Source organism: Diadema setosum, chromosome 17 (genome assembly GCF_964275005.1).
Source record: "Diadema setosum chromosome 17, eeDiaSeto1, whole genome shotgun sequence".
Lineage (NCBI taxonomy): Eukaryota > Metazoa > Echinodermata > Echinoidea > Diadematoida > Diadematidae > Diadema > Diadema setosum.
The window spans coordinates 2307679-2367785 of NC_092701.1; the positions used below are offsets into that span (position 1 = coordinate 2307679).

General features: G+C 37.9%; 3 protein-coding genes across 3 annotated transcripts in view; 2 read left to right on the forward strand and 1 right to left on the reverse strand.

The window, feature by feature from the left end:
* Positions 1-8303, forward strand: part of LOC140240830 (uncharacterized) — an 8910-nt gene extending 607 nt beyond the window's left edge. Inside the window, exons 2-3 of the mRNA XM_072320600.1 lie at positions 5897-5999; positions 7337-8303. Coding sequence (XP_072176701.1) covers positions 5897-5999; positions 7337-7506 — 273 coding nt within the window. The 3' untranslated portion in view covers positions 7507-8303. The remainder of the gene's footprint in view (positions 1-5896; positions 6000-7336) is intronic.
* Positions 8304-17923: 9620 nt separating this feature from the next.
* LOC140240822 (lysosomal thioesterase PPT2-like) lies at positions 17924-45289 on the forward strand. Its single transcript, XM_072320592.1, has 9 exons — positions 17924-18307; positions 26752-26905; positions 28338-28433; positions 29531-29579; positions 30872-30927; positions 38312-38395; positions 42864-42948; positions 43947-44001; positions 45146-45289. Exons 1-9 carry the CDS (start codon positions 18158-18160, stop codon positions 45287-45289), a joined length of 873 nt encoding a protein of 290 aa, XP_072176693.1. The 5' UTR covers positions 17924-18157.
* An 11255-nt stretch (positions 45290-56544) lies between these two features.
* The window catches only part of LOC140241268 (uncharacterized), an 11396-nt gene continuing 7833 nt past the window's right edge, over positions 56545-60107 (reverse strand). Inside the window, exon 4 of the mRNA XM_072321017.1 lies at positions 56545-57092. Coding sequence (XP_072177118.1) covers positions 56545-57092 — 548 coding nt within the window. The remainder of the gene's footprint in view (positions 57093-60107) is intronic.

Consider the following 60107-nt stretch of genomic DNA (forward strand, 5'->3'; position numbering starts at 1 on the left):
TTGCTTGCCATACGTTCCTGTGCGTGATGTCTTGATTCCGCGGAATTAAAAACACGCGAAACTCTTCTGACCCGCCCTAGCGCGAAAAATTAGTCGCGCGAAAATATCCACTTTTACAGTATACCAGTTCGGGAAACCCACTCACAAGGGGGGCCCCTCCTTATAAGTAACCCGTCCCCCTTATAAGTAACCCCGTCCCCCTTATAAGTAACCCCCGGGGCACCCCTTATAAGGAGTCTCCACGCTTTTTTGCAATGCAACGCGAAAATGAAAGGACTGCGGCAATTCGCTTGATTATGTCCATAAAGCTTCACAAGTTTCCTAGTTACGAAATTTGAGCAAAATCGGTTCGAGGCATCATATCTAAAATCATGGATTTAAATGTGATGTCAAACGACCCATGCGAATGCTGAAATGCGAGCAATTACTGGCGTGAGTGTCGCCAGGCGCGGCGGCACGGCAATGCTTGAGTGCAGACGTGGCGACTGAGTACGGAGACTTTCGTTCATTCAGGTGTCTTTAAATGAAGGAAAAATAACAAAAGTATTCACGAAATAGTCAACCACCTACCTTTGCAATTGGTATGCCATATACAAAAGGATATGTTCCCATAGGGTTGTCCAGTTGAAGTCGTCCCTAAACAAAAATTTTAAGTTGAAACTTGCAAGTTTCGCCGATGAAGCTTGAAATTTCCAACAGCTCCCACATTCAGCAAGTTGTTCAGCTCAGCTGCGCTGAACAACTTGCTGAATGCGGGAGCTGTGACACTCACGCCAGTAATCGCTCGCATTTCAGCATTCGCATGGGTCGTTTGACATCGCATTTAAATCCATGATTTTAGATATGATGCCTCGAACCGATTTTGCTCAAATTTCGTGAGTAACTAGGAAACTTGTGAAGCTTTATGGACATAATCAAGTGAATTGCCGCAGTCCTTTCATTTTCGTGTTGCATTGCAAAAAGCGTGGAGACTCCTTATAAGGGGTGCCCCGCGGGTTACTTATAAGGGGGACGGGGTTACTTATAAGGGGGACGGGTTACTTATAAGGAGGGGCCCCCCTTGTGAGTGGGTTTCCCGAACTTATACTGTTCACAACACCCCTGACTTGACAGGCTTAGTACGGAGGAGAGCGATAACGTCAAAAAAAAAAAAAAGACTCCTCCAGATAGACGGATCTTTTTGTCAAGGGCCAACGGCACAGGGGGTGCGCTGGTGTTAAATTGCGCGGAGAGAGAAGTATGGGGTCTAGATCTAGTTGCTTTGCTCCTGTGGACCTGGATGTATAATTGTAGCCCAGGTTGCTGCTTTAAAGGAGTCCTTGTTTGTGATGTCGGAGACTGTTGTTGATGGGAGTGAGTCCCAGTCTGTGATTGTTCTTGACTAATCTTGGGATAAACTAACAAAGCCCAGTCGCTGTACGTAGCTGTATTCGCACAGCGTACTAACAGCGTCTGCGAGTCTGGTCGGGCTAGGGATAAACGAGTATTTACAGTGTATAGCAGTTTTTGTTCGTGGCGATTGGATGAGCTTGTACAGTTGATGATTTCTGGAGAACCCTTCGGACGGGATGCAGGGCTTTTCGAATTGGGATGGATAGGCGACCCGCAAGCGCTTCGCGGAATGTGGTAATGCGGCCTACTCTGCAGCTCTGCGTCGATGTTTCAGCAGCTCCCAGCCCAGCTCATGCTTCATGTTTGTTACATGTACAAAATGTACACTGCTGTGTCTAGAGTAGTCACCTCTAACAAAACGCGCTACTCTGTTCTGCACTGCTTCCAACCTGTCCAAGACCCTGTTTACAGTGCGAGGCATGGCCGAGCCTGCCTTCATTTCGGTGTAAACGCGCAAAAGGCCAAATGCGGGGCCAAAATTGGCCGAGCATTTGGCCTCGCTCTGGAGGTGGTCTCGGCCGCGGCTCGGCCGCGGCCGAGCCCTGCTTTTTCTCAGTGTAAACGCAAACTGGGCCAAATGCGCTGCCAATTTTAGTCTGGCTTCCAAACCCGCTGCCCGTACTATTTCGCTGTTCAGGATATTGACCCCCTTAACGTCAAAAACTAGTATAGTTTAAGGTGGTTTTGTCCTGCAAAGGATTTTCCTTCAGCAAAGGCCTTTGCCCGAACTTCGACTTCGTCGCCACAGAATTCAGTTGGCAAAGGGTCTGAAAACCAGACTATACCAAATTGCGTTTGTTTACAAGCATAGCGCCACTACGACAAAATATTGAAAGGTTTGAATTAAAAGCGCAGCCGAGCCCGGCAGTGTAAACGGACAAACTTGCGGGGCTCGGCCTCGCAATTGAGGCTGGGCTTGGCCGCGGCTCGGCCGCGGCTCGGCCCAGCCCCGCACTGTAACGGGGTCTATCAGAGTCTGAGTGTGGGGGGTCCCAGACTGTTGAACAGTAATCTAATAATGGTCTTACAAGAGTCTTATATGTCTATCTTTGATTCTATCAGTATTGTTGCAATCATGAAGGTTTCGCCTCTAATAGAAATCCTACAACTCTGTTGGATTTAGCACATGTTCTGTCGACGTGTGCATTCCAAGACAAATCTGATGATACAGCAAGTGTATATCAACCCCCGGGTATCTGTGACACTTTGTCTCTGTCACTGTGCTGTTGTTATGTGAATACTTCCATACCCCCCCCCCCCCCCCCCCCCCGCTATATGCTTTATGTAAACTTACACTAAGTTTTAAATTAAGTAAGTTTTACATGAATAAGTTTACTAGCCTAGGTGGCTTTGGGATTTAATAGGATTAGAGTTCACTCAGTTTAGCCTTTAGGATTAGGGTTAGGGAATAGAGTTTTAGGGTAGGCCCTAACATTGATCTCGGTGTCCTAGGGAAATGCAGACTTCAGAGGAAGCTCACACCATGGACCTACAGGTCCATGCTCACACAATGTACAATGTCGTCTGTGTAAATAATAGTGGGGGGTAGGGCCTACAAATTGTGTATATGTGACTCTGCACCTCAAAACAAACACAAAGTCGCCAGACATGAATTTTTAGTTAAGACCATATTCTGAAAGAGCAGACTTTAAGCTTTAAAATGATATATAACTCAAATCAAATGGACTCTCCTAACCTATCTAAATATTGGGAAGAAAGCACAAACTCAGGAAAAGTGTGAAATGAGAAGAGGCTCTGAAGTACAGTGTCTATTCAAGCGCTTAATCTTTACCAAACCGTGCTGGCTGTGCGATGAATGGGACAAAAAACAGGAAGTAAACCACCGGAGTAACAACAATGAAGAGATTATCAGATTGAACTGAAATTAAGCATGCCTCATTAACACATTCTGTCCATAATTAATGCCAACTTTCAAAGCAGTAGCACTATCCTTTCATAAGTTATTAGAGTTGAAAGTGAAGAGTATGGACAAGGTTTTTCAGAAATGAAAAAGGGATTCTAAAGACACACCTAATCACACTGTTCTACCAAAAATGTTCGAGATAAACTGCTAAAGAAATACATTTTCCTGCCCGTTTTATGATACCAAACTTTAGCATAATGTAAAAGAAGACCCGCTCTTTCAGAAAATATGAAAAAGTCAAGTTCGGCTAGGTTGACCCATTTCACTTATTTTCAGTCCTCACGCAAAATCAGTGTGTGCGACTTTATGTTCGTTTTGAGGTGCACGGTCACATATGCATATAAATGGAAGTCTTTCCGAGTTGGCAAGTGCAGTTGAAGAGCCGTGTATTAATGTAAATGTCCAGAGTAAATTTAAGTTAGACTCTGCCATACAAGGTTGTAAGTACTAAAATTAAAGTTAGACAGTTTAGACGGTTATTAAGAATCATGTCTATTTAGCTCGAGCTATCAGTATCAGCTCAGTTCATCACTGTTGCCTTTCTAAGTCTGGGTCTAAACTTATTCATGTTACTTAATTTATACATGAAACGCATAGCAGGGGGTACATAGGGAAGTCTTGCCGCCAACTCCTTTCACCAACTGTTCACAAAAGAATGGGCTGGATTTCTAAACCACCGCTCAGAATTGCCGAAGGATTGGAATGCCCTGTCAAGCAATATCAAACTGACAAACAGATTCGCAAGTTTGATACATTTAACGAAGCGCTCGCTCCAGCGTCGTCGCTTCTGTGGTGATTATTTATAGGCAAGGAAGCCATTTGCGCGAAGGTGGTTGATCTAAAAATAGGTGGTTGATGAGTTTACTATACTGTATTTATCTCAGTCTGGGAAATCTGCTTGTGAGAGGGGCTCCTGCTCATATGGGTCCCTCCTGATCCTCACGAGTATCCCGGCTATGCTCATAAGGCCCTCAGGGTGAGATGCTTATGAGGCCCCCTGTTTACTTACAAGTGTATCATCAGCATCCATCTCACCTGACATTACAACTGTATATGGCAAGTTTGTACAGTGATTGTTTGTAATACACATGTTCACTCTCCATGATGAAAAGTGCACCAAAAAAATTCTACCCGCGCTTTTTGAAAAAAACTTGAGTTTCAATCAACTGATTTGCAGCAACCCACCAAAACATGGGCGCCAGCAGGTTTGCTTAATGCAGGGCTGCCACACCTACATTGGCCTAATTGTACTGGTGACTTGTCTCCATCAGGTCCCCAACCAGCTTCCTCTTCTATGTGCTTGGCATTCTCAACGTTGAGAAAAAGTAGAGGAGTGATTGGGTGGCACGTGTATATTCTATGCATCCAACCTCAACTGGATACTATGCCACTTTCCATCCACTTTCACTACTTTTTGTCTCAAGTCCAGCATACAATGTACAATGTACTTTGACATATTTGTGTTGTATTCATGGGCCATACAGTGTTCTCTTCAGGACTGTGGAATGGTCAGTTCATGTGAAACCAACCTTGCCTTCTTTGACCAAGCTACCAAATATGGGTGCATGCTGCTAATCAGAATCTCACTGAGGAAGGTTATTTGCTCTAGATAGTATACTTTGTGTTACAATGTAAATTCTGTGCACATTCATCTTCCATTCCCTTGCCTGACCAAGGAGTCTGCTTGTTTTGGCCTTGTTTTCTTGTCTGGCCCAGATTGAACTCCAACCTTCATGAAGGGGATCATGATTTGAGAATTTGTTGGTTTTGTTTCAACATTGCTTTGTCCTTACCATGGCAATCTACAGGCCATCACACAGCACTGTCACTCGAGCCCTCCTTGTGCCTCCAAGTATCCAAGCCTTCTTCCAAATAGACCTGGCAATTGAAACAAATTGTTGAAGTGAACCCTTCTTCCCACACCTATGGCATTTCTCACTCTCCGTTTTTCCCAGATTCTTCAAGTTGTATGGAAGAGGGAAGAACATCGTACATGACTCACAACAGGAGTTAGCCTGATTCCATTCTCCAGATGTCGTTCCACAACAAGAACTGTGGTTCCACACACTTCCATCAACACCATGCTCCCTGCTGCACAAGCCCCACTGCTTTCGCCATACTTTTTTCTCTTCCTTACACATGATCTAGTCAGACGTCTTCTCCTACCTTGTTTTGTTACTCGCTGGTAACTCTGCTTGTCTGCACAGGTCCCATCATTTCTAGCTCTGTCTCAATTGAGATACAATTGAGATACCATCTCCTTTACCTCTTGTTGGGCATTCCATTTCCTTCATTTGTGAATGCCTGGCATAGTACCCTTGACAAACTGGTCAGATACAATGTATATTCTAAATTCTAATATCTAATAAATTCCCCCAACGTGGAACTTATATTTTATGCCCAGGCTTTCCTAAAGATGTACATATACCACATGGTTATTTGCTCTTTCATTATTCTAGAAGTGAAAAGTGTGAACTCTTGATGCGATGAAAAATTTGTTTGGATGTGTGCATTTTATCCAATAATGTTTATTCCTGCTGCAATCTTTATCTGTCTTTACATTCGTCAACTATTATACAGCCGACAGTTACTCTGAAGCTTCGCAAGCCAAAGAATAAGAAAAAGGTCAACTGGAAAACTGGGGTGGTCGACAATGAACACATGGGCAAGAAGAAATCAAAGTGTAAGTATGCCTAGGAATGTTCAGCGACAAGGGAGGGGGAGCAATATTCCAGTATAAGATTTTAAAATTTCACTGAACTGGTACTTGCAGCCCAGACAAAATGTTAACTCTTTATGTGCCATGGTGTAAACACCCTGTGTGAAACGTTATTCTGAGACAGCAATGTACAATGTAGGCATGCTTTTGGAAAACATTCTTTATAGATGTCAAACACATGTAATTCTTGCAGATTTTTGTTACCCTGGGCATGTACTGAGGAAAGTTGTAGTTGTAGAGAAAATGCCAAGCTTTGCTTTAATGTACATGTAAAGTGTATGATAAAATCTATTATTTCTTTTCTTTCTCATGACCAGTAGCTACATTACTGTACAGCTGTAGAGGTATGACTTTTGCACACAAAATAGTGACAGAAACTGAAAATTGACTCGCAAATCCAGTAGGAGCTACTGCTTAGTTAATCACCACATAAAATTCAAGTTACAAGTGACAGGAATGGAACCGTGAGGAACGCGTTCTCTGTACTGTAGCATTTGGCGATTTATCGATCGGTTTGGGCAGGTGAATGTCTTTTTAATAGCAGAATATATAGAAAGTTGGCACGCCGTTGACTGATTCAGGCATGCAAAGATGGCACATAAAGAGTTTATCGAGAAGCAAAGATTATTTACTTGTGATTGCTGGCAATCTTTGTAGCACAGAACTATTCAGCCAAGGTTTTATTTTATACATGTATTCCATTTAAACATTTTAGAGGGAATATGTTTTATAGATTTAATTTTAATTTATAGATTTAAGGATAAAGACTGAAATTATTTCATCAAGGATCCTGGATTTAAGTTCATTTGATTTCTGATGATGTGATAGGGGCTTTGTGAATAAAGACAGGTTTGCAATGTTTTGATTTTCATTAGAATTACAATTGCTGTATGCAGTCGCTGTGATTTTAATAGTGCATTTTTCTGTAGTGGCCCACTCTTGAAAAAGTATTGCTTTCTTCTTCATTCAAAGTTTCTGTACAGCCAAAGCTGTGTTGTGTACAGTATGTACATGTACATGTATGTACATTGTTCAATGAAAATCAAGCATAGCTTTGTTTGTTTGTTTGTTTGTTTGTTTGTTTTTTAATGGCTTGTCATAGCCCCACTTGAAAGGGGGAATCATTAGGGAATTTAATTTGAAGTTAGGAAGAGAGATTGCAAAACTAATAGACTTTTGTCCTCAAATATGCATGATTGCTATGCAGACATGTCTTAGCAAATTTCATACCCATCTTTTTGCTGATATACAATACAGGTACAGCTGATTTGCTCTCATGATGTTCTCTTGATTTCAAACAGGTTGCTGTATATATGAAAAGAAACGGATGTTTGGAGAGAGCTCATCCAGCAGTGAAGGCGAGTCTGATGACGACTGTAAGCTGTGTCGGCGACAACAGAAAGGCAACTACCAGAAGCACAAAGGGCAATGCTGTGATGGCCAGCCACATACTGCCGATGGAAGTGACTGAAGTGATTAATGGACATTGACCTACACAGAAATACATCTAAACAACAACAACAACAACAACAAAAAGGAAAAGTGTCTGTTGTGAAAGTTTCATTACCAAGTGACAATGATTCTGTTCAATGTGTTTTGGTGCAGATGAAGTCAGATGTCACACTATTCACTAAAAATGTTCAGAAAACACTGAAGCAAAGAAAGGATACAGGTGATTGTAGCTTCTTCAGTTTGTATTTTGCTGTTTTTAGCTCCTTTTGTGACCGATTCCTCCATGATGCTTCAATAGAATAAAGAGCAGAACTAGCTCAGTATTGTATGTGTATTGTAACAGCTTTTTCGTCTCGGTATTTATTAGTACTGATGTGTTTCATACTGAGAGGTATTTAATTAAGTGTTGTTATTTACTGAATACTCTCTGTAACACATCCCTTTGATGGTGCAATTTCTTTCTATACCCACAAAGTTGATGAAGGGATTATGTTTTGGGGATAATCTGTATGTCTGTTAGTCCATTTGTCTGTATGTCCTGGTACTTGTTTAACCTATAAATTAAGAAATGAGCAGAGAAAAAAAAAACTTTTTCAAAATATTTTGTGAAGCACAGAAAGTGCTGATTAGATTTTGGACATACAATTGTAGTCCTTGAAGGTCAAAATGGAGAACTTTCATGAAACTTACGTGTATCATTTTCTATCCCCAAGTTAAAACAGGATGATGAAATCATACACAAGTGTGGATTGTTATGGGTGAAATGTAAAACTTTGCCTCCCTCCCCCACCTCCCTCCCCCCCCCCCCCCAAAAAAAAAAAATAAATAAATAAATAAATAATAATAATAATGATAATGCCTCTGGCGACATTTTGTGGCGGAGGCATAAAAATGATGAATTCCCTTGTAATCCAGCAGGGAATTTCCAGTTGTATTGATATGGTATGAAGGATGGAAATAGATGGATAGATGACGAGATGAAATGTTAATAAAATTTGTAGGTCAAGTGTCACTGAATTTCCTCAACGAATGTCATTTTCCAGGCATAACTTTGGGTAGGAAAGTCAAATGTGAACTAGCTTTTATGAGAATGATATAAACTGGGAAGCAAGTCAAGCTTTCAGTTTGAAAGTCAGGATTAGTGAGTTTCATCTAATCAGTGAAGTTGTTCAGCTTTTTTTTCTTTACACAGATCTCATCCATGCCTACAATAACATACTGTGTTTGATTCCAAAAGAATAACAAACTAAGTGTCAACAACTTCCTAAGTTGTCCTAATACTGCAGTATTTCCCCAGTATTATATTTTGAACATTGGGATGTGTCAGACCATGGACCCTTGAATGCATGGTCAGACTACAGAGTGTATATTACGGAATGAGAAATACATGTGGGTGTAATCCCTTTCCAAGAGAAATGTGTTTGTATATGGTAGCAGTGGAAGCCAGTTTCGCTATTTAGACAGTACAGTGTAGGATATGCAGATTGACCCATATATATTTGAGTTGATATTGAGTATCATACAGCTTTTATGCTCTGTAAGATTCTTTAATTGAGTGTTGAGAAATGAGTCCTTGTGATGAAAACAAAAAAGAATGTCTCCTACAGTACATACCAAATGGCCATGTGGATAGTGTTGAATCATGGTGCAGGGCTGTTACAGTTTGTAACATAATCTTTTAATTACTATGACTGCATTGATATGAATAAGCTCTTTATACCAAGTCATGAACACTCACAAAGTTAACATAGGAATGGTTTTGCATTGTAGTCATGAAGAAGCTTTTACCACGGGATAGTTTTACAAAACAAGCAATGGTAGGCAATGGCAAGATGATCCCATAGCTTCAATAAAACAAACCCTCAAGCTGTGTGCATTTAATGTTACAGTCATTCTCCTCAACATGACGAGTTGATCGAAGAGCACATGGTCTGGATGTCATAATGCATGCGTCATCTATGATGGATTCTTTCTCTGTGTGAGTGAAGTTCAAATGGCTCTATCAGAGATCCAATGTCTTTCACCATTCCTAGTGAATAACCGTGTTTGGTCAGCCCAAATCTTGCCATGATTTATCTCCCCTCTTTATCCAGGTTAACGACATTTGCAAGAGTACATGCACCATGTGATAGTAATGTCCCAGCAGGTATTTCAAAGACCTTAAACAGCCCACTAGTTTCAAACATTTGGCTTTTGTAAATTAGTTACAGCTACATATGTCTGACGCAAATTAAGAAAATAAATGGGAAAGCATCTGTAGTACATGAATTTGATGTACATTTGAAACAAATCAGCTGTGTGTCTAGTTGCTTGTGATGAATAATAAGTTCATGACAAGTCAATGTGTTCAACTGTGTAATCACTGTTTCATTCACTATATCGCACTGCTTGTATCACGCCTGCTTAAGTTCATGTCAAGCCCGACCCGTTTGCCCTTCAGCAAGGCTCTTTGTCCACATGGCTACCCAGGAGTAAAAGTACCTGGTAGGATGAGAATGTTTATGTTGGTTTTTCAGCATGTGCATGCCTGTAAAATGGCTGTGACTGGCTGGAATGCTCCACAGTGAGTGAAGAGTGAGCACTGTCAGTGCTGGTTGGAAATACAATGTAATGTATTCAGTGACTGGGGTGATAATAGTAAAGTGCGTTGCAATACTTAAAGTGTGGAATGCACTATGTAAAAAACCATCTATCACTTGATAATCTCAAAACAATACCCTTTCTATACATTTGTACGTAATGCATGTACCTATGCATTGTGAGAATCCGATGGTACAGTCTAACTCTTGTATAAACCATGTACAGTTAAACTCGCCTAAGTCGACATCGCATATGTCGAATAATCGCGCAAGTCGATCATTTTAAAAAGTCCCGATTTTTCCCCATTGACTTACGTGTATTAATTCACTCATAAGTCGAATTTTTTAAGTCGAATACTCGCTTAAGTCGATGAAATTCCAAGAACACTTTTACGGAAAAACCATTGAATTCACTGTGCCTAAGTCGAATAAGATTTTATTGTCTAATAAATCACTGTCAAAATCACGAGACGCCAGTTTTTGTTTACATACAGTATATACCAAAAGAAACTGCATAAATAAACATTAACGTTTCATTAACGCAAGCGGTTTCACCTGAATCGTTAGTAACGCAAACTAACGATCTGGAAAATTAACGTTTGTAGCAACGATGAGTAACGATCCCTAGCGCAAATTAACGATGTTTCGTTAACATTAACGATAGGTAACGCAAGAACTCACGCGAGATTTTGGTTTTGTAACGAGACCTAGTGAAAGGACGACGTAGCCCCTGCCGAGTGTAGCGATCTATGCCTTATATTTAGCGGAGTCTTTTCGCGAATCGAATCACGATTTCGCGAATGGTTAATTTGCGACCGCGGTCACCAAAAACGCGCGCCGGGCCACCAAAAAAGCCGAATGTTTGCCTTCAGTTTTGGAAATGAAGCGGTAACAATCGGTTCCATAAGATGCTGAATAAATGTCAGATGTTTGCTCTTTTAATTTTGGAAATGAATAACGGTAATATTCGATTCCGTATAATACTAAAATAAATGTCGGATGTTTGCTTATACTTTTGGAATGTCAAGAGATATGATTTTGCGTTCGGAAATGAATAAGGATAAAAAAGTATCCAGAAGATGCTGAAATAAATGTCGAATGTTTGCTTTGACGTTCGGATATGAAAAATAATGATATTCAACTCCATACGATGATAAAATAAACGCCGGATGTTTGCTTTTACGTTCGGAAGTAAATAACATTAACATTCAGCTCCGGAAGATGCTAAAGTAAATGTCGAATTATCCCTTTGACGTTCGGAAATGAATAACAATAATAATCAACTTCGTACGACGATGAGATAAATGTCGGGTGTTTGCTCTTACTTTCGAAAGTAAATAGCAATAACATTCGGCTCCAGAAGATGCTAAAATAAATGTCAGATGATTGTTTTTACGTTCGGAAGTGAATAGCAGTAATATTCTTCTCCATACGATGTAAATAACTGTCGGATGTTTGCTTTTAAATTTCGAAATGAATAACAGTAACATTTAGCTGCGTTTGATGGTAAAGTTAATGTTTGATATTTGCTTTAACGTTCGGAAATGAATAACAATAGTATTCAACTCCGTCCGATGATAAAATGAATGTCTTATGTTTGCTTTTATGTTCGAAAGTAAATAGCAATAACATTCAGCTCCGGAAGATGCTAAAATAAATGTTGAATGTTTGCTTTGGCGTTCGGAAATGAATAACTATGGTATTCAACTCAGTACGATGATGAAATAATTGCCGAAAGTTCGCTTTTACGTTCGAAAGTAAATAGCATGCAACATTCGACTCCTGAAGATGCCAAAATAAATGTCAGATGATTCATTACACTTTCGGAAGCGGACAGCAGTAACATTCGGCTCCTTACGATCATAAAATAAATGTCGGGTGTTTGCTTTTGAATTTGGAGATCGAATAACGGTAATATTCTGCTCCGTACGATGCTAGAATAAGTAACAGATTGTTTCTTTTACATTTGGAAATGATTAACGGTATCAATCGGCTCATTTAGATGAAATAAAAAGCGGATGTTTGCTTTCACATTCGGAAATGAATAAGGATGATATTCAGCTCCGTAAGATCCTAGAATGAATGTCGGTTGCTTCTTTTTACATTTGAAAATGATTAACGGCAACATTCGGCTCCGGAAGGTGTTAAAATACTTGTAAATGGTGGATGATTGCTTTTACAAGCAGAAATAAATAACGGTAACTTTCTGACCGAACGTAGGACCGATTTAGTTTTGCTTGTTTTTTTTTTTGTGTTTTTTGTTTTTTGTTCGGGCCACCAAAAAATAAAAATCAATCATTTTGGGGCCACCAAAATAAAAGTTAGTGTGGAGCCCTGGCCTGCATCAATGTGGATAAAGTGTCTTGCTGAAGGGCAAATATCGGGCACACCGCTCCAGCTCTCGGCTCCAGAGTAGACAACATACATGTACATTTATGTACGTGTGGTGTAACTTTAAGTCGATTTTTTTCGACTTACGTACAAGTCGAAACTCGCCTAAGTCGATGCGTTTTGCTCAGTCCCGAGAAGATCGACTTATGCGAGTTTAACTGTATTTTCACAATCATAATTTCGCGACTTTTGACTCTTTTTCTTTGAAGTGTAGAAAATTTCAATGAAGAGCCAAAGTAAAGGATGAGAAATAGATGTTATCCCAATTCAAGAGACAAGTTCAGCTTTTTCCAACCTTTGAGATGATGTATTATGGGAGACGACATTTTCGCAAGTTGTTGATTTTGCATTTGTCATTCGACTTCAGAAATTCACCAAAAAAAAAAAACAAATAAAATAAAAGCGCAGGGAAAGATAATGTTACAGATGTAATAATGTTTTGATCATAGTTTCCATGAATATTGTGGTTTCACTATCATTCTTGCACTGAAGGCATGCTATGCCAACATATCATCTGCAATGTACCTGTACTTGTATTGATTTGATTTAATTTGATTTGATTTATATTCTGCATGGTATTTTCTTTACAAGTATATCAATTCTCAGCAATTTCATAAACGGTGTACACAAATATGGCATTTCTTAGTAATCTGATTATTTTCAACAATCATCATACATTTGTAATCTGATCGCATGCATTACATCTTAATTCCCATCTGGAAAGGGGGGGGGGTGAGAGGGGGAGATAATAGAAACCTCCTGGTTATAGTCTTGCCAGATCAACTCGTCATATGTATTACAACATACATACATACATACATGTACATAATTACAACTGTATATACTCATATAATACAGTGATGCATTTACATGATACATGTACATACATGTAGGAGTAATGTTGTCATAATGTAAAATTTACATTGAAGTCACATTGAAAGAAAAAAAAAACAATCATCTAAAACAAACAGAGAACTTCAGGGCTTAGAGAAGCATGATTTGCCCAACAATGCAAATGTTTAGCACATTCGATTCATCATTATTATGATGCTTTCAACATCAAGTCATTTTTTTTTCATTATGAAATCATGGGTGATTTGTTGAATGTTATTATTATCATATATATGTATAGCGAAAACTTTGAGCAAAGAAAATGGGTTTTCATCGGGATTCGAACCCGAGACCTCCGGATTACTAGACCGGTGCTCTACCGACTGAGCTATTGAAAGCCCTAGATCGGTGTTCGTCCCAAACCCTTAATTCTCTTTGCTCGTGTGGTCAGAAGCTATTGTGTGTGCATGTGTGCCACACACACACACATTAACCTGACATAAACCCAAATGATGTAAATCAACTTTGGAATAAATGTGAGGGATCGCCGAAGCGATGCAGCTTTTTGTAATATATTTTGAAACAAGGAAGGAAAATTTTCACTATTTATTATTACAATTGTTTCTGGTCAGTTTTCCCTCCTTGTTTCAATATATATATATATATATATATTATATAAGTACGAGTTCCTTTACCGTGTTCAAAGTAACTTTATAATAATAGAGTAAAATTAGGCCAACAACGGTACAGTTTGATATCAAACATGGACATTATAGTCAAGGCGCTAATTCCTGTAAGGAGTTCGTTCAACCCATCCCGCAGAAAAGGTTTGACCAGACAGGGTGGTAGATGGGACCTTCATGAACATCCCCAGGTAGTATGTGGTTCCAAATTGTGGTATCAGTAGAATTTTACAGGCCACTTTTCATCATTATTTGTTGGAACAAACGTAAAAAAGTCTGGGCACGCCAAGACTACTACACGCACCACTAGCACTGCTACAGGCGCCAGTGCCAGTGGTGCGTGTAGTAGTCTTAGCAAACGCAAACTTTTTCTTCGACAAACAAGGGTTTTTGCTTGCAAACTAACTTTTCATGCCAAGCTGGGGTCGGTGTAGTGTAGTTTCTAGCCGTTTTTTATTTCGTCTTTATTTCTCCGCGTTGCAGCAAGCCGAGTGAGAGCGCATACCGGTGGCGCATACCGAGTGATTGCGACGCCCGAACCGTTGTTGTTTTTTTTCGCAATCACTGGGTATGCGCCCTCACTCGGATTAGCGCAATGCAGCGGGCTTCTGCACAATACACAAGCTGCAACTCAGAGAAATAAAGACGAAATAAAAACGGCTAGAAATTAGACTAGGATCGGTAACGCTTGTCGCCATTGGGCCACTGAAAATGACAAAATTATCACAGTTTTTGCATTTATTTCATGAAGAATTCATCAAAACTCCATAAAACTATATATGTACATGTTGCTAGAGATGTCAGCAATACAATGGGATACATTGTAAGGTATGATGCCTACAGGTCATTTTTTCTGGGTCCCTGCGCCTTGACTATTACATGAGAGCATGTATTTTCAAGCTTCGCTTTTGATTTCCTCATCAAGTAACTTGGGTACAGGTTAGTGAGAGATGCGGCATGCGGGAGACAAGGCGCTAGTATCACTGTTTGGCAAAAACAAGAAACGTAATGGTAAGAACTTCAAATTCTTATTTTATACTCCAGAACAGACTCCATGAAACATAAATCATTTGATTTTTATCAAAGCTCATTTGAACATAAAGATTCTACACTACTTCATAGTACACTACACTACTTCATTTTTTATATGATACATTGCAATGAAAATACAAGGTGTGTCTTTTTTTTTTTTAAGAAAATGGCAAGAAATTTTGGTCAACCTTGTTTGTTCATTTTTTTTTTTTCGTTTTAGTTTTGAGGATTTGAAGTAGACTACTGGTAAATTAGCACATATGATATAATTATATATATATATATATATATATATATATATATATATATATATATATATATATACATATATATATATACATACATATATATATATATATATATATATATATATATATATATATGAGAAAACCCTCCAAAAATTAAATTCATTAAGATAATCAGTTGTGATAACTCAAAGGAATTAAAAGGAACGATATAGACTCTAGATATGACACTGAAGGAAATTGATTAAACAATCAATTACTAAGTACGTGCCTTTGATACACTTTAAAAATAAAAATGTTCAACTCTTTTATGAATTACTTATATTGTTTTACTCACTAATGCCAAAATGTTATAGAATTTCATTGATGGAAACAGAAACTATTGTGCACATTCTTATTTAAAGCTGTCTATAAGAATCTCACTTGTTACAATCGTAATAGACGAGATAGAACAAATTCATAACATGCCAGGCCTAACGTTAGATCAGTACCGGTATCATCAAGATGTTGAGATTCCGAATGGGTTCTAATTCTGTCCACAAGAATCTTCAGCATATTCAAGGAGGCAGACTTAACCAGAAGAAGAATGCGCAACTTTTTTTTTTGTTCAAAATTCACGATTTGCATTAAAATTTTCTCACTCTCTTTTCACACAATTAAGTCAAATGTTATTAAAGACAAACTGTGATAATTTTAGTGTAATTCGATATTGGTGAGATAATGGGAACCTCTCATGAAATATGAAAGAGCATGTAATTCCAAGAGGGATTCAACATTCCTTATTTGATGAAAATCGGTTTTAAAATGGCTGAGAAATCCAAAAAAAGAGCATTCCTAATAACTTAAGCGGGACTCACCTTTTATTAGGATCGCTTGTTTTACTTTGCTTTTTGATGTCTCAGCGATTACAAAACCGATTTTCATCTACAAATAAACTTTGAATTCCTTTTTAAAATGGTAAGCTCTGTACTATGTCATAAGTGGTTTCTCGGTATCTCACAAAAAGTCAAAAGCCCAATTTTCATCTCCATCAATACTGTAATACAATCCCTTTAACATGCAAAATCTCTTCATTTTTTTTTTTTGCTAAAATGTTAGTCAATAATAATTATCATAGAGATTAATAAATATTGATGACGATTGGCACTAATGAATAAATAGCTTTTGTTAAATCTAAAGATAAAAAAGGCGGCTTTATTTTTGTTACGTGTCCGGGCACCCTAACGCCATCCTTACTTTTGATCCAGGATTGAAAGATCAATGTAGAAATCTACACGTGAATGATGAAACACATATCTTACTTTCCTGGATCTTTTGGAAATCGAAATGATGATAAACCTGTTGGTGGTTTGGTGTCACTATTGGTGCAGTTTAATGCACTGCACCAATTCTTAGATTTACCCATGATTCTTGAGAGAAAATTCCTTCTTTCTTGTCTCAGCCTGTCTTGGTTGCACACAAACATATTGGGGAAAGTACAACTCATCTGGAAACTTTACCCGCTCAACGCTAGTTGGCGCACTCCTTCAAATTCAAGCGCCAGCGTTTCACTTCTCGACCGAGACACAGAACTCTTTCTGTGGACCGAGATAGAGTTGCGTCATTGAACGAGGCTTAAAAAAAAAAAAAAAAAAAAAAAAAAAAAAAAAGGAAACTTAGCTCCTACCATAAAGCTGTATTATACGTATAGGCCTCACGCTCCTAATTCAACTCGCACATTGCCTACCGGGAAGATGAGGTAATGTTATTTTTTACCAAAAAAAAAAAAATCATTAAAAATCAGTCAAGTGAAAAATTGCCACTTTTGGTAGTGTTTGACATTGCTTGAGGACAGGAGCTTCTGCAGCTTATGAAGAAGTTGAATGAATCAGGGTTTTCGTATTTTTAATGATTTTTTATTGATGTATGAGGTAATTTGCTATTTTTATCATTTTTGAGAGTGACTGGATGACTAGTCTCGTATGGAGGCTCTTAACTTTTTTTTTAGAGCTGGAAAACATCCCAAAATATGTTGTTTGCTTGAAAGCAGAGAAAATTTCCCTTCATCTGTTTCAATTAAAAAAAAAAATTCTATGATTCCATTAATTTTTTTTTTTTTTTTTTTTTTTTTTATGATTCATAAAATATGCTGCATTTAACACAGGTTTCTATGGGAGCCCGGAAAAGGAGCGTGAGGCCTAAATGCAGCTCTATGGCTCCCACACAGTGGCAGCAAGTGGGTGTGACAATCTTGTCGTTTTCTGATTGGCCATCTTCGCAATCGTTTTATATGTCATGTGATTCGAATCGTTAGGTCACATGACAACCAGTGCGTGCGCGTTCCACACATTGCATGCATGCATGCCAACGCACGCATTACTGACGTACATACGCACGGTACGCACCTCGGCAAAAATGCATGCATCGCATATAAATGCAGCAGACGGAAAAGTAAGATATTTGTTTGTGATGATCATGAGAGGAACTGTGAATAAAGGGTTGAAGAAACACGAGCACACTGCGTAATAATTCACGCAAAACTTCAAAAGCCATCGTTTCTGACAAGTGGAACAGCAAAAGACTAACGTTACACGTCTTGGTACAATACGTAATCAATGGTATGATCGAGTTCGATGTTTTGCTCTTATTACATCCGACACTCGACAGGCAGGACAAGCTGCTAGCCGCCAACCCACATCAACTACACAAGACGCAAGACGCTGCCGGTCGGGCAGCGCAGCAAAGCTACTGTACGCCGGGTATTCATCTAGTATCCTATCGAGACCGACGTGCTGTGGCTCCAGTCCAGTGGTGGCAAGCAAGTCGACAAGAGCTGTGACAAACACTCGTTCGTGTTGGGAGAGCTAGTGTTCTCCTTTTGGAAGTAATTAGCAGTGCGGTATTGCCTCATCAAGCGATCCGGAATCACAATGAAGTCCCAGAGTCTGGTGGTGATGTCATCTTTATTGCTTCTTAGCACATTGTTGGGAAGCTTGGAAGGTTACAAGCCTGTGATTATCGTTCATGGCATGCTGGATGGTGCCAAGGAAATGCACTTCCTGCGTGGTATGATTGAAAAGGTATAAATCATAGTTGTTGTTGTTGTTGTTCTTTTAGATTTATTAGCTCTCAGCTCTGCCGGGTGGGCAGTTTGCACCAAAATATAAATTTATATTTATTTAATAATCACTACATTTAGCCTAACTACAAAACCTACACTAGATATCTAGGCCCTAGTTAGGTGATACGCTTTTAGCGTATCACCTATTGTGATTGTCAAAATCTGTCTGTTTTCTTATTCTTCTTTCTTTCTGGCACATTTTGTGTCGTCAATATCTCAAGAATGACATTACGGAGTAACATGACATTTTCAGTCAACATGTCTCATGACAATATCTAGCCACAATAAGGTTTTCATGACAGTAACGTCTCTATGACGTCATCTAGGCGCCATTTTGTGATTTTCGGACCATGTTACATGATCGATCATAACTTCATAACTAAAGGTCATTTCTGTATCATTTTTTGTGGACATAAAGTTCAGGTCACGCTCTATCTTTCTTTCTCTGATGCTAATTACCTAGGACGTCATCTAGGACACGTAAGCGCGCGTCAAACTTTTAAAAGGCTCAAAACAACTTTCCAATGGGAAATCTCGAAGTTTCAGACAATTTTAAGCGTTTCAAACGATTTTGCGCGTGCGCGTCCGTCCGCGCGTTTTCGCGCGCACAGCGCGTCAGTAACATGAAAATGCACTTTTTTTGACTGATTTGGATTCCTGATACTTTGAGTAACAATATCCATTGATTTCTGATCGATTCTGACAAATAACAAAGGAATGCACTTGCGTCAAAGTTCAAATTTCGCCTGCGCGTCTATGTGCAAATATAGTGAAAAAACATGTCTTTGTTTATTTCGCCATAGCTCTTTAAAACGTCTGGTTACCCTATGTTGTTATTGCATATTACAAAAGCATATAAATTGGACATAACGTTTCAAGTATCATTATTTCCATAATTACATTATGACGTCATCATATCGTCATCTGAAATCAAAAAAGTGGAATTAATTTTTTTAAGGTACTGTTTCTGACATTCATTTGCTCGTATCTCTGTTGTTTAAGCTCAATATTATCCCAAATTCAGATATGTTCTACTTTGAACATTTGCCTTTCAGGTCCATGTCATGCTTTTGATATTTGATGACGTCATCATACCTTAATTTGTGATTAAAGGTAAAGACGCAAAATCGGACAAGTTTACGTGTATTGTCTATGGGAGGTGATTTTTTTTAAAACCATGCATTGACTTAACAACGTTTAAGCACCTTTATCTCAGCTGATTTTGCTTCATTTCCTCTGAAACTTTAGTATGTTGTAGCTGAGACAATAAGCTTTAGTAATCATGCATTTTATGTTTTCAAATCTCCTCATCAGGTTGACAATTTTGCAGTTTAAAACTGAAAATGAAAATGGAATGTGGACAAAACGATTCCACATGTATCTTTCACATACATAAGTTTACGTTCCCCATATTTTCTCGTCGAGACGTATGGCCGAGTGGTTAAAGGCGCCGTCTCAGAGACGTGAGGTTGCGGGTTCGAACCCCACAAGATCACGAAACAATTTTTTTTTTTTTTTTTACTTTTTTTTCTTCAATTTGTATTATATATTCGTCCATGTACAAAATCACGTTCGTATATAAACGCACCTATACACACACACAGACACACACACACGCCATATCCCTCTTTTTGTGTGTTGGAGACCACATTGCTTCGACTGCAGCAACATTTTGCAGGTTGACTTTGTCAAACCGATCATAGTATGTAATGACGACGACTGAGATGTTGTACTTTGAACAATTGTCTTTCAAGACGATGTCATTGTTTTGTAATTTGATGACGTCATTACACTGAAAATTGTGATTAAAGGCAAGGTATCAAACCAGCCGATTATAGGTTTTATGTCTGCGGGACGTATTTTTTCCCAAGTTGCCAGAAATGGCATAGCGACCTCAGTCGTTACAAGGCCGCTTTTCCGTCTAGCAATGCAATAGATGTTCACACGGCCACGTTAGTTGAGTGGGCATTGACTTTCCCCCTGTTATATCTATACATTGTTTTTTTTTTGTCTTACCATTTCCGTGGATGACCCGTGGCCGAGTGGTTACAGAAACGGTTTCGCATGCACGCTCAATATAACTTCAAGGTGCCTATATCACATTCTTTTCTTTGTCGATCACAGATGACTGTCATCTGATGACCACAAGCGTATCACCTAACTCGTCCTCAATGTGACGAGTTTTCATGTCTCGTTTTTACTAATATTATTTACAAAAATCTTATTATCTTTTATATTTTAATATCATTAATTTTTACAAATCAGATATGATAATCACAGAAGGAAATAGGGGTTGGGTTTTAGGGAAAATAGATGTCGCCTGCCTACTCCTGCACTGAAGTGCAGGGTTTAATAGAATCTACATGTACACCATTCCCGTCGGCGCCGGTGAAGTCTCAGCCTTTCCCGGGGGCAGGCGCCTATTAGAAGCACCCTAGTTGTCTTTATCACCAGGTCGGCCTAGGGTACGTGTTAGATTATTATTGGCCTAGTAGGCAGGGACAGTTGTCATGGTTGTTGTTGTTCTTTTAGATTTATGGAGCTCTCTGCCGGATGGGCAGTTTGCTCCAAATTTACAGAAACCTACTACACTACTACTACTAGGCCCTACTAGAATCTAATTATTTACAACAACAACAAAAATCTTCTCATATTTGTGACTAATATTTAATGTTACAAATCAGATAATCACAGGGAAGAAAGGGGATAGGGTTTAGGGGAAAAAACAGATGTCGCCAGCCTACTCCGATCCTGCACCGATCTGAACTGCAGGGTTTAAAGGGATGGTACAGTATTGGTGGAGATGAGAATTGGGCTTTTAATTTTTTGCAAGATACCTTTTTGCTGAGGTCCATGGAAAACCACACACACACAGTGTACTGTAATCTGCGCATTATCACTAATGAACTGAGTATGAATTGCACAAACTACGCAAAAATTACGTAAAACAGCGCAATACTGCGAAAACTTTTACGCAAGGTTGAGTTTTGAGCTGCTCAAAACCTGGAATCACATAAAGCGACGATCCGGCGCACATCGGCGGACAACAACGAAGGTTCCACGTCAGACAAACTCATTAAATGCATAAATTGTGCATTTATCGCGTAAGGCTCGAATTTCTTACGTGATTCATGCATTTACGCGACTTTTGGGCAGTGTGACCGGGCCTTTAGATGTCTACTGTTGTACCTTTTTGTCTATGTTTTCTGGATCTGGATCTGTACGCTGCTGGACTGGGTGGTATACTGCAGCAGGGAGAGAGGGCACGAAACTAATTAGTCATAGCGAAGGTAGCTTTTTTCTATCTTACTTCTGAAGACTTTTGGAGAAAGGCTGTTGATTACAGTTGCTGGGAGGTGATTCCAAGCTAGGGGGTGCTCACAAAAAATGAATATTTATATTGCTCTGTGTTACAATGATGAATTTTGAACCCTTTGTCGTGGTTTATCTCTTGTCTTTCTAAAATATTTTGAGTTTTGTAATCTTTGAACTGTTTAATTTTGATATTTCTTTTAGGTCTTGTTCTGATCAGAAAATCATCAATTTAAAAGTAGACCCAACCCCTCGACCACTTTGAATGATAATTTTAGTACAAATTGCCTTCTTGATGCTAGGGTGGTAAGGTTTAGCCTCTGCCTCATGCTGGTGATGCAGCCATGGTTCCTAGATATGACCCTGCATCACAAAACCAACAAAAAGTTGCCAGTCATGGATATTTGGGCATATTCCAAAGAAAGAGCAGACTCTAATCTTTAAAGTGGTGTATAACACAATTCGAATGAACTCTCCTAAACTCTGTAAAAATTGGAATTCATGAAGGCACACACTCTGGAAAAGTGTGAACGAAGAAAAGAGGCTCTGCTCTGAAGTACGGTACAGCACGCGTCTAGAGCTACCAAGTCTCACGCATTGTGAGTGAGACTCAAGCATTTAAGGTCTGTCTCACAATCTCACGCATGACACCCATTTTTCTCACGCACTTGGAGCATAGCGTAAAGGATTAAAGTGAGAGTTGCAATTGAAGGCATAATTCCCTTTTGTCTTTCAAAATAAGTAAAAAAATAGTCACTTAAGTATGCATCAGCTTGCACCATTAAAGAAGAAATTTATAGGAAATAAAATTTACTGTTTTCCATCATTTAATGTTATTTTGATTAATTTCTAACATAAATCATGCAATAAAGTTGTCTCTGCTTTGAATATAAGAATCTTTATTTTTACCAAATTTGAGCACTGGAAAAAGTTCGATGCGGCTACGAAAAGTGCCAAATCTGTGACGTCACCACGTGTGTATGCAACCCAGTGGGATTTACGTATCTATAGGCAAACTGTGCACACTTTTCAGGAAATTGGTGTGTAATTTGTTGTCAATCTAGAATAAATCGTCCGCCAAAAATTATTCACGTCGTGAAATTGTTTGTTTGTTTGTGTTCATTGGAATCATATCTTACACCCATAGATTTACGGAAAACAAAGTTTTAAAAGCACAAAACCTATCGTCAGCTCAAGATTCACGATTGCCGTGATCAGCTGTTCCTTCGTACAGCAACAATTTGCTGTTATTATTGACACAACAAATCGATCATTGTGGGGGAATTGCGTATAGCTGAGGTATACATACTCATGAAGGATGATAACTAAGTCAAAGGGCTGTAATTGATTGGAAATCAATTTTACACCCATAAATTTACAGAAATACGACGTTTGAAAGCACAAAACCTACTGTAATCAGCTCAAGATTCGCGATTGCCGTGATCAGGTGTACGCACAACAGTACCAGCAGAATCGGCAGTGATGAGGTATTCCTTGATGCCGTGATTTCAGCTTGATTCTTCTTCGAAATGGCATGATGAAGGTTTGTTAGATAAATGTGACCTTCTTTTTCTCTTGTGTGTTGGTTTAAATTCTAATTTCTACCTCAACTTGCTAAAAAAAAAACACTCTAACAAAGCGGGAAACTGCAACATTTCCGTGCTGAGCAGCAGTCACGATACACTGCAAGCATGCATCGCTGCTGCAGCGATCCTGTTAAACCCACAAATGTAAAAACGCCCACAGATGTAAAAACACCCACAAATGTAAAAATACATCGCCCACAAATGTAGAAAATCGACCACAAATGTAAAAATTTAACATCGCCCACAAATGTAGAAAACGCCCACTAATGTAGAAATGATTTCAAACGTCGCCCACAAATGTAAAAACGACAAGTAGATTCCCCATTCTACTATAGTACGTTGATATAGGCCTAAATAGACTCACTTCTTTAGGATAGCAGTGCACTTCTTGTAAAATAACATGTACGTGTTCGAGTGCGTGTGTGTGGGTGGTGGAGAGTTCAGTGGGGGAGATGGATGTGTGTGCGTGTGTCTGTCTGTGTGTTACGGTGTGCTGCGTGTCACACATTTCCGGCGGGCAGCTGCGCCTCCGGGCAAGTTACGCGGGCTTGTTGCGAGTACGAGCAGTACAATTTCTGCGGATGGACAAAGATGTTAACTGTTAAAGAGTTCCGTACTTGCGTTTTACCTGCTAGACGCGTGCCACTTACCTGCCATTTGCATGCCGGCCTGCCATGGAGTATCGTTGCATGTACTACTGTGATAACATGCTTGTCTTCTGTCTGTTTGTGTGTACGTGTGTGTGTGTGTGTGTGTGTGTGTGTGTGTGCATCCTGTGTATGTATGTTTTCCTGCAAGTTTCTGTTTCTGGGCGGCGGGTGAGGACTGCATGACTTATCTGCAAAGGAATCCCTCTCGAAGTAATTTGAAATGGCTGAAAGTCATACAGAATGTCTATTATACTCTCAACTAAACCAGCAGAGAGGCAGTAACTGGACCCTCAACATGCACGCAGATGGCCAGCGACACTGGCAAATCAGACTTGCGTGCGCATCTCCGGGTACTAGTGCAGGCCAACACCACTGCGGGGAGCTCCGGAGGAAAAAAACAAAACAAAACAAAACAAAACAAAACCCCTCCCCGCAAGTCAACCTGCAGGCTGAGACACGATGTGACAAGGCCTTTAATAGTTTTAGAGCTCCAGTCCCCGTATGTCGCTCGTACCGGTAACTGAAAACGGATCGGCTTCGACAGGTCTCACGGAATACATGTATGCAATTAAGTTGCGCGCGTCTAGTAGCAGGTACGTTGTATGACGCATGAAATAAGGGTCTACATAAACGCACACTTAATAGAAATACGTCAACCACAATGTAAAAAATTTTTACATTTGTGGTTGAGGTTTGAATTTTTTACTACATTAGTGGGTGTTTTTTACATTTGTGGGCGCTGTCGTTTTTACATTTGTGGTTGAAATTTTTTACATTTGTGGGCGGTGTTTTTTACATTTGTGGGCGATTTTTACATATGTGGGCGATGTATTTTTACATTTGTGGGCGTTTTTACATTTGTGGGCGTTTTTACATTTGTGGGTTCAACAGATCCCCATAGTATAACACGTAGGTTGCTTGTAAACAAGGGGGTCCTCGGCGCAGTTGACCAATCGTGAACACGTATTTCGATCACTTGTCTTGGTAAGCAACAAGGCTGTTTACGCGATGTTTCAGACGAATTTATGAATGAAAATGAGTAGCATGACATCATGCCATGACCATACTTAGAATAAGCAGAGGTAGAGCTTTCTGTAGGTACCAAATGTGTCAGGGTTCAACGCAGAATATCTAAGACACGATCGCCAAAAGAACAGTCATTTTTGCCGTAAGCGAAGGCGATTTGGTCTTTAGAAGTAAGATTTTGGCCAACATTTGAGATTGACATCCCACTTTTCTCTTCAAAATTCCACATTTTGTATGTTGTATTTTGAAATGTTGTTGATATCAGTCAGAAACTAGAAAATTTCCCCTACAACGTGATATCAAAATGTCAATTTGGTCCCTGAGGTAGGTCATTTTTTTTACCTTTTTCGGGCTGTAGCGCGAAATCACATTTGCCGAGAAGTTTCGGGTTTTGCCAGAGCGGGTCTCATATAGACGTACGGCAAATCAGCTCATACACATTAGGTGACGTCGCTCAAATCCGATGTTTCTTGTAGCGAACGGAGCTACGTGGTCATGGAAATTGGGTGTTTTTCAATCTCAAAAACAGTTTGGGGGTAAAGTTACATCGTCTAAAAGATATCCAGTTTTGTTAACTAGCTTCTTAGCTTTCCGTAGATATCAAACTTGTCATATTTCTAGATTCTCTATAAATTTCTGCTTTAAGAGCTAAAAATTGAAAAAGCTCCCTACCATGGGAGGGTGGACACCCCATCCCCACACCCTCCCCTCGCTCCCTCGCTCACGCACATGCGGGCGCACCGAGATGCTGAGTCATGAAAATCTCACTCATAAAAATTTTTTGAACTTGGCATCTATGCGCATCTATTCAAGCGCTTAATCTTCACCAAGCTGTGCTAGCTGTGCTATGAATGGGACAAAAAACAGATCTAGACTGTAAACCATTGGAGCAACAACAATGAAGGGATTATCAGATTAAGCTGAAATTGAGTACCGGAATGCTGTATTAACACATTCTGTCCATGATTAATGCCAACTTTCAAAGTAGGAGCAGCTTGCAGTATCCTTTCAAAAGTTAGTAGAGTTGAAAGTGAAGAGTGTGCAAAGGATTTTCAAGAAATGATAAGGAGCCTTTAAGACAATCTGATCTCAGTACTCTACAAAAAAAAAAGGGTAAAAAAAAACTGCTGAAAACACACATTCCCATTAATTTTGTGATCCCAAACTTAGGAATATTGGAGAAGAAGAACAGCTCTTGAAAAAATTGGAAAAACTCAAGATTGACATGGTTGACCTGTTTCACCTTTTTTGAGCCCTCGCGTAAAATCAAGGGGTGTGACTTTTTGTTGGTTTTGTGATGCACTGTCACATTGTACAGTCTAGATGTAGTACATAGTATTAAAGCCTACTTCCTCATTTTTGTACACTGTAGTTTTAGTACTAGGCCTATATAGTGTAGTAACCCATTGAATGTCCAAAAGGAAGAAAACTCACTGTAAATTCAAAGTTTGTTTTGTAAATTTAGCTGCAGCCTACAAATGCACAGACAAGTATTACATCAAATTGCATTTTATGTGACCAATATACTGTAAACGCAGAAATTTTTTCGGTAACGTATATTAATTTTTGCGTATTTTGCGCTACTTCTGGCCAGCGTGAATTCTAAAACCTGCGAAAATATCTTCACAATTTTCTCTGCACATTGTGAATGAATTGACAATAGCACAGTGAATATGTTTTCTCAGCACGAAAAATAATCACGCAAAAATATCAACGTTTGATATTTGATTTCACAAAGAGTATCACAGCTGTTGTATGTGAGAGTATATGTGGCATGGATCCCAAGCTTTGTTAGCATCTTTCTGATCTGATTTATTTCAAACATTCAGGCTCACCCTGGGACAATCCTGACAGTCCCTGATGTGTACAGCTACTACAGCAGCCTAGAGAAACTCTGGAACCAGTATCCAGACTGGTACAAAGCCCTTCATGATGCCATGTCAACAGCAAAAAATGGGACCAACCTCATCTGTTATTCTCAAGGTCAGAACTCTTCCAATGTTTCATCTTTAGATCCAGGGGCATGGTCTCAGTGGCTTGATAGATAGTGAATTTTAAAGATCTTCTCTCATATTTAAAAATGGCAGAGCCACATTGGGTACCTGCATACAATTGTACTTCTCGGTTTGAGTCAATTATTCATCATAATAAATTGTGCATTTGTATGACACTGCCTTTGTTGGGTTTAGCATCTAATGGCCACTTTTTTGTCTTGTTTTGCATTTATTTTTAAGGTTGGGTGTAGAGATCTATGTGCAAACTTCATTCTATTATATTTTGTTCACTGTTAGCATGAAGAAAGGCTCATCCCTGCTCCATGTCACTTGTATCATCTCCATAAACTCGAACGTATATTATCTGCATCACTTTGTTGCCATAAGTCAACTAGTGAAATAAGCTCTCAAAGACCAGCAAATATTCACTGTCTATGTACAGATTTGATAAAGGGATGGTATAGTTTTGGTGGAGATGGATGATTCAGATTTTAACTTTGTACCAGATAGTTAGAAACCACAATTGTATGAAATATTAAATTAAATTAAATTCAAGTCATCTATTTCCACAGGGTAAATAAAAAGACATACAAACATTACAATGACCGCAACTTACATCATGCAAGATGCAATAAATTTAACACGTGGGGGAATCAACAATAGGCCATAATGGCCTTTCAAAGGTTGATCCCTGACAATTAAAAATGGTACAATTGTTAATAATGATCACAAAACACTACAGAATACAATGGACTATGCGATGACAAAAACATAACGACAAACAAGACAGTGATTAGGCAAGCAATATATCTAACTCATTCATGTGTGTGTCAAACGAGATTACTGAATCAAAAGAAATTGTTTATACTTTCTTTTAAAGGATGAAAGACTAATGGTACATTTAATGTTGTCTGGTAAGTTATTCCACAAAAGAGGGCCAGTATTGTACCTTATAGTACATCTAGACGCATTGTATTTATAAAATGAGATATAACTTATTACTTTGATGAGCATGCAATTCCAAGAGGAATTCATAGTTTATTTGGATGAGAAATGGTTTTGTAATGGCTGAGATATCAAAACACAAGATGAACCAAATTGGTCCTAATGGAAGGTGGGTCCCACCTGTTATTAGTCCAGTACTCTTGGTTTTTGGATATCTCAGCCATTTCAAGATCACTTTCAAGCAAATAAGCTTTGAATTCCTCTTAGAAGTGTGTGCTGTTTCACATTCTATATTATGAGGTTTGTCATTATCTGCAGCCCGATCTAAAAAAAGAAGCTGTACCATCACTTTAAGGATACATGTATGTATACATATGGAAAACAAACAAACTGCAGTTACAATTTGTCAATGTCAAGTATATCAATGACAATTTTAACATAATTTTATTCTGAACAACTTTAATTCTTACCTTCAGGTGGTTTGATGTGTAGAGCTATTTTAGAAAGAATGGATGATCACAATGTGGAAAATCTGATTCTTCTATCATCACCTCAAATGGGCCAGTTTGGAGGTAAGACTATTTGTGTCATGATCTCTTCTACCATTGTACCCCTTTTCCTCTCTTCTCCTAAGTTTTGTCTCCAATCTATTATTAGGTGTGATGCAGAATGATGGGGAAATAGTGAGTGCAGGTGTGTATATTGGGAAATGTACATAAATGTACACTCAAGTAGAATACTCAACTTAAGTTTTAATCCAGTAGCAACCTTTGGTTGATTGATTGAATGACTTTATTTTATAACGGATAAAAGCATGCTTTCAGCTGTTAGCTGGTTTTCAGCAAGGACGTGAACATAAATACAAAGTGTATGTTCCCAAACAGATTTACATTGTACAATGTACAATGAATAAAATATAATCAGAAACATGTAACATGAAAGTATGATGAACAAAAGAAATCAAAATGAGAACTGACGAAAAGAATTATACAGAATACAAAGGTTTGAAATATGGGCAATCATTATATCACAATGCAAACAGATTAAGAGATTTGAAAATGGTGATCAAGCATTTAACAAGACATGGTGGTGGTCAATTGAATTGACAAGTCTTGTCTGTGAGCACATATAAGTGTACAAAATTAGCACTTGGATATAAATAAATTTGTACAATCATACAGTTCTTTTCTTTTTATTTCTCCTATAAGTAATTTGATATCATTACTCGTCTGAAGACTTAAAGGGAGATCATTAAAGAGCTTAGAAGCTATTAAGATATAGCGCACTTTTTCTTTAAAAAAATTGGTACGGGGTTTTGGGAGAACAACAGTGGTATTATCGTTGTGGAGATTGTAATAAGCCTAATATCTTGTGCTTTGTTGTTTTGTTTGTTTCACTTTGTTTTCTTAATGTCCTGGTACTTGATAATGGATAAATTTCCATTTAACCAGACTATTCATGAAATTGTGAGTAAACTAAATCCTGTTCATAGAAATCTGATACCTTTCGTTTCAGTGATTTTATCTCCATTTGTAAGTTCTATTTTTACTTCACTACACATACACATAAATGAATAAACATGCACAATTGTAGGAGCTTTTTTCCCTTCAGTATCTCTCTTTTTTTGTATGAAATTGATGAATGGTTCGTGTTTTTTCTCTCTATGAAGACACAAGTTATGTTCCAGTGCTTCCAAAAAGTCGCTACGAGGTTTACAGGTAAGTGAATGTCAAAAGGATTCTTCCTTAATTTCTGTGTGTCTTGTTATAGAAGATGAAGTGCAGTTCATTCAAGTTGGCTTTGAAGAATTAAATAAGGTGAATAACAGGTTTCAGCAGTTTTCGGACTTGAGATGAGAAAGTTAGACAGGAGATTTGTAGAAACTACAACTGTATGTCAGTGTCATCGTCTCAATGTCCCAGTGAATGAACCGTAGCATTGCTGCACTGATTTTGTGACGTGACTTTTGCTTTTTACACCTTTGGAGAAAAAAAGAAAGTTTAAAGACCGATATGATATGCAGCCAAAGTAAACCTTCCTAGATACTGAGAGTTATCAGCTTTATTTAGCAATACAAACAACTTCCATAACATTTTTATGACCAGAGATAATGTGATTTTATGACAAGAGATCATGTTATTTTGTACAGAGTCTGTGCTTTCAGAATGGTAAAGGCATCATAAACTTTTCAAATCATAACAAACAATACTGTAATATATATACTGTTTGCAATTTGTGTTGTGCAAAGATCATAATAGAAGTTCTTTTTGTCATGATGTATTTTATCAGAACTGAATGTTAGAGGACATTGTGTAAGATTTACATTTGTTTTCTTTGTGTAATATTAAATGCCACACATATAACACAGCAAGAGCAGTATTCTGGTTTTGTATTCTGTGTTTGTGTAGGAGGTGTTCACTTTTTGATACTAGGACCCTTGAAGGAAGGTGACCTTTAATGCTATTCTCTACCAGTGACATCCTAGGATTGCTAAGGAAAATCATGTAAAGAGAGTAATGTAGAAATAGATGTAGAAATGCTAGAATTTATTAACAAAAATTGAGTGATCATGTATATTGGATTTTTTTTAGTCTTCATGCATAGTGACTGAAAGTGATGATAGAGATAAAGTCCTCTCCTCCCACAGCAAATGAGGCAAACCCCCCCCCCCCAAAAAAAAGACAAGAAACAACACAAACAACAAAGTCATTAAGTTCATAGTGTTAGGGAGCAGCAGGTTACCAGCAAGGTACAGTGTATCTACTGGTCTGACATGCCTGTCGGACCAGTAGGTACATGTACCCAGTTTTTTCCATTTTTTACTGGTCCATTCCTGAAAAAAGTTACTGGCCCAAGAATGATTTCTACTTGTCAGGGATCGTTCAACCAGTGCCAGTGTGCTGCGTTGACTCGTCAAATGGAGCATGATATTGAAGACATCATATTGTGTCACTCATACATGTAGTTACATTATAAATTCTTTTGTCTGTTTGTTTCCTCCATCATACAGAATATGTTATGATACATTCTTTGGACAAGATATCTCTGTCTGCGAATACTGGAATGGTAAGACATGATGCTGTTTCACTAAAGAAAATCAAAGATATTTCTATGATGGTCATAGTAAAGATAACAGCATAGTGAGGGCCAGGATCAGTTTATTTCCCTCATCCTTTCAATTCAACTTAATTCATTTGACACAAAGAATAGGTACATTACAAATACAATTGTATATTAACAAAGTTAATAAAACCAAAGCAATGCTATGTGTATAATGTACATGTATGTATATATATATATATATATATATATATATATATATATGTTGCAAATTCACGTATTGGCTCCAATATAGCGAAGAATCAAGAAATAAACTAGTAATGCATTATTTCGCCAATAAGAATGAGTTTATTGAACAACTCAAATTTTCGGTGGCCTCCACCTTCTTCAAGAGTCTCGACGGGGAATGTCAATACCAAAACATAAATTGAACATGAAGAGCGCGCACTCATACACAGAATTGGTTGCTATGAGAGTGCGTACCCTTTACAGTGATGTTGCCATGTAGACGCAATGTAGTCAAGGTACCCCACGCATAAGGAGGAGGACATTGACATGTTTATTACGTAACAATTGTGTTAAATTACTTTGTATTATCACATGTTATGATATCGACATATGTACTCATCAACGTACCATAAGTTACAAAATTAGGTTAAAGAGCGCTCCAACAATTAAAATGTTTCATTACTTAAAATACAAAAATCATCGGTAGGAAGAAGTTGGTATAATAATTCCTGTTAAGAAACAGATGAAATCATCAATTACAAAAACCACAGTTCGGTGTCTCGCTGAAATCTAAACAGATTTGAACATGCAAGTGTGAAATTGATTGACTCATACAACTGAGTGATAGGATGACAGTGTGAATCCATCAACAGAAAATAATACAAAGTAAGAGTAAATTGATTATTAAGATGGAGACATGAAATCATAATATTCGCTATAATTCGTCATAATCTCAGACAGAATAACCAACTAATTTCTCTATCACAACACCAGTGGTAGTGAAACAGTTATCAATTAGAAAGATATTTTGCAAAAAATATCTTATAATCCTCATCATGACTTATTCCTCTCTTTAACGGAAGAATGAGTAACCGTTTAGAATGGATAAATCCCTGTTCAACCCTTCACCTTGAAAGCTCTTACTCTTCACGATTACTCGTAACTCGGCGAGTTTTCTTTCCTCTACTGATGTGTAATCTCCCCCGAAAATGCACACTCTGACATCCTTCAATCCTCAGAAACCTACGTTATATGTTCGTTACATTGGTGACATATTTATAATTTGGGATCACTCTATTGAAGAACTGGCTGCTTTCCACCAGGCATTCAATTCATGCACTCAAAGCATCAAATTCACAATGTCTGATGTGTGCACAATGCCCTCACGCTATCTATATCGGTGAGACCAGCACCAAATTCCGGATGCGCTTTAATAATCACAAATCGTCCGTCCTGAAGAATCGGAACGACCTTCCCGTTGCTAAACACTTCAACCTCCCCGGCCACTCATTGAAGGATGTCAGAGTGTGCATTTTCGGGGGAGACTACACATCAGCAGAGGAAAGAAAACTCGCCGAGTTACGAGTAATCGTGAAGAGTAAGAGCTTTCAAGGTGAAGGGTTGAACAGGGATTTATCCATTCTAAACGGTTACTCATTCTTCCATTAAAGAGAGGAATAAGTCATGATGAGGATTATAAGATATTTTTTGCAAAATATCTTTCTAATTGATAACTGTTTCACTACCACTGGTGTTGTGATAGAGAAATTAGTTGGTTATTCTGTCTGAGATTATGACGAATTATAGCGAATATTATGATTTCATGTCTCCATCTTAATAATCAATTTACTCTTACTTTGTATTATTTTCTGTTGATGGATTCACACTGTCATCCTATCACTCAGTTGTATGAGTCAATCAATTTCACACTTGCATGTTCAAATCTGTTTAGATTTCAGCGAGACACCGAACTGTGGTTTTTGTAATTGATGATTTCATCTGTTTCTTAACAGGAATTATTATACCAACTTCTTCCTACCGATGATTTTTGTATTTTAAGTAATGAAACATTTTAATTGTTGGAGCGCTCTTTAACCTAATTTTGTAACTTATGGTACGTTGATGAGTACATATGTCGATATCATAACATGTGATAATACAAAGTAATTTAACACCATTGTTACGTAATAAACATGTCAATGTCCTCCTCCTTATGCGTGGGGTACCTTGACTACATTGCATCTACATGGCAACATCACTGTAAAGGGTACACACTCTCATAGCAACCAATTCTGTGTATGAGTGCGCGCTCTTCATGTTCAATGTATGTTTTGGTATTGACATTCCACCTCGACACTCCTGAAGAAGGTGGAGGCCACCGAAAATTTGAGTTGTTCAATAAACTCATTCTTATTGGCGAAATAATGCATTACTAGTTTATTTCTTGATTCTTCGCTATATATATATATATATATATATATATATATATATATATATATATATATATATGCACATGTTCAAGAAATCAATGCCATGATCCCTTTGAAACAACTAGAGCTTGTTAATGGGCCCCAAAACATGATTTATGCACTTTGAGGTAAATGCCTGATAGTAATATGTATTGTGAAAAAAAAGAGAAAAAAAAAATGAAGTCCTAGATTGTCACAAATGGTGCAATATGACATACTGTAGTTTTCCACCTGGATCGTAAATGACTGCAATTGTCTAAAGTTAGCCAGTGTACTTAAATGTGTCACTTCTAAGTTTGTGATAATGTAATTATGAAGTACTTCATTAGTAAGAACTGAATGTTTTTGGCACAATCTGACAGTATTTTTATGCCTCCGCCACGAAGTGGTGCCGGAGGCATTATGTTTTCGGGTTGTCCATCCGTCCGTCCGTCCGTCCGTCCTTCCGTCCGTCCGTCCTTCCGTCCGTCCGTCCGTCCGTCCTTCCGTCCGTCCGTAATGAATTTTGTGGACAAGGTAACTATCGAAACCTGTTGAGGTATCCTAATGAAACTTGGCATGTATGTGTATTAGGGGGTGAAGTTGTGCCTATCAACTTTTGGGTGCACATGCTCAAGGTCAAAGGTCAAAAGGTCAAGGTCAAATACATAAAATTTCACTATTTCCACCATATCTATTGAATGCCTGAAGATATTTTCTTGAAACTTAGTGTATACATGTATTACCCAATTAAGATTCTCTGGTGAAAGCTTGGGTCATGAGGTCAAAGGTCAAAAGGTCAGGGTCAAATTCATAAAATTTCACTATTTCCACCATATCTATTGAATGCCTGAAGATATTTTCTTGGAACTTAGTGTATACATGTATTACCCAATTAAGATTCTCTGGTGAAAGTTTGGGTCATGAGGTCAAAGGTCAAAAGGTCAAGTAGAAATATTAAAACTTCTTTTTTTTTCTCTGTACCTTGGAAAATTGTTCAAGGTATCTTCATGGAACATAGTATACATGTACTGACTGGAAGTGATTATCTAGAGAATGTAGGGTTCATGGAGTCAAAGGTCAGGGGTCAAAGGTCAAGTGCAAGACTTCAAAATATTACTATTACCCTCATATTAATGCAATGCCAGCAGGGTTATTTTTTTACACTTGGTGTATGCGTGTGTAACCTAATAGAAATTCTCTGGAAAGTTTTTTTTTTTTCTCTTTTTGCCTCAAAGGTCAAAAGGTCAAAGATCAATTGAAAGTGCCGAACTATTTTTTTCATCCATATCTTGGAAGTGGCTCAAGTTACCTTGAAACTTAGTACATATTATGCATGTTCTACCTGAAAGTAATTATCTCATGAATTTTAGGGTCAAGGGCCAGATGGAAATGGTAACAATTTACTATTCAATTCAGAAATTGCACTTTTTCTCCACACCTGTACCTTGAAAATTACTCAATGCCTAAATGTATGAATGGTTCAAAGTCAAGTTAAAGTCCTTAAATCCCTAGATACATGCTCTCCTATTCATCCAATTAAACCTACGTCAAGGAAGGTGAACATTCAACACATTTGTGACAAACTTGTCATTCCAATATTTTGCCAATTTTGTGAAAATGTAATCACACAGTGTCCACATGTACTATCTAGACCTATTGGGAAAATCATGCATTATGGCGGAGGCATACCAGTCGCCAAAGCGACATTTCTAGTTTTATTTTAAATTAAGAAGAATAGATCCTAGTGAAGGTTTGGGTACACTTTGAATGAAAGAAACCAAACCCATGATAAACTAGAAGTTCATACTTGACACACAGCTGAATTAATTGTTGCATTGAATTGTCTTTATTGCGACTGATTAACAAATTACCTTTCATAGACTCATTATGTACAGCAGTTAGGGCAATTTGTCAATCAGTTGCAACAGCTGGATGGTTGCAAAATCTGTGTGAGCTGATGTTGTAGGAAAAGGGGCACTTAATAGTCACAAACATGTTGACATATTGCAGCCCATAAACAGACACTGTCTCTTCTTGTTTGAATTCAGTAGGAACTCAAGAGTGTTTCCATTTCTATAGTCAAACATTCCTGTATACATATTTGTACCACACTAAAGAGATCTTTAGAACAGAAGTGTTATATTTCCATTGTTTTAAACACATGTATACACAAATGTGTTATTCTATGATTTTTTTTTTTTTTGTCGTGGTAGATTGTACAAAACAAAAAAAAAAAAGGTCTAACAATTTGGACACCAAAAGTGTGACATTCACCTACAGCATACAGCAAGAAGCATAGTCTGTGCAGGGAGGTGGAATCTCCCTGGTCTGTGCTCTTTTTGCAAACAAATACATTATAATTGATTTAAAATTTCATATGCATACATGTACTCTGCAGTAACTGTTTTGATAATTTTTCACAAGAAATGAATATTGTGGAATTGTCACCCCTCCATTCACCCATATGGTAACAGTACTCACATAGTGTGCATCTTGAATTTAGAGCACATACCATGCTCGGCGATACGGTGCAATTAACTCGCTGATAAGAGGCCAAAGCTATTGAATTCGTTACAGTCATCGAAGCACTGTGCGGAGCGAAGGACAAAAAATCTCGAAAGTTCATCTCCTCATATCTCCCTTATTTTACTACCAAATCCCTTGAAACTTCACACATATGTCTAATATGGATATATCATCCTTTACATGATTTTTGGGCAAAAATGCTGATGTATCTCTTGAGATATGTGTATTTTTCTGTTTGAGTCAACCGTGGGAAAGGGTTAACATTTTTTCTGGACATAAGTCTGTGCCTACATGAATATGCATTTGATTATCAAAACATATTGCTAGTCTGTATACACCAGACTCACTACCTGTGAAGTTTTGTGTTTGCTCAAGTAGTAGTTACGTGAAAATAAGAGCAAAAAGACAACCAAATTTAAGAGAAAATACTGGACCTGCACAACTAGATCATCCTCCTGCGCATGCATTTTCTACTGGTCAGTGCACGCTTAGCCAATCAGCGGTGTCAGGTTTGGCGCACGGCCACAGGGTTCGGTTTTTGATAGACATGGTGGTGAGAGACAAACCTTGCCATGTGCTTCAACTGTTTCATGCAGCACGGAAACCGATACATCGGACTGCGTACTGCTTACGCTATGGATTTTACATGGGTCGCAAGTGACAGTGATCTCGATTTATTCCGGACATATCCGTGCGCCATATGATACAGAAAAGATATTTGGAACACAGTATGGATATACTACCATAAGTCATATATTGAATTTTCATTTTTGGGCAATGAAGGAAAGTAACACTTGTTTAGAGACCAAATTTTCTGTTTTGGAAACTAAGTTTTGACGTTATTTTCACAGGTTTATCCTCAATAAAACCAAAAATAACTAACATTGTCAGAGAATAGTTTCTACTTCAATTTGCGGTTTAGATTTAAATTTGATGGCTTGTGAGGTGAGATATTGCGATTGTCCTGTAACACTTCTCCAGCGGTTTTCGGTTTAGATTTAAATTTGATGGCTTCTGAGGTGAGATATTGCGATTGTCCTGTAACACTTCTCCAGCGGTTTTGCGTACACAAGCTGTTTAGTTTATGCAAATGAGACTTTGAGGTCATATATATGCTTTTGATGAATTAATTGCTCTGTATCACCATGCCTGATACAAACTGCCCATTCCTCTCTCCTTGTTCGAGTGTACCTCAGATTTTGAAAAGGAAGCTCATTTAATTTAGATCCTCATGATATATAGCACTTATGTTTGATTTGATTACATGCCATAAAAAGATGTGTTTTGATAGGTCATTGGTGTAATGTTTTTACCCCATCTGGTAATTAATGTTTGTTTCAGTTTCTGGCATTAGGGAAGAAGATGTCAGCTTAGCAAAGAAATAAAACAAGGAAATGATCTGATCGTAATTGATGAAAGAACTTGAACAAGGAAGTGGGGAAATACAGAAAGTGAACAAATTAGAGAGAAAGAAAGGGGTAAAAACAACTGATAATGACAAGATTTAATGAATGTGTGGGTGGGGGAAGGCATGGTTTATGAAAGTGCAGATAATAATGTCCTATACATTGTGCTGGCATAGCCAAAGGACTCTTGCTTGTGAGGGTATGAAATATCTTTGGCTGAAGTATACATCAAGGGAATACATAATATACACTGGCATGTAGATAGATGAGTAATAAATATAAGAACAAAAAAGAGTGTTTATTATTATTATTATTATTATTCATGGTTTATTGAAATCATGACTTGCAGTGATGTGATTGCTGAATTGCTCACAATTGCACATAAAAGACATGATGCATGGTGTACATATAGACCAAACAAAACTGTCTGATACCTGTACTGCAAATATAGTCATATAATCATAAAATTCTTTATATGTGCAGATAAGATGCGTGAAAATATACATAATTCTGATACTTTGCTACGAGTAAAATGCCTCTTGGTGCGTTTTAAACACCTGCTGAGGTGCAAAAGGGATGTGTCTTTAAACTTGTGTGTGTATAATGTGTACATACAATTATGTGTGTGTGCATTTAGCGTGTGTGTATTCAAACGTATTATGATTTTGGGTGTTTTACTTGTAATCAAAGAACATGCATGCTCAAAACATAACAAAACTGTCTATTACTGTACTACAAATACAACCACAAAAACGCTTCCTTGCATATATAAAGCAACATGATCTAAAATGTATAAAATTCCCATTCTTACTACGTTTTGTGCCAGTAATCTTTCATCATTGTCCACGTACAGTATCAAACAAACTTTAATACCACATGATTGTGAGCTTTGTGTGTCTCATAGTTTCAAGGTATAGAACAACCATGTATCGGATACAGTGTATAGGCAGCTGACATGACACAAATTTCAAACATGCAGTGTGAATTTATTCTCCCCAGACCCATTCCACCAGCCAGAGTATATAAGAAGCTCAGATTTTCTTGCAGTCTTGAACAACCAGTCTGCTCACAATGAGAGTGTTGGTAAGTACACATTTGTACTCAAGAATCATTGAGTCAGGTATTGCGTGTGTTATGACATCAGCATTCACTGGGCCAGGATTCTTTCTGCCCTATTGTCGTGGATAGGTGGATAGGGGGCTGTGATGATGTGGTGATAGACCCCAGGACTCAAATGAATGAGTGGATGCAGGATTGTAGTTCACTTGACTTTATTGGTGTCAGTAAATCAACCAAAAAAAAAACAAAAAAAAAACCCTAAGTCAGGTAGCAACTCGCTCTTTGGAAGTATGAACCCTCATCCTCAGACATGAGAACACCAGTACCGGAGGGCTGAACATCTCACCCATGAACAAGTTTGTCTTGTCCAAAAGAAAATGCCAAAAACCAAAAGACATCATAACGAGCAGAAAACAGCCAGACTCAACCCATTGCGGCAGGTTGCTTGTCCTACGGTGCGAGAGTGCGAAGTGATGTGTGTGTCGTGCAGTGTGCAGTGCAAGTTTCCAAATTTCCCGCGGTACATACGACCAGCACAAAGGGCGCATTCATGTGCAACTCAACCCCTGGAAAATGACTAATATTCATCCGCCTACTCTCTATTTCTGCTTACAACAAAATTTCCCAAAATTATAAAAATTATTCTTCTCACTCCTATTTCTAAACACACCAATCCAACCTTCTATTTTCCAACTACATATACCAAATTACGTATCACAAATAGAGACTACATTAATTCCAGGCACTAATTTCTGATACTTCGGTGACATGGTCATCTTGAATACCTAAAACGTTTCGAATTCCTGACTGTGATTACCAAGCACGTTCAACAAAGAGCGCTTTGTAAACAACTCCTATTTCACAACATCTGTCTAATGAGCTGTAATAAACTCACAATAGCTAGTAGTCTTCAATAAAGTATTTTCATCACTTTCTCAATTTCCATTTCCCGTCACTATGTCACTTGATAATATGAAGAGTTTGTTTGCAAAAACCGATTAGTCCATTTTTGAAGATTTTGAATTATGGCCTCTGTCATAAAATACAAAATAATACCTTTTAAATGATATATTGGTCACTACATATAAAGGTACATTTTTGAAGTTATGGTCAAAAGAAACTAAAATTTTCTTATTATTCTTTTTATTTTTCTTGACCTTTAATCGCAAATATCTCCTTTTGACAAATATGGACTTATCGGTTTTTGCAAACAAACTCTTCATATTCTTGTGGGTTTTTTTTTTGTTTTTTTTTAGAAATACCCAATATCAGTGGTCAAGATATATTGAAGAGATTAATAAAGGCAACATCCACAAAAGGTTTTTACCATATGATTGTAGTATGGGAGTCATGTGATTAAGGTTCTTGTATGTTTGCAGTCCATTAATACTAGTGTTATAATACAGATAGCTTTGAGCTTCAGGAATAAAAGTTGGGTACCTTGTACTCCTTTATGAATAATATTGTACACTTTTTATCTCAAAATTCTCCAAATGAGCTCATTAAACTGGCAGTTTGTGTCAGCCAGACAAGTTTCTTGGTAGACCATTTTGTGACACGCTACAACAAAAGGACCCTAAAGTCACTGTAGGGTAAACTGAGAAAATTGAGTTTGAAGTGAGATCATCAAAATCCGTCAAAACATTCGGATTTCTTTTTTTGACATGATTTTGTAGTCTAATGTATCTTCTATCATCTGCCGGAATTTCGAAGCTGAATGATCAAAGGAAAGGCAAGAAAATAACATTTTTCTGGGCCATGATTTTATGACTTTCAACGGAACAGAAACATGTCCGAAGATTTGGATTTAACGCCGCAGCTATACTCCGCCCCTAGCAATGAGGGAGTGATCTCATTGGTCAGTGCGTGGCATCCTGGCTACTGATTGGTCTTGCGTAGACTGCTGGCGCTAATCATTGTTAAGCGTGAATGAACATCGCAGAGGTTGCTATTAGCGTACCTTCTATTGTCAAACGGTGAAAACTGTCTTGCTTCCCCTTGATCATATTATAGCATCAGAAGGAAAACTTTGAAGGCGGTTTTCTCGAAACGCTGATTTCTTAAACCACTTGACATGCGCTAATAAAATCATCCATATCTCCGCAACCAAGTATTTTTATGAGTCATGTTATATATGACATCAAATTGGAAGAGTAAGGGAATAATGTCATGTCATTTCTGAAAATTGTCCTCCACCGACTTTCAGATCCTTTTGTTGCAGCGGGTCACATTTTGATGTATTGCAAGCAAATTTCAAGTGGTGGAAGGTGAATTTTAAGCCCTTCTGACAACTGTGTTTTTCCTCCAATGTTTTCAGGGTGTTCATCTGTCCATCTGCCTTCCCCTGCTATCATTAACCTGATTGAAAAACACTATTTAATGGATTTTATGACATTTTAGCCCAGGTCTGCACACTGAGGTGTAGATCCACAGAGTAAGTTTGGGCAAAACCCTGGGACCTGCAGGTCAATGAACTTCAACAAATCTGCCTTTTTCAGCCATAACTTCGGCTCATACAAACTTGTAGCGTTCAACGCTATAATAAAATGGTAGAATGAATAGAAATAAAAAGAGAATTATCAAGCAAGAAAAACCAAGGTCAAAGGTCACAGAATATTGACTCTAAATGGCATATCCAACATGGCAACATTCCATGTATATTGGTAAGAAGGGGATAAGCTTATGAACAGCTTTATGCAATGACAGTGCAATTAAAGGTGAGCAGTCAACATTGCAGTTTATTGAAATTTAGCTTCAAAGTTCATTTTCAGCCATTTATAGCATCTGCTTGGAAATATAATGTGACTTGATACTGTATGATGAATAGCAACCAATTAGGAAGTACTGTGCATCCCAGGTCAGGGAATTGTTCACCCATACACTGTAGTTATGAGTGATCAGTCGATGAACTTTATGTATTAATATCATTGAATGGCCATACTTACAGAATGTAGAATAATTGGATGAGAAGATGTTGTGTGGGAGTTTACTGCTGCCAAGATTTTCCCCAGTGGGAGGGAAAACATAAGAAGCAATGCCCAAGGACCGTAACTGTAGTGTGTGGCTAGAACCCAAACCACTGCAGAATGAGACCTCACAACATTATAGTGAAGATACACTGAATGGAAAAAGGTTTTCGGTTACACTGATGAAATTTTATGTTTGTTTCCTTCCAGCAATTAAAAAAAAAAAAAAAAAGTAATAGATCATGTATTACTGGTTACTGCCACATGAAAGAATACCTCTATGAAATGAGTGGGGGACCTTTTTAAGTTATCTTCTTCATTATGTTTTTACTTGTAGGAAAATGAGATTCAAGCTAATGAAACTTATACATATTCTGTTTTTTGTTTTAAACGTTTCAAACTCAGAACACTGCTTTTGTGTCTCACACTTCTCATTGTAGACTCACACTGCACAGGTGCACAGGGCAAGCAAACCAGAATGAGATAATGAACATACTGTATACGCCGTTATTTTCGCGTACAGATATTTTTGCGAATGACAAGGTCATAGACATTTTCGCGAGATGTTGTTTTCACGAATCGACGCCAACGGTTACGTTAATGCTCTATTAACAAAGCGCATGGAGACAATTTCGTGTGTTGTTGAATTCGTTATCCAACTGAAATTCGCGAAAATTAAACCCTCTCAAAAATAGCAGCTTATACAGTATATGTCACTAGAGAGTAAAATGACCTGCACAGTTCTTACATGTACATTGATTCTTTCCCACAGTCTCTAAGCTTCAGTGTAACACAGGTGGAGAATTTAAGAGTGATCACCTGTCTAGTGCAGTGCTTATCTGTGTGTATACAGCTGTGCAACATCTGTATTGTATGTTGAATGCAGCTAATAAGCCATGAAGACAGACTGTTGCAAGAAAATGACAACAAAAATATGTAGACCGCAGGCTGGGGTGGATCCAGGAATGACATAAAAGTGGCCGCACAAGAAATAATTCACATATGTTTGCTTGATGCTTGAACCTTAAAGTAGCACAATATGGTAGACTGGCTATACAAACAGAGAAAGAGAGTAAATAAAGAAGAATAGAAATAAAACACTGTAATATTGCCCATCAGATCCATACAATTTTCTAACTCATGATATGCTGACAGTTTCCAGTGGATGATACCACTTGTTTACTGAATCTTGACTTTGACCTTTCCACAAGATACAGTATGTCAATACTTATGGCTCTTCACTAAACATTTGTATGGAGTGTTCATGGCTGATACAATCTAGAATCATGAGTCTTACACACTGTCAACAATTTTTAATGTTCCAAACTTTGTTATAAAAAATTCTCTGATTGCATGAAACACCATTTTCACATGAGAGTCACAAAAGTGAGCAAAGTTCACATGTATTTATAGTTCTTGAATATGTTGACATTTCTTGCTCAATCTGTAGCTACTATTATAAAGGAAAGTTAAAAATTTCTTTCCTTTTTAGGTAAAAACTGTTGTGTGTTTGTCTTCTAATTCAGAATGGAAGAAAAATTTCCTGAAATTGAAAAATGTGGTGATGCTGGGAGGACCAGATGATGGGGTGATAACACCATGGCAATCCAGGTAAGCTCCTTTCACTACTTTATATCTCTTTCTTATATCAACTTTCTTCTTCGATGGATAACAAGAAGTGTGCATCATTTTTTTTTCTTTTCATGATACAATAGTCCCCTCAGTTTTCATAATTGAGTGCCACTAAATTGGGTAATGATGTTCAAGCTGAATAAACAGTCCTGATGCATGTTAAATTTTGATGTGAAAGGGGGAATTGAAGTGTGGGCCAACTTTCACATTTTCATCTTCTTGAAAACATATTGTCTAATTTGTCACCAAAATTTGCTGGTATTACACACAGCTAGGATGATGGGCAGGAGATCCCCAGATTAGAGAATCTTTTTAAAACAAATCTTGTATAGAATTAAAAATGTTCTCAGTAAATTCATTGTTGAGTGTACTTTCAAGTTTGTTTATGCCAGACTCAGGACCAGAACCAAGTTGGGGCCAGTTTTCATCTTGTGATATTCTTTTCACACATACATGGTCGAAATTTCTACAAACTTGGCGTTTATTATTGCCAGTGTGATAGAAGTATACCAATGGACACCATGCCCTTCTATAAGTCCCTCAAAGTTTGCTGTATTCTTCGTACATTGTAGATAATTAAATGTGTGGAAGGTGAACTGTAGTACTCAGATAAGAGCTCAAGTCTTTATTTGCCTTCTCTTATTCTATATTTTATATGCAAATGCCTCTAGCTTTGATGTAAAGACAGTACTCCAGTCAGTCCGTATTATATCAGGCATAAAATCAGTGATGGAGACGCATTAGTTGGCTAACATACAGAAGATCTATCAATGCTACATCAACTATAACATAAAATCATGTTACGATTGCTATAGTTGACCCATATCAAGAGGCTATAAAGTTTGTATGTTGTACCACCTATCAGAGGAGCATTTAGAATGATGTTGTCAAGAATACCTTGTCTGATCTCTTCTAAGTCTTGACTCCATGTGCAGAAAATCTGACACTAAATCCAAATACTGTATTTTCCCCTTTAGCCACTTTGCCACCTATGACAAGGAACTCAACATACTGGAGATGAAAGAACAAGAGGTATGTGTTCAGTCTATAGTCACACTATAGCCACATGTTTCCACATTTCTTATGCTTCTCCTCATGGGGCCTTATTGCACACAATCTCACATATCTGCTAAGTCAGTTATAACTGAAACAAAATGAAGTAGTTTTGGTTCTTTGCATCTTATGATGATTCATGGTAATTCTGAACATGTCTTTTTGTGCTTGAATAGAAATTAGTAAAAATATTGTACAAAGTTTAAAGTGCAACTGACACTATTTTCAAATACTTAATTTTGTTTGCTTGCACGTTTTACAGGACAATGAGTTAGATGTGAGACCTTGGTGGTTGCTTCACAAAGTTTGACGAAGTAGAATATGCATTTTATCCCTGTTTATACAATCTACATGGAATGGAACTTTATTGCGAGTTTAATTAGGAACTGCTGATGACTAGGTAGGCGTGGTCCAGATGATAAGAGTTTGGTTGATGTCTGTTGGGAGTGAAGAGACTGAGGGTCTATGGACATTCCTGGTGGTGACACCTTCATTCTAAGCCCATTCCAGCTTGACGCCCAAAGGGATGGATTGAATGGCTCTCAGGAAATGACAGTCACTGTCAATGTCAATGTCAGTTTCTCAAGGCAAGGTTGATCCGGAGTTCTGTAGATGAGATTTTGCTCATCTGGGTGCTTTGAAGAAAGATTACAATCCATGATGTGTTTACACCTATACATCTTCACTGTCAACACTGAGCTGTGTGCTCTGGTGACACCTTCTACATTCAACAGTTATCCTTTCATTTATATGAAAGCAGTGGCATTAATAATTATTTGAGTGAATGAATCTCTAATCAGTGTGATGATTTGTTTCTGCAAGTGCTTGGAGATAATGTTTTAAACAAAAAACTATCTCAGTTTTAAGAATGATACTTTAATAGTTTAATACCCTGTATTTCACTGCGCAGTGTGGCTGTTGATATCTGTACAGAAAAAGTTATAGGAACATGTTTAAATTACCATAATCAAGATACTATACTTTATGTAGTACAGGCTCAACCAATGTGCTGCCAAGAAGAGAAGATTATGAGGATTTATTAGACTTGTAAATTCAGACCTTTGATGAAAGTATCCATGTTACAATTATAATTATTTTTGTTTGCCCCCATGTGAAATAAAAGGTTTACATCCATGACTACTTTGGCCTAAAGACCCTGGACTCCCGAGGAAGTCTGCACCAGTTTGGTATTGCAGGAGTTAATCACACTTGGTGGCATCGCAACCAGACTGTTTTTGACTGCTGTATTCTACCATGGCTGACATAGCTGGTGATGATCCATTTCTACCCACTTTACTCCCTCCAGTTTACTTCCCACCTGACAAGACAAAAAAAGCAAAGTATATGAGAAACTCTCCTCAGTTTACCATAGTTTTTTTTTTTCTTTTTTTTTTTCCAGGTTCTTGTAATACTAAGTAATTTCTCTCATTTGTGGATGACCTACCATGGTACTGTAGCTCAATAATTACACCTACAACAGCCAATCATCTATGAGGATTTCTGTTGTAATAGTTTTTAATTGATTTTACATAGTATCATCTATGTGCAGCATGTCCTGGGGTAGATTTTGCTGTGAAAGTATTGGGTCAAATTCTACCAGCGTGCTGCTTCCTAGGTTATTAATTATCTTCTTTCAATGTCAAAAATTGTCTTCCACTTGATTCAGTGTTGGTAGCCAAAGGTTTTGATGACTCTTCATTTGGAGGATGGGTTAAGACCTGTTGTGAGAGAGATCTGATGACATGATTGATTCCCACCTTCCTGTAGGAAAGATTGCTGGCTAGATTGACACACAGTGTGTTCCCAATCAAGACTCAGCCTGGCTCTTGACCTCAGTATCTGGCAAATCTCTCTGACATGCCAACATGAAACCATGTTGTAGAGAAAAGATATGAGTAAACACATCTGTCACTCAATCCATGAACCGTAACTTTGTTATAAGAGATGTGATTGAAAGTCCCAACATCATGTGTAATCACATCATCAGTGAATCAGCAATGAATTTTATTTGGTTGAGGTGCGTGTATTTTTCTTGGTGGAGGTAGTGTTATATTAGGTTCCCATTTGTCGTGAAAGGACTTTGTAATTGGAATAATACAAGAGAAAAAGTATCAAGTCTTACCTTCTCTGCCCAAATGATAACTCCCCCCCCCCCCCCAAAAAAAAAAAAAGAATAAATAAAGATTAAATTATGAACAATAATAAAATGGACCAGGTAAAATACTCCATGTATGGGTAGTGCTAGAGTTATTGGCATACCAAACAACCAAAACAGGTTATAATATAACCTGTTTTGGTTTTATGTTGGGCTTTGACTTCATCCTGATTTTAGTTTCTGCTCCGGGTGTCCCAGATTCTGGGATAAGCAGCAAGCGGCCAGAGATCTAAAATCTGCCCTCCATGCGAGCCTGTCCAGTGGGTCAATGTGGATCAGACCACACATTCTCGACATGTCGTCCCTGACACATTCAGATCAGGGGCCTGTTTCATAAAACTTGTCATCAGTGACAAGTTGTCATAGATGTGACAAGCTACTGAAATTCTTGCATCTGATTGGCTGAGTGCAAATTTGTCATAGAAATGTGGCGGTTGTCACTGATGACAAGTTTTATGAAACGGGCCCTTGGTCTTCTTCGGACTCCCACATACTCTGGAGCTGGAATTCGGTATACTCAAGACTTGATACGTGATACACATAGTGGCATGTTTTACATGCCAGGGCCATCTGAATCGCCAGGTGTGTAGAACTGTACTTGGATCGTGAATCCCCAATTTTTTTAGTAGTGTAGCAGTGGAGATTTCATCATGAGGTTTGGGGCCACAGATTCAGTGGATCATTGTATCTTTTATTTTGACAAAGAGACTGGAGGTCAAGACCTATGTAGGCACCCAGATGTCACTTCCGTGCAGTACAGCCAAACACACACATGATAAACATTTTTCCATGAGTGATGGGAGATATAGTTAGGAATTGCAGGAGTTTTTTGAACTTCACCCACGTACTGCAACATTATATAGATGATGACAAGTTGGTTTCCATCACCACCACTCAGCATATCACCAGGCTAATACAAAACTAACTTTGACATCAAGCACAGAATCATTAATGTCCACTTGAGTGACTGGTCTCCCATCAATTGAATACAACTTGTCATGTCATCTTGGATACACATAGTCTGGAAGAATGATGAGTCTGCCTGGGATGCCACTGCACTTTTTGTCTACCCATAGTTTGCTCTTTAGAGCACTCAATAAAATTAACTCTGACTCCTCTCCAACACATGGCACAGGGAAATACACCTGAGTCTTGGAAAAAGAGCAAGCCTAGGGACAGATATCATGACCTTTGGCTCCCTAATATCGACTCTCAGATGGATAGGGGAGAAAAAAACTAAACCGTGCTAGTTCTGTTTTGAATGTTGCATGGTATATAGAAGACAAGAAATACCCTGTGCCCCTCTTAATGAGAAAAAGAAGAAAATCATTATGTATACATCAATGTATATTTATAATTTTGACATGGATGAAGTGAGAGTAGTCCCTCAGCAGACTGTGATTTTTGCCCATTAGACTGACTCATGTTCAGTTTGTTCTTAACATTCATTCTATGAGATATGCTTTATCATGGGTAATGATCAGAGATGATGTATAGAATGAGGGCTCACACAGTCTTGTTATGAGAATTACAGTAAGTATATGACTTAGTTTTCAAGAGATGTGATAAGAATTATGTGTTTAATTACTGTAAAACAAGGAATGTTCGCGTGCATTTTAATTTCGCGCATTTCGCGAGCGGCAACATTCGTGAAATTAAAATGCACATGAAAGTTCTTGCCTACACAATATGCATTGGATGCCAGTGGCAAGTCAGGAAAATTTCTTGCTGCGAGAATGGCCGTCGGCTCCAATTCGCAAAATTTTGATGCCGTGAATATATGGTGTTTTACAGTATTCAAAGTGAAAGCATAGTTTTTGTATGGCTCCAGAATTGTTGAATTTTGCCACAAGATATACACAAATGCATAAGAATGCGTGAATGAGTGAATTGGCTGCAGCTTGTTTTGGATGTGATTCAATACTACTGCTTGGACACAATTTGATCATCATGTATTACAGTGTTCTGCATGCCCACTACTGAGCGGGGAGGGCGCTTTAGGAATAAATTATTATTTCACACTTTAATCTCAAAATACTACAAAAACTAACTCATTGTCCTGGTAAATGGTGTCAGCCATACAAGTTTCTTGGTAGAGGTTTCTGATATGAATGTATTGCTAGCCAATTTGAATTAATGCAAGATGAATTTTGACCCTTTACAAGTAGGCCTGTCATGTTTTAACTTTAAACAACTGTCATATTAGTCCTCTGGTTTTTCTTGCCAGAAATGAAAACAAAAACTTTAAAATGCACTGTTTCTTTAAAATCCATGTGGCATATATATATAATATGTATATACACACACATTGATATTCATGCAACTGAAAGCTTTTACAGTTGAAATGTATTTGTATTTTATTATGAAGTAGTAACATGAAGAATATTTGATAGCTTGGCAGCTGGGTCATTTGAAGGGCCAAACTTTGAAATCATGTTATTGAAAATGTGTCATTCTTGGTGCAAATCATAACTTAACATTATGCAATGTCAGAAAGTTAGACTTTACCATTTGCTTGCTGAGAGTTAGAGTAAGAGCTAGCTGGCAGATGAAGAAGTCTTTTTATTGAGAAATAGAAAGTGACATTCTTTCAGTACTGATGTAAGGTTGTGTTTCAAGATACTTAGCTGGTGCTAAATGACCTTATGGGGAGTGACCCTAAGTCATTTGACACAAAATGTGTTTTGAAGTAATGAAGATATCCTTCATGCTAACAAAGATACACACTCCATTATCCCCTTTTCAACTCAGAGTAGTCCTGCTAAACTTTCAGTGATGTATAATCAAAGTACACTCTGTATACTGGTTGGTCACTCTCAGACAAACGTGAGGACATAATATCTCAGTCAGAATGATGAGGGGAAGTTTGCTCTGTTAATAGGTTTGAAATCTAAACCTATGAGTAATGGTGTATGATAGTATGGACAGTAGTGTCGTCTCTTTTCAGTTCAGTTGAGTGAAGATTCAACATTCAATGTCAGTAATAGGCGTCTAAGCATGATGTATTTCAGGATTTGGAGTAAATGAGTGTGGGCCCAGGTGAACCATGTGTGGGCCTTTTGTAAACTGGCTTGTGTTTGAACCGTCTCCTCCAAGCTGATATCAGCAAATGACTGCCTATGGCCTGGTCATACACATTTGAAAAGAAGATGAATGCGGCTTAGCAACATTGTAACATAACCCTCATTAGAGATGAGAGTTATTACACAACACACTGGAATGGAAACCAGTTGTACGGCTTAACCTGTTGAGGACGAGTCCCCGAGTATACTCGGACAGGGGTCTATTGGAAATGCGTGTTATAGCAAAATTAGCTTGTCCTCAATGGGTTAAATACTAGTGTAAAGCATCCAGTACGATGTGGAAACCATTATGAGGCAGCCAAAAGGGTGAGGGAGCCAGTGTAAGGCAGCTAGAATGGTATGAAAACTGGTCTGAGACATTTAGTATCATGTAGAGAACAGTATGAGGCAGCCAGTACAATGTGTGGAGACCATTGTTACACAGCGGCTGCAGTGTGGAGACCATTGTAAGACAGCCGATGCAGTGTGGAGACCATTGTAAGACAGCCGATGCAGTGTGGAGACCATTGAAAGACAGCCGCTGCAGTGTGGAAATGTGTGTAACACATTATGTGTAACACATCAGTACTGTGAGGAATCCAGTATAAGGCAGCCAGTACTGTGTGAAAGATCAGTATAAGGGTTAGCCAATTTTGTGTGGATGCCAGTGTAATAATGTGTAACAGGTCTTACCCCGACAACTTGGGGACAACTAAACAAAATTCCTCGCCTCGGGCAATAAAACCACTGGAGAGAGCGAGGGGTGCTGTCTTAACAGACACACATTGAAAACCTTCTCCTACATCATACCCATTGAGGTGCAGAGGGGATGTGGTTACACTCTATGCACGTGATTGGTTTGTCATTCTGCCAGGACTATTGTCCATTTGTATTGAGTGTTTCAGCAGAATGTTACTGTGAGAGCATCTTAACAGAAGGATTGTCATGATCTTGTCACAGTAATGTCAAGGTGATTACCCTAGCTGGCTAGGGTAGAATTTGGCCAAGGTTACCACGAATATGTTCAAGTAACATTTTGCATGGACCGACTTAAAAGACAGTGTAAAAAAAGATTGTCCCCACAGGCTCGTGGTAAGTCTATTTCGAAATACTCTGTTAAAACAATTCTTTAAAGGGGTGGTATAGTTTTGGTTGGGATAGGGATTCAGGTTTGACCTTTTTGCAAGGTAATTCGGGGAGGAAGGTCTCGAGCCTCGGTGATTAAGTTTGCCTTTTCCTCCCCTGGCAACCAGCAGCATGCACCTGGAATCACCACAATTTTTATATCATGTAATACGATTTTCTGTTTGTATTTTATGTCTGCTTGTATTGTATGTTGAATTGCCGAATAAATAATAATAATAATAATTAGAAACCATGTATGTATATGAAATATTAAAGAGCATACGATTCAAAATGGAATCAAAAGTTTATTAGATGAAAATTGTTTTAAAAATGGCTGAGATTTCTAAAAGCAAAGAGGTCCTCATAAAAGATGGGTCCCACCTTTGATTAGGACCACTTTGTTTTACTTTGTTTTTCGATATCTCAGCCATTTCAAAACTAATTTTCATCAAATAAACTTTTCAACCTCTTTGAATCATATGCTCTTCAATATTTCATATAAGAAGAAATTGTCTCGCAAAAACAGTTAAAACCTGAAGCCCCATCTCAACCAAAACTTTACTATTTCCTCAAAGGTCGGCAGTGACATGAAGAACCCAGTATGAGGCATCCTTTATGAATTCATTAATTTATACTGTGACAATTTTGCATGTGGAAAGTGGCATGATTTAAAGTTTACATATAAACCCACCAAGACTATTACTCCAGCATTTAAAGTTAGTTTGTACATTATACTGTATTGCGTTGCCAAATGTATGTGATTGTCCAGGAGCTTACACTATTTTTAATTATGTATTGCAAGCATATTTATAGAGCATTATTTGAATATGTTCATGATGTGAAGTGAAGCAGTTTTATGCAATGTTTTGTTTTGTCAGTTTGACATGTCTAGCATTAGAGACCATGCCTTTTCATACTTTGTTTTCCCTGGAATCTCCAAAATGTCTTATATGAAAACATCTGCAGCTTATCACTTATTGTGCCATTTGATGAATTTGAAAAGCAGCATTGTTCAGATTGTAGTCTTGTTGAATGTAGATATTTTGAAGTCTTAATCAAATACTCAGACTGTGTTTTTTTCTAAGCTCATTGTTCTTTCTTCTCCAGTAGCCACTATCCTGTCCTCTGCATGTAGTTTACATACCACATGTTTGAATGTTCACAAACCACCCTGTTTTGTGTTTGTTTTTCATTTTTCATGTATAAAAAAAAGAAAGAAAAGTGAAGAGAAAATGTTGGGTAGTACTCAATACTGGCAGTAAGGGAATATATCATCTGAGAGATGGTAACTCAGTGGTGTGTAATGACTCCAAGATTGCAAACTATCTCTTAAGATTGTGGAAAGGCAGAGGTTGAAGCATTCTTTAGCCTAGCTCCTCAACCATTGACTGTGTATGATAAAGACTGCTGAAGAGAATCCTGTGTAGAATCAGCTAGGTATGAGGTACATGATTGCTACGTGGTTACAAAGGAAAGCTTCTCAACTTTGTGTATTCTTCAAAGCAACAACAAAATTAAACAATCAAAGAAAGAAAGAGACCCACTTCAGCATCCATTCTGACATCACATCCAATGTGTCCTTAAAACCAGGAGTGCTTATGGGTTTGTAGCTCATATGTCAAAATTACTCTTGCTTTTATAAGTATATGTGCATCTTTTTATGATTCTCAGGAAATAACATGTAGTGTGCTCACTCTTTTCTTGAAGAGTTAGAGACTGATGATACAGCTCATGGTGATATCTTACTTCAAATGGTTTTATCTTCATATTAATATGTTATATTCTTTTAATATCACCTGTTTAGAAAGCTGGTGATATTTTAAACTTTGTGTGCTTCAAGAGATCAGTTATTCACAGGAAGTTGTGATGAGGATGAATGTACTTATGGAGATGAAGAGAGAGGACAAAAGACATTTAATTGCTGCGGGTATCCATGTTTGCAATAGACGACTACAGTATGTCACCATTGGTTGCTGCACTCAGTAGTCTTTGAAGTAATCACAGCATTGATTATATAGGATTAATGGTATTTTGCTTATGCATGTACAATGTTAAAATATTCAGTCAGAAATTTTTATCAGCTGATTATTTGTACATACTGTATGCCTGGTTTAGCCAGAGATTTTCATGGAAAGAAATGTTTTCAATAAATTGATATTATGATAAATATGGAGCCATGGTGAAGTTTGTTGAAGTCTACTGTACAGTATGTGACTGCAGAAGCATGAGATGAAGTGCAATGTTTCACAATTTACTTTGCCTCACAATCAGTTACATCAGGGAGGTGTAAGAAAAGGAGAGACAACTCGTTCGTAATTCATGCAAACACATGTTTGGTTTCAAAGCGTTACAATGGGATGTCTATCATTCCACTATACGCTTTGAAGTCATACTCTGCACCGCTCTAGTTGCAAGGTGAAGTTCGGAGACGAGGAACGCATTTCACCTTGGCGTTGAATTCAAGCTTTATTCCCTCGTAAAATTTTACATGAAATACTCGAATATAAGAGTAGTTTAGGAAAGAATTCAATATTATTAACATGTATTTCTAGTTTCTTCGTAATGCGCAAATCGAAATGAAATGAGAATTAGGCCCTCTTAAAAACCTAATATTTTTCTATAATGCGCACATTTCCGCATGTTAGTTTTCTATCCTTTAATCTGGGATATTTTGATCTTTCAAATAAAGTACTCCGCCAAAGCGTGCTCCAGCGTGCTTTAAACTATTTGCTGTTAAAATTGTCAGTTTTACACTGCATTTTGATTCGCTGCTCCATTTCAAGGTACACAAATTCATTGTTGCCATCACATTGAAAGAGAGAGAGCGAAATGCAGTAGGGGCAAGTATTCTAGATGTGAGAGCGCTAGTCCCGATTATTGATGCTCTCTTTTGTCACAGCACCTGATTTCCACATGTAGTTAAGCGCATAACTTCTCGGCGGTGCCGCGCATCCTTCAAAGGAGAGCAGGAGTTGTCTCTCCTTTTCTTACACCTCCCTGATTACATTTAGATCCGTTTTAATGGTCTATTCATGTTTGCATGACATTGATGTGTGCATGTGTGTCTGTCTGTTAGTCTGTTTCTATTGTGAATTCATACTTTATGCTGACACCTCAACTATATACTAGTATGATTTGTAATGGAAATCATTTGTCCAATTGTGTCTTTTTAATGCCACAGCCCAAGACATCATTGAATGATATAACATCTGATTTCACTCAACTTGATTAAAATCAATTTTCGTTGGATATTTGAAAATGTTACATAAGACTGTCAAATGTTGTTCATAAGAAATAGACATAGATCATTTAGATCATGTTTATGTAATATCTACCTGACCAATTATCAACATATCAAGGTTGAAATGGTGCTACAGTGTATACAATGCTAAAAATGCACATGAAACTTGGAATATTTCTCAAGGTGATATGAAATAAGGTATTTTTAATTCTCCACAATTGACATGATAGACATCTGTTTCACAGTACAAAGCAAAGGAGAAACATGAGCTGCACAATCGCCACTTACCCAACGATTTTTCAACTCAGTTTAAGAGCTACAGGATTATGATCCAAAATGAAGTCGTCATCAACGACCATCTATTGCCTGAAATTCTTACAAAATAGAAAATAAGCTGTGTGGACTGTCTAGGAATGGTCAGCTAGAGAATTCCATACTGGTCTGTGCCTATTGCATACCAATCTTACATCTCATTTACCAAATGCCTGAAAATTCAAAACGAGTAGGACCAAACAGTCCATTGCATACATTGATAAAATGTTTTTATGATCTACACTGATCACATCCTTACAGTGTGTTCTGTCGCTTTAGGTTTCCAACAAAGATCTTAAACTTTTATTATTGTTCTACAAATATTCCTCTCTTCTCGGTTTGCCTTGATTTTGATCGGAGTGTACCTTGGAACTGATAATGATTAAGAAAATTATTGTATAATCCAGATGAAAAGAAGATTTCAGACACTGTTCCTATTCGAACACAGATATACCAGTAATGTGGACTGTGTATTTCTACACACAAATCATAAACAATTAGTATGTAAATTTTGTTGACATGACGTACATATATAACTAAATCAAATGGGTAATTCATTTCTTTATTTTTAACAAGCCTTAAAGTAGGTGTGTGTGTGTGTGTGTGTGTGTGTGTGTTTTCCTCTGCCTCTGCCAAAGGTTACCTTGGATGATTTTGTGAACGTGAACACGAAATTTTGAATGTAGTGTAAATATTGTAAAACGAGTGTCTAGATACGTGTTTAAGAGGGGTATGTAGACACTAAAACATCAACTTCAAATTATACCCAAAATTATTACAGGTGTACTTCTGGTATAATCACTCTTGCTCCTCGACCCCCCCCCCCCCCCCCCCTTCAAAAAAAAAAATAATAATAATGACAGTATTGAAAAACACAAACACATGGCGGATTTACCGCGATTTTCTAGTACACGTTTGCATATCATCAATGTTTCAGTATTCCGTGTAGTCCTGTCAACCGGAGATTATTGAGACAAGTTGGTATTATCTGAGTCAACAATTAAGTTAATCATTGTTTTATCACACTCGGGGTTGACGTGTCACGGTTATCGTTCGACCACGTGTAGCTATCCGTGTACACAAGGACCATTAATTTAGCAAACACGGATATGGGCCGATATACCCCATGTCCATCAAGTTATAGTCCCACGTACTCTCTGTCTATCAAGGTACATTGTATTAATAAGTCTATGGATTTTGTGGACTTCGACCGAGTACGAGCTGATACTGCAGACTACAAAACGTGTGTGAATCCTTGTTTTCGCACGTCATGGGTATCTGCATGATTATATACTGTAGATGCTGAGGAATACGAGAAGGGACTTCTTGGCCACTAGGCGACCGCCCTTACCCTTTTAATCGTGATGTAGGGTGCCTACTGTTATTAGTTATATAAAATCCAGTCTGACACAGATCCACAATTGCCTACGAGGTTTCAACATTTTGAATAATTTCCAAACCTGCAAATGTCTACCTTAAAGTGAATAAGATGATACAAAAAAACATCAGAAATGAATACACTGAGATAGCCCTTGCCAGACTAATGTTGTGATCATGTTTACCCAATGGCTAATTGGTAACAGAACTGTTGGCCAACACAGACATTTCATGTCCTGTAAGTGTGGAATGCATAACCAGGTTTAGGTGACTGAAACTCGGTTACAAATATTAAAAACATTTTTTTGAGGTTTCCAGTATCTTTTTCACAGTGACAGTGTCACACCTTTCCCACCTTCCGTGGCGAGGTGGGTGTTCGAATGTACTAAGAGCAACGGTTGCTATCAATACCCTATATTCTTAAGCTTGTATCATACTTATTACAATTTTGTTAAACACAAAACACTTTTCCTCGATTCAGTCAATTCTATCCCAAACTTTTCATGTAGGAAGCTTTGATTACCTTGACTAACATCACTTAGAAGTTACACGCAGTATTTCCTGGAGTTTATCGTTCTTAGACAAATCTTGCTATATATTATTATGGCCATGTCCAATCTAGTAGAATCTCGTTTTTGTAATGAACTTGGATAAGTGGAAAATAATGTCTAAGCCGACTTACCGTTGTTTCAGTCCTCGTTATATTAGATATATAATAGACAATTCCAAAACAAAACAAAATTTACTATTACTTCAGATGTGAAAATAATATCTTCAGCACCTTTACCTTGTAACCTGAAATTGACCATTACTCCTGGTACAGCAACCCTTGTCGGGACTTTCATACGTATTGTTTTCTCTATCAGTTAGTATCTCGAGTAGCGAGACCATTACCTCTATGCACTAATAACATGTATTCTGAAAGTTTTGTTTTGTATTGTTTCGTTTTGTTTTGTTTCCTTTGTTTTTGTAAACAGTGCTTCAGGTTTGACTTGCCAAACATTTACGGCTTTGGACAGCAACTCATATAAACACTCTTAAATCCTGTAGAAATGGCGATGAACTCGGTAACCATGGTTACGAACGACCTTCAATACCTATAGTTACTGTACAAGGCGTGCGATGTATAGGCGCATACATGGTTGTAGTGTTGCTGGATAAGAATACCAGCAAGGAAGTTTCAGATAACCTGACATCTGAGAGAGAGAAGGATTCTTGTGGTGTTGCCATGGTAACCGTCCCTGACATCTTCACCTCCCTTGACTCGTGCTCTTTCTCACAGACTCGACTCCTTCTTCCAAATCTTCAAACTTCACGGCCTTGTTCTTGCCTCTACTTTTGCCCTTCGCCTGACCCTTCCTTGCACCGTGTCTCCCTGCGCTTTGAGTTTGACTCACATCGTCTGGGACTTCAGTAGCGTCTGCTGATCTCCTCGTCTTACCTAGATGTTCTGTCTTATTGATAGGGTCGCCAATTGATGTGTCGACACGACCACACCCACTAGTCTTGTTTGATTCACTCCCCGAGTCATTCTCGTGGTCACTCCGATGACCTACAAAATGCGACGAGTCTATTACTGTTTTCTCATCACTCTCGATGTCTTTGATTACCCCAAGGGGTGGTAAGCTAGCTCCGTGATTGGCACGTAACTCCAACTCTTCCGATACCTGGTTTGGCAATTCAATCGTCCTTCTTTCCATATCATTTGTATGTACATCCTCAGGCGATGTCTCGTCTGGAAAGGCACTCAAAACTACAGATGATGCCGAGTTGAAATTGTTGTCTGGACTTCCGGTTCCTAGACGAAATAAGAAAGAAATACAATGTCATGTTATGATGAAACTCACTTGGTTAAGATGAATACTATACACTGTGTCGTCTATTATTTTCTATGAAAACGTGAGATCATTACATTATAATTCATGTTAATCTACTTTCATATACAAACGTGCTTACATTCATGGCTATATCTATACATACACAGTAGGTTATACACTGAGAGAAGGAACGCTGAGTGTGGACATTTCCTTATCAAAGTAAATTAGTTGTCTTCTTTGCATGATAGCTTGAAACAGAACCTCAACTATAATGTTTACATGCAAAATATAATTAAACTTCAAGAATATTTGCCCTTTTTCGGGAAAATGAAAATGATCCGGCTGAGAATATTCCCTTGGCTTGGTTGTGAGAACACGTGACTTTCATTCAGGCTGTCATGAATAAAACGTTTTCGTATCATATCTGTTAAAAGTACGCAAGGTAATAATGGATACTCTCAGAAAATCTTAGTCTAAATATCTTATGCTTTGTGGACTATAGTCTTTGGGGTTTGTATTTACAGTGTGAGTTTTAAAATGGTCGTAGTGGTAGGTATAATCCTTCGGTCTTGTGACCGGAAAATCTCTACAAGTCTCAATTTTAATGAGCAGGAATCAATTAATGATCTGATGATAACAAAATTATGCAAGAGTGCTTTCATTATCATACGAAAAGCACATTGTGATAGAAGATAAAGTGAGATATGTTGCATAACGCGTGATTCAGTATCTGTTGATTCAATTGGTCTTTGTGATTATCTGTGTTTTTATTTGCTTTAGTTAACTCTTCAAGATATGTGTGTGAGGGTAGGCTATAGGATTTGTGTATGTGAATGTGTACGTGTGGAGGAATAAAAGAGATGGCCTGTTGAATTAAAAATGACGCAATGTTTATCTCTGGAAGACTCACAATATTAGTGTCTCCATTTACAATGTAACCATGGTGCCGCATGTAGCTCCCTGATTTAACTCTAACTCACATTGCGTATTGTGTGAATAGTACAATTTTTGTGCTTTCCACTTCCCTTGTGTGCATCTTCGTGGTCAGACTAGAATAGCCCACACTGCGGTCACCCAGTATAGAGTGTAACCTTCAAGGTCCATATGTATAGAACTCGATGGAAGGTGGACAGTAAGGCGTGGCTGGGAGAGGGAAGGGAAAACCCCTTCTTTTGTTTGTTTGTTTGTTTGTTTGTTATGTTCCTACTACAAATCAGAAAAATACAATAAAGATATTTGGCGTTTGCTTTTGATTCATTTCGATTGGTGTTTGAGACACCACACAGGCAGCAGGCGAAAGTGTAAATTATCATCATCTTTGAGTCTACAAAATGTCTTTTAAAGATTATCTCTAGCTGCTATTTGTATCAAACGGTAGGTCTACTGCTGATGATAATGATAACTAGTATATTATGGTAAGATAATGGCAATAGGAATGATAAGGATGAAAACAAAATTCCATATATTCCGTGCACAGGAGTAAACAAATAATGGGAATTTCCCTCTTCGATCCACGCCATCACAACAGACATGATAGGAAAGAACACACAGTGACGGCATGGAGACAATAATAGCGATAGAAAGAATGGAAATAGAGTTAAGGAAAAGGTATAAGAGAAGATAGGAAAGAAACAATAAGTGGGTATATCGTGCCACACTACAGGGCTTCGAAAGTCACAAACATAAATACTGTATTCAAGAATCCACGAAAGAAAACAGCTTCGATAGTTGTTTGGGCTTGTTTGTTTGTTTGTTTTTTGTTTGCTTGTTGTTGGGGTTTTTTTTTCGTGTAGTGTGCAGTAGACAAGCAATGTCCGTTTCTGTTCTTAGAATTCATAGTTTCCTTTTGAAGTGGTTTCAAGCACTTCTTCATTATTTTTTCTGTTTCCTAGTCAATTTGACGAGCCAATAACCTATGTACTAAACGTGTGAATGATACAAGGGACGTAAATTTAGATGTCCATGCGTATCTTATCTCAGGGCCGATTAGCAATTTAAGCCCTTTCATTCCCCATCGCTGTTTGCCCGTAGACAAAAGTTGGATTGATTCGTCATTATGACTCCAGTTTTCATCTACTGAATAGACGAGCCAGCAGTTTATAGCCGTTGCTATGTACGACACTATCATCGCTGCACTCATTTCTTTATCCATTGTGTCATGCTCATGCCCAAACGATCAAAATGATTATGATAAATCAATATGCGCCCTGTCGTTAACCATGCATGGGGGGCTCGGGATGTTCGCGAATGATATTCATGATGATATTCTCGTTAACACTGCCAGATCTCAAAGGCAAAGTATGACTACCTCATACACCACACACGGTTTAATAAGCTTTGCCTGATGCCAACACGTAGGTCTAATAAGCTCTGCTTGAATTTCGTTGTGTTATATTGCATTTCTAACATAGATCATATTTCATGACCTGAAGAACAATCTACAGTCAGGTGCATGACAGTCATTTTCTCACACGTCGCAGTTCAGCGAACTGAAGCTGTTGCTATTGTTAGGACGCTCCACGTACTATATAAATTGATTTAATATTTCTCGTTAGTGGAAAATACAAGTGATATTGTACATAGGCCCTGCTCAAATTCCTTTACAATATCTCTTTTTACAGTGTGATATCTTGACGTTTTACAGCAGTGAAGAAATTAAAGTTTTACCGTTCTTTGTCTTCTAAATCCCTAAATAGCGACAAACACAGTTCATTTTATAGTGTGTGATTTAGCGTAATACTTTCCGTTATCATAGACAATCACAAGAAGGAGACAAAGATCACTACAAGCACGTACCATGTCATGTCCAACTACTATCTGCTCTATATGATAAGCTATACTAACTAAAATAACATTCCAGTATAATTGTCAAGTTGTTGAGCTACAATAAGGAAAAGTTATAAAAATCGACGAAAGGGAAACTGCACATTATACAATAAGGTATAAAACAATCATGTTTCTTAGACATGATTATTTGAAGGTCTTTGTTCTTTCAT

Excerpts from the sequence above, each read along its gene's own strand:
- LOC140240822 (XM_072320592.1), top strand. The coding sequence starts at position 18,158 with ATGAAGTCCCAGAGTCTGGTGGTGATGTCATCTTTATTGCTTCTTAGC. Across the intron at positions 30,928-38,311 it reads TGTCTGCGAATACTGGAATG|ACCCATTCCACCAGCCAGAG; the intron begins GTAAGACATGAT and ends TATTCTCCCCAG. Across the intron at positions 38,396-42,863 it reads TGCTCACAATGAGAGTGTTG|AATGGAAGAAAAATTTCCTG; the intron begins GTAAGTACACAT and ends CTTCTAATTCAG.